The sequence below is a fragment of the Mesocricetus auratus genome, unplaced genomic scaffold (genome assembly GCF_017639785.1).
Source record: "Mesocricetus auratus isolate SY011 unplaced genomic scaffold, BCM_Maur_2.0 Super-Scaffold_6731, whole genome shotgun sequence".
Lineage (NCBI taxonomy): Eukaryota > Metazoa > Chordata > Mammalia > Rodentia > Cricetidae > Mesocricetus > Mesocricetus auratus.
Genome location: NW_024429185.1, coordinates 7,283,502 through 7,355,590, shown reverse-complemented (window position 1 = coordinate 7,355,590; position 72,089 = coordinate 7,283,502). Strand labels below are relative to the sequence as shown.

The window sequence follows — 72,089 nt, the reverse complement described above, 5'->3', positions numbered from 1 at the left end:
GCTACTGACCCTTAAGCAAGCCATGTATGCTGCAAATGGGCAAATTATTGCTTTCTCTAATGGGGAATGGGTGTCACTAGGTTTATCAAGTGATATCAACCAGGATCCATTTCCAGGAGTGGTTAGTTGATCAACCCAAAAGGAACTCCATGGGTTTTATTTTGTTTGTTTGCTTGTTTGCTTGTTCCTTTTACTTTGTGGGATTTTTGTTTCTTTTTACTTTGTCTTATTGGTTTTTTGTTTGTTTTGATTTTCTTCTTTTTGTTTTGTTTTTGTTTGAGAGAGAGGGAGAGGGAGAGAGAGAGAGAGAGAGAGAGAGAGAGAGAGAGAGAGAGAGAGAGAGAGAGAGAGAGAGAACCCAAACTTTGGTAGACAGGCAGATGGGTAGAATTTAGAAGAAGTTGGAGAGGAGGGGAAATGATCAAAATGTATTCCATTAAAATTTTAAGTAAGAAATTAAGAAAGAAATAAAAAAAACTCTACTTTGGGACATTTTAGCATGTTTGGTGTGATGATTCTGAGAGTGCAAACAGCTTTCACTCAGGATGATAACGAGGGGCCACCCTACTCTGAGAGGGATATTTTCTCACAGACATAGGCAGTAAAGAAGCATCCTTTGAAGACAGTTAGGGTGTGAACAAGTGTTCTCTTAGGGAGGGAAGAACTGATAGGTCAGGGAAGCAATCAGCATCTATGCTTGGTCTGTGACCAACAATGTCAAGAATGCAAACATGGAGGAAATAACTACTGAAATCCTCAACTCAATTCAGCTGTTAGTTTAAGGCTAAGGCTTCATAGACTTGGACGCAAGCTAAAGAATGACAAGACTTTTGGGCTATAGGGAAGCATACCAAGGCAGTAGGAATAACAGGAAACCCCAAAAAGAAGGTAAGTATCAAGGAGACAGAGCCCTCCCTTGGGTTCAGCTCTCCACCCGTCTGCTTCTGCAACAGGGCCGATTGCTTAGGAGTCCTGGGATTCATTTAATTTAAAAGAGCTATTTTGCTTTTTAAATCAATGAATTACTCATTTTTCTTGAGCCTTTGTCATTTCCAGGGTCTTTCAAAATCTCATTCTCTGTGTCCATCTCTCATTAAAACTTTCATTTTAAAGCGTGGCATTGGTTCGAACTCTTTAATCCCAGCACTTGGAAGGCAGAGGCAGGCAGATCTCTGTGAGTTCGAGACCAGCCTGGTCTACAAGAGCTAGTTCCAGGACAGCCTCCAAAGCCACAAAAAAAACCCTGTCTCAAAACAACAACAATAACAACAAACCTTTCATTTTAGCAGAAATGTGGAAACAAAACTTCCCCTAGCAGGATTACAAAGACATCCATGGGACTTCTTCCACTTGGGTGTTTTTCAAAGTAACAGCATGACCTCTGAACTGCACGGGCTATGATGCTCTCTTTCATGTGTGGTATGCATTTTGGTCTCCCCATAGACTTTTAAGTCATTAGTACATTATGGTAGTTCTATTTCTCATGACTCACATTCACAAAAAATAAAAAAAGATAAATTACTGTGAATACCTTAATCCCAGCTCCTAGATAGTCACTGAGTTTTCCAGAGCAACCCCTTTCTGCTCATGTGATATAGCCCAGACACACCTCTGCCCAGATGTTGTTTTGTTTGAATCCATTTCTGACATTCCTTAACCATAATCTTAAAGTAATGGGTAGCGTAAAGCTTAGCTGTGTAATGCTTCAGGCCTATGACCGCTTCCTGTGTGCTAACCATTTTATAACTGTGTTCTCTCTTTGGTCTTCAGAGCGCTGTAACTAACTCCGGATTAGCACATTTGCTTAGAAAGAACATATTAGAATCGGTGATATTTACTGGTGGTGAATAGAAAGTATGTTTTTACTATTTGAAAGTTCATACATCTAGACAGTGTATATTGCACACATTCCTCCAACCCCCCCCCAGTGCCTTCCGCTTCATATACCTCCCAGCTTCATCTCCTCCTTTACATTTTATTAATAACCTCCCATGTCCAATTAGTGTTTCCCATAAGCACATGGTTTGTGACTCTCCACTGTGGCATGATCAATATACCAGTGACCACATCTCTACAGGAGAGTGACCCTCCCTCAGGTGCAATCAAATGCCAATATCGACTCCAACAGGGGTAGGGTCTTACGAGCCTGTATTCCATCCAAGCTGGGATTCATCTTGTTCAGATAACTACACCTGCTGTGAATTGATGCATGCAACAACCATGCCATGTCCTCAGTGTATGGATTTTTCTACTTCGTAACACAATGACCACTAAAATGTAAAGATACTATAAGAACATAATTTAAGGTATAGATGGTTGTATGGAAACTATTGAAGTTTCATGCCCCCTCCCCCCGGTGGTTTTCAATTCATACATAATCAGAAAATATTCCTTGTCGCCAGATTTCGGCATAACGGAGAAGAGAATTAAATTTCTCCCCGTGGCAGCAGGACAGAAAGAATGGTAAGCACTGGGGTTCTTGCCAAAGAACAATAATCAGTCAGAACACTGGAAACCAACTTGGCAGTAGGAGCTTCGCAGAGCTCAGTGAAGAGAAGGTAAGCCTTGAAGTGAAGGAGGTGATGGACCTTCTCGATGAACCCAGGGCAGCTGCGGATCTAGAAACCAGACGTTTTCTCCAGAGAGCTAAATCACCTCCCTGCTCTCAGTAAATGATGCCAGAGTGTGGGAGGGCGATGGAGAACAGGCAAAAGGCTCAGCAGCACTCGTCATCAGGGAATGAGAATGGGTATCAGGCAGGGACCAGGGGATTTCTCCAATTCCTTGAGGTAAAGCTGGTAATTACAGGTATCTAACACACACAGCAATCTACATCTGCACTAATTACTTCTTTGCAGTTGAAGAGAGAATTCATCAGAGACAGCTCTGAATGTAAAGGAAAAAACTCCTTTAGTTAGGATTACACCCAAAAGTTTTGACATGCTTGCCTATAGGTAATGCCAGTATCAAGCTATGGTGGGCAAATGGCGTCCTCTGTTGCATTTCAGCTGTTCTTACAGTATGGGGAGACCTGCCAGCCTATCTTCCTCCAGCTTTCTGTGGGGTGTGGACTGTGTCTTCACCCTTAGGAGGATCAGTTGTTCTATCAGGGTCCCACTGCTTCTCTAATATTTCTCCCAGTATCTGTCTACACTTTCTGGCCCAATGATGTTGTCTTCAAAGAACTTCCAACTACCTCCTTGTTTTTCATTTATTTGTACATATGGTACTTACTCGGCTCCATGGAAGTGCAGACCTTCTTTGTGTGTAAGCCATAGCACAGAAGAGTACCAGGAAGGAGTGCCACAAAATATCTGCTGACTAAAAATGAATAAGCATAATAAATGACACAGGGGTAATTAAATGAAACAGTAAAAATAATCTATCTGGCTCGAAATAGAATATACTAGGAAATATGATAAAAGTTTTTGCTATGTTCTGATATTCTGAGAAGTCTTTATTAGCCCACTAGATTTCTTAATTGCCTTTAGCTTCATTGTATTTGCCTGCAAAATATTAACCGTGACTAAATCCATATCTTCACACTATCCTGTGACACCTACACATCAGAAAAATCAATCATCTTTTGTCTTGTTCTTTCCTTACATTTGGGGTTTACACAAGTGGAGCCCTTAAGCTGCCCAGAACTTCAAATATGCTTCTTTCCTCTTCTACTCTTTATAAAAGATTTAATGTCATCTGTTTGGACCCAGAGTCTACCACCAGCCCTTCTTCCCACTGTTGATTACCTCTTTCTGTTAAGAAAATAAAAGCAACCAAAAAATTTCACGCAGTTCTCTAAGAATCTACTCCTGGACAAGGCTGCATTCAACTGAGATGTTGGCCAAAGGGGTCCCCTGGAAATATGCAAACAACCCTAGACATTACCTGTATAATATTTTGCTCTCCACAAACTAACAGCAAGGCCCAATTGCTGAAGACATCACCCATACAACTCATTGAACATGGAGAGAAGAGCTAGTGCCTACATGGCACCTTTTCCCCTAAATACTAGTGTTTTTGGTATGGGAAGGTACTCTGTGGTCCACCAAAGATAAATATAAACACTAACCCAGCCAGAAAACCTTTTTTCTACAATCTGTCCTGCCTGAAAAAATATGTTAGGGCAATGGTGGCTCAAAGCTTGCAGTAGTAATCGACCAATATCTGGTTTGACTTAAGGCCCATTCCACAAAATGGAACCCATAACCACCACTGCTTAGGTGATCAAGAACAGTAGACAAGGACAGGTGGTGGTGGTGTACGCCTTTAGTCCCAGCACTTGAGAGGCAGAGGCAGCCAGATCTCTGGGAGTTCGAGGCCAACCTGGTCTACAAAGTGGGTTCCAAGACAGGTTCCAGTGCTACACAGAGAAACCCTTTTTCACGCCCCCCCTAAAAAAGAGAATCAGAGACTAGATGGTCTAGAGTGTAAAGAGAAGTTTTTTCTTTGAGAGAAGCCTTCCCGCCAGCCTGGTTCTAGAGCCACATCAGTCCCAAATAAACACACAGGAGGCTATATTAATTATGAAGCTGTTGGCCTTTGCTTGTTTCTTACTGGCTAGCTCTGACTTAAGCAATTACCCCATAATTGTTAATCTAAGTATTTCTCTTACCAGAGAATAGTTCCGGGCTTCCTACCCCATGGCGTTACATGTCGAACTCTCTGTGTTTCTCCTTCCCAGAATCCTCCTGGACTCCTAGTCCTATCTAGATTCCTATTGGCTCAACAGTGCTTTATTAACAAATGTACAGGACTTCCCCCATCACCAGAGACCTAGGGTAAAACCAAATTCTACTGGGCATTAAAAAATAAAAGGAAAGTAATGATAAACTGACTCCTAATGACATTCGGCTATACTCACAAATCAGTGCCTTATTCAGCCATCATCAGAGAACTACCTCCCATAGCATATGGGAACAAATAGAAACACATAGCCAGAGAATGAGAGACTTTGGAACACTTCTAAATGTGATGTCTCCATCAAATACTCCTCCTTAGAGCTCAGGAAAACCTGTGGAAGAGGAGGAAGAAAAGTTGTAAGAGCCAGAGAGGATGGAGGGCATCAGGAGAACGAGGCACTCTAGATCAGCCTGATCAAAGCTTGTCTGAGCTCACAGAAGCTGAGGCGGCATGCACAGGTCTGCACCAGGTCCTCTAGGTCTATATTATGACACCCAGTGTTTTAATGGAATTCCTGAGTGTGCAAACAAGTAGGTCTCTGATTCTTGTGCCTTCCCTTGGGGCTCTTTTCCTTCTATTGGGCTGCCTTGTCTGACTTCGATGTGGTGCTTTTTGTTTTCATGTGATTACATTTTATTTTGTCATGTTTTCTTATTACCTCTTAGGAGCATGTTCTTTTCTAATGAGGGACAAGAAGGGAGTGGATCAGGATGGGAGGAGAGGTATGGAGGAACTGTGAGACATTGAGGGAGGAGAAACTGTTTTCAGGATTTATTATGTATGAGAAAATAATCTACTTTCATTAAAAGGGGAAAATAATCTGTTCCTGGTCTCTGCCTGGGATATATTGTCATTCATGGGTATGGGGCCAAAGCAGTTTCACAGGAACCCACATTTAGAAAAGCCCCACTCTTCAGAGTTAGTGCTTTGTGGACCCTGCCTTAAAATTAAATAAAAAACAAAACAAAACAAAATCTGGCTTGTGTTTTGTAAGTAAAGTTTGATAGGACAATGTCACACATATTAGGTCTGGTTCACAAATCTTCCTTTCCCATGTCACAGCCTCACTCGGATGGGGCTCACAAAACACAGACTCCAACCTAGGTTTCTCTCCACCCCCTACACACCTCAGTATTCTTCCCTGCTGTTCCTGTCATCCTCCAGCCTAGGCTATAGGCTCTTTAAGGTTAGTGGTTTTCATCCTATATTGCAGGTGGACCTGGGCACAGTATAGAATCATTCTAGGTTATACATCAGTCCCATAGCATCTTGAGTGGAAGCAAAGCAGATTTCCTGCTCATTCATTCTACAGAAAATTAGTTAGGCAAGGGCATCTACCCCATAGTAATCCCAAAACAGAGAACATTGGAAAGAGAAGATGTGTAGAACTTAGAAGAATTCTGGGGTTGGGGGATCACCCATAGTGACATGTATCAATTTGGCTGATCAAAATGTCCATATGTGTGCACATATTCTAGATATTTCAATGAGGTTTCTTAATGTAACATTTAATTGTTGTGCAGTCAGTTGAAGGGACAGATAGAGCAAAGTACAGAGCAGTCTGTTACAAAGAAACTTCTGCCAGGGCACTGTTTTTGGAATAGAACTGCAGCCCCTGCTCCTTCTGGGTGGCCGACCAGCCTGCCACTGCAGATTCTGAACTTGCCAGCATCTGTAGTCACATGAGCCAACTCCCTAGAGTAAGTCTAGAAACGCTTAGTAGAATCGCAACCAATCTACTTATGTACCACTGTTGGGGCAGGCTCTTCCAGAGAGGCGGAGATTAGATTAGAGGGTGCACCATTACTCTGCATATTCTACACTATCCACCATACAGCACATTAGCAGACAGAAGTCAAGCATAATCCACAAGCAAGCATGTGTCATCTCGTACAACTATCACACCCTGTTTTAAAAGAGGAGTTGGCAACTTTTCTCAAGTGACTTTCATTCTCTTTGCTTTCTCTGAGTAAGAAGAAATAGATCAAACATTCCTGTGTATGGAATGAATAACATCCTACCATGGTTTTAGTACTTTCTGGTCAGAATGACCCATTAAATGACCCGGTCTTTTCATTTGAAACATAACAACAAACAAATATCTTCCTGCCAGAAAAGTGTTTATGTTTTTGCGTTTGTTGTATTTTTATGTTTCTATGTGCTTAGGAACCTAAAGCTATAATTTCTCTAAAGACTTTTTGGGAGGGTTTTATAATAAGGTATTTATTCTATGAAGCCACCTGCCCACGTTTTCAGGTCTCACTGGAGAACAGAGGTAATGAAAGTGCATAGAAACCAGCTAGGTGCAGCGTAAAGCAGGGTGGATACAGGGGGAAACCACAGGAGAACAGAAAAGAGAACGTGTCAGTGAGTAGCCCTGCAGCATCAAATTCACCGAGGGCAACTGTGCGTGCAGCCTCCTCAAACAAATAAATATTTGATAGCTACCCACTGCAAAAGCATCTTCTTCACATGGAAAATTCACTCAGTCCCATCTCCATATCTGAAATGTTTCCTTCTTTCTGCTCAGTTTCCTTTAGGCTCAAAACTTTAAAATCATGTCCTCAACATCACATAACATTTTTTAGATATAATTTTCTTTTAAATTGCCTTTATTTTTTGCCTTTATTTTTTTAAGAGTTTTGTGGGTAGGAACCCACAAAATTTTCCAAAATTTGCTGTTTCTCACACATCTACCATGATCCCTTCCTCATCTCACACCACACTGGTACCTCTGATGCAGTCATGAGACAATACTGACCCATCATCCAAAGTCCACTTTGTGTAATGTTCCACTAGAGTGTGTCACATACTATGTCTGTTGGCAGATGTATGATACCTATTCTCATCATTTCCGTGCCATATTGATTAGTTTCACAAACACACTCAAGTTGCCCTGCTCTCCACCTGTTCCAGCCAGCCTGCAACTCCAGAAAGTCACTAGTCACTTTTTTTCACTTTCTCTATAGTTCTCATGAATCATAAAGTTAGAAGATATTAAACACATTATTTCAGTTAAGTGTCTTACTTAGTAACATGCATTAATATGTACAAGTTCATGGCTTGACGGTTCATGTCTTTTTACAGGTCAACAATATTTTATAGGCTAAATAAACCAAAATGTTTATTCACGTACTTAGAATTATTGCTAATTTTGTACATTTTCTACTAGAATATTTATTTTTAAAAATATTTTTGCTTTATCTCACGTGTGTGTGTGTGTCTGTGTGTGTGTGTGTGTGTGTGTGCACGTGCATGCACATACCCACATTGTGGAAGGAGACAATGGATTCATTCAAGTTGTATCCCAATGTCAGGTTTCAGGAACTGAAATAATAGTATCAGGTTTGGAGGCATATGCCTTCACATGCCGAGTCATTTGCCAGTCTGAAAACACCTTAGAATAAAATTTATGGAAAAATAAAATAGACATATTTAAGGCTTTTGAAGAAGATTGCTGAATCTTTGAAACAGTCCTTTGAAATGTGAGAGTCAAATGGCAATGTCTAACACATCACAACACTAGAGTCTGTGCTGTGAGTGGGGGCTAGAGGACTGTGTCGTGAGTGGTGGGGAGGACTGTGCTGTGAGCTGTGGGGAGGACTGTTGTGAGTGGTGGGGAGGACTGCGTCGTGAGTACTGGGGAGGACTGTGTCGTGAGTGGAGGGGAGGACTGTACTGTGAGTGGTGGGGAGGATTAGGTTGTGGGTGTTGGATACAGAATTGAGTTTTATGTGATGTGTAGAGGCAAAAATAGAGTGCTATGCCTTTCACTAATTGACATATAATTGGCCCTTTGATTGTACAGAACACAGATTCTACATGCTGTATACAAATTTTTCATGTTGCTGAATTTTTATGAATATCTTTTTTCCTTACAGTCCCATCTTGTAACATAATAATCAGAATGCAATTTTATGGAAGCAAGGACATAATCCCTCATTCTTGAACTTTGCTATTAAAAATAAATTCTGCATCTCCCATCATGCCCTTTTTAAGGTATTCTATCAGTAATGGAGCCATTTCAGTAAGACAGTGGTTAAGAGTCCATTTAACTTTTGGCCAAACCTGATTTACTGTTGGAATTCTGTAGGGATTGTGCTATAACATAATCTTCCCCTTAGTGTGGGGGAAAATTGGTCAATTATCACTCAGAGATGATTTACAGAGAGAGTGCCAGAGAGATGCTGCCTGATAGCTTTGCACCAGGATGGCTGTCACAACTCCCAAATGCCCTTTCATCCTCCTGAAATTTTCTTTGCTTATTTGTCTCCTTCCTCTCTGTTGGTTCAGGCTGAAATCCTGCAAGAAATAAAAGAAGAAATAATAACAGAAAGAATAAATGATGTCTCTGTCTTTAATTGTGAGCTCTAATTAGCCCTTCTAATTTTGGTACACCTTCTGAGAAACATGTAAACGTTTTTTATAATGTGGTTATTTCTCTTCATTTACGTGTATGTGAAGGTATCTATGAAAGCTAGAGGTGGTCATTGGATCTTCTGCTGCTAGAGGTACAAGGAGTTCTGAGCTGTGGGATTTGGGTGCCAGAAACCAAACCCTGGTCCTCTGGGAGAACAGTGAGTGAGTGCTCTTAGCCACTAAGCTATGTCTCTAGCCTCTGCATAAACAGTTCTTTATTCAATATTTCACAGGAAATTCATAAAGATAAAGGGAAGATATTTTTCATAATTTGAAGGCTTCACTGGTGAGAAGATGCATACATGCAAATGAGACACAAAAGTAATACAGAAATGACATCTTTGAAGTTTTTGAATATATGTAGCCATCTCATGTGAGGTTTTGTCTTCTCACATGAACAAAAGAGGATAATGTTTCTGTACTGACATTACAACAAAATTACTCAATTTCTAACTTCTTTTGGGGTTCTCTGCATAGATTTTTCAGATTCTCAAATAATAATTATATGCATTCTGAATATTTTAACAGTTACTTAATTTTTGATGAATGGCACTTATGCAGAAAAGATAGTAGTTTATACTGACTTATTTGTAACTCTCTAACGCACCCTTCTGAGGAAAATTAGCTGATTTTGCAAGTGCACACAATATTCTGAGGAAATACTTGTAGCACCACTAAGATTTGGCATTCCTTTTCACCAGGACAACATGATCACTTAGCTGTGCAAGTCTGCTAGATGATTGCCAGCCTTCATTATGCTTTAGGATGCTTCACTTCCGTCAAGCCAGGTTGCTAGGGTGATGGATGACCTCTTATTTTAAATTTTCCTGAAGCTATGGTGCTGAGGAAGTGAGAGGAAGCCAAAAGGACTGATTTCTTTGCTTTTTTTCTTCTTGAAAGGGTGAAAGCACAAGAAGTGAGCATCGAGGAACAAGAAAAGGCAAGAAAATTCTAATGAAATAATCAGTGATAATTTTTTTTCCAAACAGACAAAGGCACCATGAAGAACATGAAGTCCTATGTGAAAACAACTGATTTATGTATGTTTGATCGAACTTTTGGGTTTAAAGTTAATTTTTCACTATTGATTTTTTTTCTAATTTAAATGGTAGCTGTGTTACTTTTATTCTGGTATACATTTCCAGAGTCTGTTGGTAACTCGTTTTATTGAGAAGAAAAGTAAAATAAAATAATACAGGAAAATGTGAGTTAATATTTACTAGTGAAATCTTAGAGTTCTTTGTAGGAACAAAATCACTTGAAGGACAACAGTGAATGAACAAATAAATGCGACTTTAATTTTAAAAAGCGTATGACTTTCCAAGTCAAGTGAAGAGCAACAGAATACATGACTTCAGTATTGTGTGTGGGAGGGTGATACTGTGTGATATCTATACACAGGTTCATATATATATATATATATATATGAAAAACAATTCCTACTAAAATGACTATATTTGATTAAGTCACAAGGGAAAGAAAAATCCATACTCAAAGGCAGATTTTCAGTTCACATTTTCCACACACCCATTAGAACTTGGAAATTAATTGGAGAGCAAAACGTAACTTCAGGGAAAGACAATCTTAGAAGCACTCTGAAGTAAGACGGGTAAATAATCAATTTCTGTTTCCAATAAAAGCTCTTTGAACAGCCCACACTGCCCCTTCTGTCCTCATGACTGCTGTGCTCTGAAATACAGTGGCAGCCTTGCCCTACTTGATGCTCAGCATCAGTGGCTGTCATACCCAAGTCTCTGGCTTCTTTAAAACAGCAGGGCCTTGTCAAACTTGAGTTGGTCACTGCAGCATCAATCTACGAACAAGAATTGGAGCTACTGAAGGACAACTGATGACTATTGTCTACTCTGAGACATGAGAAGTGGGCTTGAGGTATAGCAGAATAGCATCCTGTGTTGGGGAAATGGGATGTTGAAACCCAAGATCCAAAACCTAAAACATCAGATGGCAAAGAAAGGGACTGTCCTGATGAGATCATTGTGGAGTGTTATCAAGACAAAAGATTAAATAAAAGGACACAAAAGAAGCCAGAAGAGAGGTATTTCTTAGTTGCACACTATCGACATGAGTGCTGCTTTTCTTGGCCTTAACTTGTCTTTTCCAGTGCTAGGGACTGAGCCCAGGGCCTCAAGCATGCTTGAGGAGGATTCTTCCGCTGAGCTTCACCACCAACCCTATTGTTTCTCTATAAATTAAGGGTTATGGATAAACTACTATTTTTTTCTAAATGAATTTTAAGTTAAGTATGGGTTGGGAGTCCATATGACTAAGATTTTATAGAGAGTAGTATTCACAGAGGCATAGAAATGACAGTCAGTGATAACTGGAAAAAATTTACATTTGTATGATGCATTTAAGTAACATTATTATTTTGACAATTTGACTAATAGTGGCTGAGGATTTAACTTGGTGGTTGAACTCAAACTTGAACAAAACCCTGAATTCCTAATATCCTACTCCCTGAAAGAGAAAGCAATTCATAACAAAAAATACTTTTCAAAACTCATTTGTTTTTGGTTTTTCGAGACAGGGTTTCTCTGTATTATTTTGGAAACTGTCCTGGAACTCGATTGGCAGACCAGTCTTGGTCTAGAACTCACAGAGATCCGCTTGCCTCTACCTCCCAAGTTCTGGGATTAAACACCTGGCCAAACCTCATTTTTAAACTTTATTCTGAGAAGATATAAATATTACACACACACACAAGCACACACGCAATCACATACACACACACCTGTAGTTATATGATTGTTTCAGAAGATCCATAAAATCTATGCATACTAAAGTACCCATATGAAATGTCATAGTTTTGCATACAAAAGGCATAAAAGTGCTCTTCTGTTGAGCCATATCCATAGCCCATAATTACAATTTTAATCACCTGATTAGGTTCCATGGACTTCTCACATATTACTATGTCATTATTCTTCTATAAGCTATAGAAAATGGCATTTCCATGTAAAGAATCCAACACTACAGAAATGCAAAATAAGGTTTCAAGATCCTCACAAATCCTATTCCCTGAAGAACATTAAACACCTAAAGACTGCTTCATAGAAATCACAGTATTTGAATGCTATTCTCCCTATGTAGCATAAAGAATTATATTTCACCAGTAATGAAAAAATATTTAAAGGCCATCTTCACATGTAAGAAATGGAGTATGAGTGTGGGCCCCTCTGGTCTGGGGTGTTCCAAGCTGTTCTTCTCAAGTAAGTGTGACCTTGACATTAGGGTTGCAGTTGAGTTAAGTAAGGAGGTTTTATAGTATTTGCTACCAGCCTGCTGTCCTTAGAGAATTTAATTAAATCTGAGTTAGAGGCAGGGACATATTAAAGTCATTTATTCTATTTAGAATAAGGAGATAACTAGGCTTTTTAAAAAGGGCAAAGCAAAGGAAAAAATACATACTGTAGAATTAAGAAAGCTGAGACTTTGAACTCCCACACTGACTCCTGAATGCTAACTCTGCCACTCTCCAGATGCTGACCTCTGTAAATAATTTAGTCTTACTAGCCTAAGCTTCCCCACCCTTGAACTTAAAATAAGACTCTGTTATGTTGTTGCAACAATTAGCTATTGTGGCCAACTACAATACCTAGTTTATCTTCATCTTTATCCCGTTCTTCATATTTCTGATTGCCTTGGACCACTAGTAATAAAATGGCATGATGTGTCACCATGGAGTGGGTTTAAATCAGGTTATTTGGGTAGTTAGATAATTTCAGAAAAACAAGCTACATCTTCCACTTCCCAGTTTTTATCTGTGTGTTCTTTAGGATGTATTATTTCTCCGAAGGGCCAGCTCACTTTTAGTCATGGCTAAGAGTAAGTCCTTTCATAACTTCCTGGTAATGAGGGCTACATTTAGCTTCACAGCATGACAGAAGAAAAAGTCTTTTGTGCTTCCCTCAGATACTGAAGCTAGCTATTTCTAAGGAAGATAATTAAAGGATTCTAGTGGGTAAAAGTCACTGATGTGACTTCTGCTCAGGACACCAGGGAAAGGAGAAGCAGAGAGATTGACTAGACTCAGGAAGATATGATCACCAGCAGGTTGAAGATGCTGAAGAGAGGAAGTGTAGGCGCTTCAGCATTACACAATACCAATAATCCATCTTGCCGGGTTTAAGGATATCTTCTAGCCTAATACTAGTAGGACTTTTGTGTGTGTGTGTGTGTGTGTGTGTGTGTGTGTGTGTGTGTGTATGTGTGGTTGTTCTTTATTTGTTTTAAGAAAATTCAAAATACTGTCATTTTTAAATAGCAAACACAAGCTCCATATATCTGAACTTTAAAGCAGAAAAAATTTTGAGACAATACCAGTGGAGAATGAATCTGATGAGGGTAAACACTGAAAAATTTCCAGGAAACCTTTTGTCTCAAACATATCCACTCTCTCTGTTACCATCTGTTCAATTTTGATTCTGGGAGGTTTGGAGCCACGAAATTAACTTCTCGGAGGGATAATAGCGATGACTAGCGTGTGATGATGGTAGTAACTGTATATTACTTCCTAGGTGGGAGCCCTACAAAGGCTTTATACTTGTGCTCTTGGTTAATTTTTCACAGTGCTCAACAGCAACGATAAATGAGTAGCTACCATCATTGACTGCAGATTCTCCTGCAAGAAACTGTTAAGGTCTCTGTATACAAAGTATCTCTTAGTTTGAATTTTAACTTTATAAAATTGGTATGGTTTCATTTTTCACTTTATAAAACTAAGTACTTCTTTTCTTGAATGTTGTGAGTTTTCTGGAGGTGATGAGTGCATCCTGTGTATGTACATACTTTACAACTAGTTCAGCTTAGTTTTAAGTACACACGTATGTAACTATTCAATAGTTTCAATTACTATTTAATATTATATTCTAATTTTCTTTCTTTTGTTCTGATAAATATCATAACCAAAGTAATTTAGGAAGGAGATAGTTTATTTAATTTTATAGATTCTAGTCTATCATGGAGGCATTCCAGGCAGAAACTTAAGACAGGAACTTGAAGCAAAAACCAATAGAAGACGGCTGCTTATGACCTTTCTTGGGCTCATGTTCAACTATCTTACAAAGCTCTAGCCCTACTTAAGGACAGTACCAGATGTAAAGGTCTAAGTCCTCCTAATTAGTAATCAAGAAAAAGGCCTGTGGATGTTCTCACATGCCGTGATGGCATGGTATAGCATGTTATAAAATACAGTACAACTTTTTAAAATCCCACACTCTTCAAAAAAAATAAAATGTTATCACTTTAAAAGTCCAAGGTCTCTTTCAAAACCCAAAGTCTTTTAACTGTGGGTTTCTATAAAATCCAAAATAAGCATAAGCCTCTTTGTTACAAAAATAAAGTACTGACAACAATTACAGTCAGATCAAAGCAAAACTCAAACCAACAGTGTAGAAAGTATAATGTCTAACATCTAGGACTCACAGGTGATCTTTTGTGCTCTAAAGGGCTGACAGTCTCACTTCTCTGGTTTTGCCACCCGCAGAACTCACAACTTTTCTCATAGTCTCAGGCAGCTCCACTCCACACTGACAGTCATTCCCCGATCCTGATATCTCCACTGCAAGTGAGGCTATATTTACCTTCATCAGTGGCCTCTTCTGGTCTATCTTTAGGGACTCCAACCCAGACAAATGGTGCCAGATCTCAACCATTCTTCAAGGCCCCATTAATGTTGCATCTCATTTCTGCAAAACAAGCACCATTGTCCCAGAAAAGCAAATGTTTTACTTGTCCTCATTTAGTTCAGTAGACCACACAAACAGCCCAATGGGGTAGTTGCTTCTCTCTGAAACTTCACAAAGCAGACCTTCCATTGTCTGCATTTCTCTCAATAATCTCATCTTCCAACCTCCCAGAGAAGAGCCTATTTTTAATATTATTTATTCATGTATTCATTAATGTATGAGTGAGTACTCTGTCTACATGTATGCCTGCACTCCAGAAGAGGGCACCAGATTCCATTCTAAATGGTTGTAAGCCACCATGTGGTTGCTGGGACTTGAACTCAGGACCTCTGGAAAAACAGCCAGTGCTGTTAGCCACTGAACCATCTCTCTCCAGGTCTGGAAAAAGAGCCTATTAAGTGAAAAGAATCCAATGGCTTTTCCAACTAAAAGTTTCAAAATCTTGCATGCTCCTCCCTCCAAAGCAACATGGTCATATCTAGCACAGCAACATCCCTGTTCTGTTACCACCTTCTATTCTACATATCAGATCACTGAGGTAAAAATCTTCTGGGAAGTATTTCCTTAGGACCAGCACACAAAAGCTATGATCTGTATTATGGGGTGAGGGAAGCAAGCAATGCTGTGTCTCAAGCAGTCTTCCCCAGTCCATAGTAATCACCATTGTGAAATTTTTCCATGTATCCCTTGCTACAAACACTTTTCCACTCACCAGTTCTTCTTCCTTACTGGACTTAGCACTGTGGTTCTCCCATCTCTAAATCAGTGATGTAAATTTTCTCAGAATCATCTGGGTTTATGTGTGTGGATTTTCCCCATGTCTAAAATTATCATGTATTTATGCCATTTATGCAGAAATTGCTCATGGTCCCAGTTATGAAGAATAATTAGTAGAAGGGTACAGCCAAGAGATGATAGACAGCATATCTGGTATCCAAATCGTTCAAATGGTCCAGTGAGCAGTCCCTTAGAGATAGTTCTTATTCCACTAATGATGAAATCAAAAGGCTTTTCCCTGAGGTAGGACTCCTGGCTGCACAGACATTTTTGGAGTGAATGCCTCCAAAGTGTGAAGTCATAACAAGGGGTACTCTAAATAACAATTTGAAGTTTTGGCATCCGACAATCTGAAAACACTGGGATTTATAGTCTCAGAAGAGGTATTATCTCTGTTTCTATAGCTCAGTATTTAAGGGAAATGATTCTAGACACCAACTATCTCCTTTACAAATGGGCACAAGTTTTTTGTGCATCTATCAATGAGCCTGTGTTTCAAAGGTGGCTATCAGCTGGCTGCTTTGCTCATTTGCCATTGAGAAAGATGAAATGGAGTAGTAGGGTCAAAGCCTACCCATGGTTATCATAGTTACATCACCGATTTTCTTAGCTTCATGAGACTTATAATAAAACAACACAGTTAATAACTGACAGACAATCTAAGTACTGCTGAAGAGGATACATAGGCATTCAATGACCGTATGCAAAGCAGTCAACACCACTGGTTAGCAAGTCAAAACTGCAAGTGAAGGCACATCATGCTAGCAAACTAACTAACCATCAACAGGTGATGACAATAAAATTGGCAATGGGAAAAGTGGTGAATGCTGCCACACTGATGAGCTTTGATCATGCTACAACATCCAATGATGCCAGTTACAAAAGACTCCATTTACACAGAAGACAGAAGTAAGAAATGACCAGATGAGTTCCAGGGCTTTGGAGTTGACTAAATGTTCTAACATTGGAGAGATGTTAGTGGCACAATTTTGTGACTACACTAAAGCACACCAAAGTATACACTTAAAAAGATGATTTGTGTGCTACATTACTTATGTCTCAAAAGAGCTACTATTAAAATGACTCTGAAGCTAACTTCTAGAGTAAGAGTAAGATGAGCTTGCTGACGGCCCAGAATTCTTCATTTCCGTAAGGTGAGAGCAGAGGATGTGTTGGGGGGGGTCTCATTTTGTCATTCCATTCCATTGTCTGATTGCTCAGGTTAGTAAACATACCCATGCAATTAAGAACCTGTGTGAGCCAGGCAGTGGTGGCACAAGCCTTTCATCCCAGCAGAGGTAGGTGGATCTCTATGAGTTCAAGGACAGCCTGGTCTACAAAGCAAGTTCCAGGTTAGCCAAGGCTACATCAAGAATGTCTGTCTCAAGAAAAACCAAACGAAACCAAAACAAAACAAAACAACAATGGTGTCTGTTGAAACTATACACAGTGAAACTTATCATGCTAATCTATTAACTTGAGGATGGATATTGTATTTGAAGTCAGTTTGAACTATATTCTCTGGAGGAATATTGCCATAGTTTGAATGAGAATTGCCCCCAGATGCTCATGCATTTGAACACTTGATGCCCAGATGATAGCACTGTTGGGGATAGAATAAGGATATGCAGCGTTGCTGGAGCAAAGACATCACTGGGTGTCATAAGTGCAGTTGTAAATATGCCCTCTCGGCTTCCTGCTTGGGCTGCCTGCTGTCATGCCTCCCCATCACTATGGACTCTCCTTTTGGAGCCATAAACCCAAATAAACTCTTCCTTCGGCAAGTCATTTTGGTCATGGGGTTTTGTCACAGCAACAGAAATGTAATGCAAGTGCTTCAGTAAAGTGATTTGTATCAACATGCACTACGTCTCTGAATGGACTTTGATTTTCTTTACGTTTATACATGATAGCAAATTTTCTTCATGTAAGTTGAAGTAGTGTCACCAGTTTACAAATAAAAATACTGCTTGAAGATAGGTATGCTTTAACCTAGAGATGTAGAGGCTAGGAAGTATTTATGAACTAAATAATACGCTAAAATATCTCTACAAACCTGCCTCCATAAGCAGGTTTTCGAAACTTTTTAATCCTGTACTTTATAAATTCAAGTCTTAAAAATATTTTTGTATTTTAGTTGTAAATAGCTAAAGGCACTGAGAGTTAATGCTTTCATTTACAGGACATCTCTCTGAAATTTTTATTTTGGATTTAAATGATCAATTATCAAACAGCATAATGGTTCAGTTACTAAATTTAACAGGTAAAGGTGCTTGCCACCTCACGGTGGAAGGAAAGACTGGCTTCCATAAGTTGTCCTCTGACCTCCACATATGTGTTTGAGCACATTAGTGCCTACAGATATAGAAATAAATATAAAAATAAACTTAAACGGTTTTGTTATATAGAGAGATATCTTAGGATGATATACAAAGATGTTTTACATGCCAGCAACGGTTCTCCCTCTCCTGATCTTCCCTCTTCCCACCTTCTTCCTAAACCTCCTCCACCATTCACTCCTTAGAAAGGGGCAGGCCTCCCATGGGAGTCAACAAAGCATAGTACATCAAGTTGAGGCAGAACCAAGCTCTTTCCCCCTGCATCAAGGCTGAGCCAGGCATCCTGCCATAGGGAATAGGTTCCAAAAAGCCAGCTCATGGACCAGGGACAGATTCTGGTCACACTGCTAGGGACCCCTCAAACATACCAAGCTATACAACTGTTACATGAAGAGGGCCTAGGTCTGCCCCATTCAGGGTCCCTAGCTGTGGATCTAGAATCCATGAGCTTCCATGAGCTGGAGTCAGCTGTCTCTGTGGGTTTCCCAGTCATGATCTTGACACCACCCCCCTCCACTTGCTCCTCCCTTTCTTCAACTGGACTCCCAGAGCTTGGCTGTGGGTTTCAGAATTTGCTTCTGTCAGTTACTGGATGTAGGTTCTATGATGACAGATAGGGTGGTTACCAATCTGATTATAGGAAAAGGCCAGTTCAGACACCCTCCCCACTATTGCTAGGAGTCTTAATTTGGGTCAGTCCTTGTGGATTCATGGGAGTTTCTCTGGTACCAGGATTCTCCCTAATCCCCATAATGACCCTCTCTATCAAGATATCATCCTGATACCTCATGTTCCCATACCCCATCTCCTCCTCTCTACCCCCAAATACAAATATTTAATTTAATAATTCATTTCATTAAAGTTGTTAAATAAGCAGCTTTATATTTATCATCTATCATACTTCCCTCATTAATTTGTGACTTAGTCAATGTCTTTTTTTAAGATATATTTTTATTTCGTTGAGTGTGTGTGTGTGTGTGTGTGTGTGTGTGTGTGTGTGTGTGTGTGTGTTTGGGTGCCTTCACAGTCCAAAGGAGAGTGATGTATTGCCTGGAGCTAGAATTACGTATAATTATAAGCTGCCTATCCTGGGTTCTAGGAATCAAAAGATGTGTTCTCTGGGAGAGCAGTATGTTGTTAACTAATGAGCCATCTCTGAAGCCTTGGAAATGTACAGTGACCCACATTCTGCACATGCATGGTGGTCAGAAGTATCACTGTGGGTTATAGTCTTCTATTAAAGGCTTTATTAACAGCATTGCTAACTTCCTAACACATTTTTTGAATTGTATTAACTACATGATCTTTGGCAAAATGTGCCGGTGTGAACTCAGAAAACTGCTCTGTTGAAAGAAGAGATTAAAAACTAAAACATATCATTTTAATAAACACTTAAACAGAACCAATTTGTGTTTCTTAAAAATTATTTTAATGATGCTAAAATACTTCTATAACTACCTAAGAAAATATTGATCCAAGATAGTGGATAATTTCATAATAGTCAGCACTGTTCTTGAATATATGTATGCAGATGAGGTAATTTTTGGTCACATTCCTTCAGTGAGTAAGCTAAGCAATGGACTGAGCAGATTGTATTTATATATTTAGAAAGATGTGTTTGTGGATGTGTGTGTGAACTTGTGTGTAAAATAATTTAAAAGTCATGAATTTGAGAAAGAAGAAGGGAAAATACATGGAGGGCTGAAGAGAGGAAAGGAAAGGGAAAATAATGTAATTATATTACAAATTCAAGAAGATATTAAAAAGAGAACCCATGGTAATTAGTGACAACCATAATGGGGATAAAAAAACCCTTTGTATTTTGTCATGAGTCACTAGCACAATGCTTTTTGTGTTTAATCTTAGTTCTAGTATTTTTTGATAGTGGAACCTAGAGATTGTGCATGGATCAATAAAAAGAATGGACTGAAGTCTGCTCACAAATGCTGCTTTTTGCACTTCTGTCACTGTGTGGATGACAGTAATGACCCTTCCCAGAGGCAGTGTCCCCTTTAGAGATCATAAAGGCCATTACAACCCTTGTCACATGATGCTCAGGTACTTAAGACCCATCAAAGAGTGATGTCTAAAATGAAAACCTACTGATAACCTCTCTAATGGTCTTTTCTCAAGGATTGGGGAATTTCAATGTAAGAAGTGTGCCTAAATTAGCATCTACAAAAACACCTGAGAGAACTAGGAAATTTAAAATCGTGTGATATGACTTCTTTGGAAGACAAACTGGCATGCAAACAGACATAAGAGTTAATGAGAATATGTGTGGGTCAGGTGCTCCACATGGCACAGAAAATATGTGGAGTCAGAGGACATTGCCAGAGTCGGTCCTCACCTTCTTGCTTGTGGGTTCCAGGAATTCAGATTGCCCAGCAGCACCTGGTGGGCCACCTCACCAACCTCAAATAAAATATTTTCAGTACACAGAGAAATTACGTACTAAAGTATGAGGGATGGAGATAAGAACATAGTGTGTACACAGATAGCATGTTTGTACGCTTTTACCATAAACCTTGGTGCTATGTGCATTAAGGAAAAATATAGCAATTTTTCCATTAAAAATTATATAGGTATATTTTATTATACTAGTGCTGTTTAGAATAGTGTTCTATAATAAAATAATATTTCTGCAGCAAAATGCATAAAATACCTGTTAGGTTGGGTAAGAATTTAAGTCAGATCAGGTCAGTAATGACAGGTAAGACTGAGAGGTCTGGATTTAAGGCAGATTTCTAGAAACAAAAAGAATTTTCATGTGTAAAGCATGAGGACACTTGTAATATCTGGAAAATTTTTATTACTGTTCTCAGAAACACTTTTGTGGCTCTGAGAATGAATGGCACAGAATCTATGTGCTCTGGCTTCTGAAACACATGTCTTCTAGCATACTCCCTTGATTAGGTAAAGAATGCTGGCCTTTCAACTCTCTTGAGGATGTATCTAGATTTCACTGGACTCTTTCATAGCATTAGCCAGACTTCCGCACGAATCACCTGGAGAACAAGATCATTGGTCAGAGTGCCCAGCTGATTTGGGCCCCACACAAAATTACCTCACTCTTGACATCCAACTACCTAACATGTCTCCCAAGACAAAGGAAGATGTAAAACCCCAAGAGGAAGGGGCTCTTGTTTATTCAAATTCCTCATGTTAGGATTTCACTACATGGAATGGAACTCTGTATTCTACTGTTGTTGTGAAAATAGTGTCCACTGGACATACTCTCTCATGGGTACAGTTTACAAATACAAGAGGTAAAAACCAAACAAACAAAATCAAAGGAACTGGGACCACTGGAAGAAGTTCTTGCTGATCAATGGCAGAGATGTTTGAGCTCCTTCAATAATGACAACGAAGGCAGCATCCAGACTTCGCCATGACATTAAACCTACAGTTGATGACTTCCTGACAAGCTGCAAAGTGATGCCCTCAAGCTTTTGTCTGTCTTTCCTTAAAGAGTTGTGACACTGCCTAAACGAATAGTAGACCAAAGAAAGAGTAACTTTTGTCCATGTATCTGACCTAATAAATGTAAGAGATATAGTAGAATTTATATATATTAGCCATTTAGAACCCCAGTCTGTCTTCATATCTAGAATGACCCTTTTAGTGAAGGTCAGAAGTTCTGTGTCTGGTCAAAAAAGATGATGGCAAGGCGGGCATTGTCAGTAATTTCATTTCCCTCTGCAATGATACCTTTTTCTTTTGCAGAACTTCCAGTTCTATTTTCTGTGCTAGAGCCACCCTCACTTTTTTCAAGTTTTTTTTTCCATTTTCCTGTTGTTGTTTTTTCTCAGTGAACACTCGGGCACAATCCCACATGAATTTTCATCTTAGTTTCCTCATCCTCTCACTACAGGTTTTTCTTTTCTGATCCTAGTATGTATGGTTGTAAGGCTCACATCATTACTAATAATTACTGAAAATGCTGCTGAGCGTTCCACTATGCCTTAGAATATAACCTTATTTGGAAATGTAGACATTTTAGATAGGATTAGCTAATAGAGATAGATAATTAAGATTCTGCTACAGTAGAGAGTGGCAACCCAATAGAGATACTGCCCTTAGAAGAGTGACATTTTGTATATGTGTGACAAAAAGAGCAGAGACTGGAGCTATGTAGATGTAAACAGCACCAGAGACTTCCAGATACCCATAGCAGCTAGAAGGACTCCCCTAAAATGTAGAAGTATTAACCCTGTGGGCACACTGAATGAAGACTTGTGGTTTGTTGGCCTGTGAGTTAATAAATTTCTGGTTTTTATGTCACCCAGCTTGTGGTACTTTGTTATGGCATTCTTACAAAATGATGCACATATCTATGGACTGTATTATTCTAATTTTTTGTACATTAGTACTTATTGGTTTTTATAGGTCTTGTCACTGGATTTCTCCTTCCCAGAAGGAAATACCAAAGGAGCAGAAGTTCTCTGGGTCTCTTTCTGTTTTTCTTGAAAAGAAGATGCTAAGATTTTGATTAATGATTTTAGAAAAGTATTATGAGTGATAAGCACTTTGTGGAGCCCTACTTTATGAGTTAAACAGTCTTTTCTCAGTCATAACTCCGTTGTTCAAGAGCTGATTACATAACTACTTGATTCCACAGCTGCACATCGCAAGAGCTCAGGAGAGGCCTGTGAGCACTCTATGTTTTCGTCTGGCTTCTGTCACTATCAAAGATAATTCCAAACATGGATAATTACAAAGAAATGCACTGTTCACAGCTGTGCAGGTTAGAAGTACAATAATGTCAAAGTGCTGTTGCCCTGCAAAAGTGCTCTTGCTGCTGCTCCACATGATAGAAGGTGCCATGGGGCAAGGGATCACATGAAAGTAAGATCTGAACCAAGGAAGCCAAACTCCCTTGTGTTATAACTCACTCAGAGTAACTAACCCAATGTCAGCAATAAGGGAGAGTCTCCATCACCTATTATCTCTTAATGTGTTACAGCTTAATACAGTGGCCATGAAGCTTCCCAGTGAGTTAAAGAGGACACGTCGAAGCTACATCTGCAGGTATTCAGTTGTCTTATAAATACTAGAATAATCTTAACGTGGAGGTCTTCATGCTTGGTCATTTCAGTTGCTCTTTGTACTCTCTTCAACTTTTACCCTGTAGCATTTTGTCACCCACTGTAAAGGGTAACAGACAGCAAGGGTAATCTAAATAACCACAAAAACTCAATTGAACCTGCTTCCTGGTTAAATATTTTTAAATAATTGTTAAAAAGTAATGAGGTTGACTGTTTATAATTTCATCTCCATCTGCTTCCCCCAGTCATGGTTTTAGGAGGATGCTATTGAACCAGTAATGATGTCCGATCCCAGGAGAGACTTGAAACTTAGTAATGTAATCAGCCCTTGAGCAATGAAGAAATCACTGAATAAAGATTGTTGAACTCACTAAGCAGGGCTTCACAGAAGAAATCATCACTCATGATGACTTTCTAAGACCATGAGTCCCAGCTTCAGTGGCTTCTGGCCAACAACCCATTGGAACTTCTTAATTTCCAATTAGTAAGAACATATAGTCCTAGCTAGGGACAATAAATTGTTTCCTTTGAGTTCAATAGTTTACCAGCCTCAAATTAGTTTATTTAGTCTAACTAAATTCATCAATCATCCACTATAAATTTTGAGAAGCTTAGCTTTTGCTGTACATTTTCTGCTGATAGGCTCTCTAAGGGAATGGAATATATCATGTCCCATGAATTTCTCTATGTCCTTTATTGATATTATTTTTCACTAAGTGAGAGTGCTTTAAATAAGAGTTCATTCTCTTGCTAAGACTCTTCTTTGTCCACCGTGAGACTTTAGTTTGATCCAAATACTACAGGATGGTTTTCCCAGCAAAAACTCTGACTTCCAAAGACATGCCTGGTGACTCTAAACATAGCTTTAGTGTAATCCACACACAACACAGAGAAGTAGGGAGGTATAGTGAGAGACACTTTACCAGGAAAAAAAATAAGCAGAAGCACTCAGTATTAAAAATGAGGAAGGGGAGGAAAGTCAAACTTACTTAGGTTTCTCCCCCTTTTCAGTAGCGAGGCAAACACATGGGGAAAGAGTTTTATGTAACTCCAGATGGGTTACAGGAAACTAAAAGGGAATGGGGCATGCAACTGTGGTCTTCTTTGAAAGTGTACAAAGGGAGAAGAAGGCAGAATGCTCATTTGCAGACATGAGTTAGATACTGAAGGGTGCTTTTACGGCAGACATAAGGCCTGAGGAAGTCATGGCAGCAGAGGTGAATTCTGGGGCTGACTAGAGGGCTCTGACTTCACCAAGGGACCACACATTACATGGTAAGAAAAAAAAAAGGTTGGTGTGACACAGAAAACTCAGCTACAGCTCAACAGGAGCCATCAGAGACCACCTTGGTGCCCAGCACCCGTTTCCACACCACAGCATAGCATAGACGTTCTTCTATGCATGGACCTCTTTGAGGAATGAAGAACAGTACAGGCAGAGACCCCTTCTAAATATGTGGGGCTTTTAAGTTAGTAAACGCAGGAATTATCTGTGACTTGCAAACCTAAAGAGTCTTTTTAGAGGTGGGTTGTTTGTTTTATTGTCTCCCCTTGTGGTCAATGCAGGGGGTCGCTTAAATCAATTACAAGTACTGAAGATATCAATACTGTTCACGCATCTGGCTTATATGTGCAAATAACCCATTATTTTTGGGGGGCTTAGCCCTGGCTAGGGTCTAGAGACAGAAACAGAGTATTCGCTAGCATGCAGTTCCATCTCCAGTTCTGCAAAACAGACAACAGTAACAGCAAATGGACTCAAATGAAGAAAAGTCTCAAATAGATGAGAAGTTTGCCTTCGCTTTAGCAAGACAACATGAGGCCTAACACGCACAGGACATAGAAAATAACTGAAATCTGTTATTTACCTTCACTTTATATTAACAAGCAACTAACTAGTCACACCATCTGTGGACTCCTAAAATAGTCTTATAAGTTATTTAATAATTGTAAATACAGACAACATTTAGAATTCACATTTTAGAACATAAAAGCTGTATACAGAAACCACCTTTACTTGACAGTGTTTAATGTGATATATAACTAAGATTTAAAACCTATTGTATTTGATAAGTTAATTATTAATAGTAGGACAGCCAGGGTAAAATGACAATTTTACCAATCTTCAATAATAGGAGACAGTCATTCTTCTGTAAACTTATAATCATGATTTAAGCATACATCTGTATGCACAAATTCTAATAGATCTTAATAATAAAAACCCAGACTCAGATATCGGGGTATACACTGAAAGATCAGAGGAGTAAAAGAGCCAGCCACAAGAGAAATCTCTTACCTCTACTGAATCTTCAGACCAAAGGGTAATCCTGTCTCTAGGAATCCTCAGACTGAATGGAGTGAGCTCCTGTCTCCTCCCCTTTTATATTCCTCTCTCTGCCCAGCCATATCACTCCTGTCTCCTCCTCCCTAGTGCTGGGATCAAAGGTGTGTGACTCCCAGGTACTGGGATTAAAGGTGTGAGCCACCACTGCCTGGTTCTGTTTCTCTGTTTCTGTATTAGACTGGATCAATCTAATGTAGCCCAGGGTAGCCTTGAACTCACAGAGATCTGCCTGCCTCTTCCTCCCAAGTGCTGGGATTAAAGGTGCGTGTCACCAATGCCTGGCATCTATGGCTATCTAGTGTGGTTAGCTCTGCACTCTGATCTTCAGGCAAGCTTTATTTATTAGATCACAAACAAAATATCACCACATACATCTATAATAGAGTTCAGACTTTGGAAGCATATTAAATATTTTTGTACTTTTACAAAAAATTATTAAGAAGCCTGTGAAATAGAAATGAAGATATCTAGATAATAGAAATTTCTTAAATTTATAGTTAAATATTCTTTCTTGTAAGAACCTTTTTGCTTCTTCCATTTTTGTACAAAATATCCATTTAGTTAATTTTAAGTGTGACATCAAATGAAAAGTACTACCCACTTATCACTGATGACATGAAATGGAAGGTAATATAGCTACTCTAAAACATGACATTACAAATTAGATTGACATTGACCCTGAACTGAATTAACCATATTATAACATTAAAAGTATCATACGTACATTATGAACTGGCATTAAGACCCAGAACACTCTCATATAAACTAAATGTACACACATATCATCAGCACAGATGCACTCTAGAGAGTCTCAGCTTTTCTCCTTCCCTTGGTAAACAATGAGAATCATGACATGTGTAGGCAGTGTATAAGGGCTCTCAAGTCTGCTTTGATTCCATTATTAAGAAATCCATATAGGATTGGATTAAGACAACAGGACATCATGCCTAACAGGTGACAAATGCAGTACACCAGCTTGAAATGTCTATTGGAGATAAGGTTATCGTTGAAATCAGTCACCACGTGGAAAAGGTGGAGTGGCATCCAGCTAACAGCAAACACTAGTATGAGTATAGTCAGTCTGTAGAAGACACTTCGAGATCGCTTTTTGATTCTAGTGATGGAGCGCTTGACTCTCAGCTCATGGGCATCTGAGTTTTCTTCAGGTTTCACCTCGAAGCAGGTTGGGACCCCTGGGATGACCTTACTGGATGAAGAGAGCTGACCTCTGACTGAGCCCAGGTTTTCTGGAACTGTTGGATGGTTCTCCTTGGAAGGTCCTGCTGGAGCAGGTAAAACACATGCCGTCTTCTTGCTGTATCTTCTTCTGTGTTTTCTGATGAATGAGTAAGTCCACTTTTGCCTGCTGGGGGGTTTTGCCTGGTTCCCGCTCTTTTTGGATGGATGAAGAGTTAAGTTGATCATCTCATTTTCTTCCAGTCTGTTTTCTTTGTGGGACAACCCGCAGCTTATACTCCTGCAGACACTCGTGTGGCTTACCGTTAAACAAACTAAAGGCAGAATATACTGAACTAACAATAAAGAGATTGTGAAAGCAATTCTGTATGAATCGGAAGGCCATGACTCAACACACAAATACTTGCTGCTCAACAGCGCTGAGCCAAAGGTTTCCTTAAGTTCCACAAGACTGTGGAACACTGGGAGGGGAGAACAGATAGCAAAGCCCAGGGTCCAGACCGTAGCTATCAGGAAGTAGCCATGGTTTGCTGTTAAATTGTTAGATATAGGGTGCTTTATCATATGGTACCTGACAATGGCAATTGATATTAAAATCAAAGTGGAAACCAGAACTGACACACACTGGAGGAAAGGCATAATGTGGCACATGGCTTTGCCGAACATCCACTGATCCAACAAGACCGAGGTCAGTGTGAAAGGTGAGCAAAACAGCACTACTAAGATATCGGAGAAGGCCAGGTTACCTATAAGAAAGTTCACTGTAGTCTTCTGATTGCGCTTTTTCATAACAGCCATTAAAATGAGTAGATTTCCCATAAAGCCAAGAAGACTGACAAATGTATAGAGCCCAATCAGAAAGTATTGTAAATCATCCACACTACCCCTGTAGTCATCCCAGACAGGAAAGGCAGCATTCCGAGCAGCAGTAGTGTTGTTCTCTGTACTTCTGTAGTCAAGCCAGACAGGGAAGGCAGCATTCCCAGTGGCAGTAGTATTGTTCTCTGTGACAATCGTCTTGTTAAAATGCTCTTCAAGTTCAAAATCCATACTGAAGTCCTGCTTGGAATAAGACCACATCCATTAATGGCTTGAAGTAAAATTACATACTGCTAAAACTTCAACGTACTCAGAACGAAACTAAATTGGTAGCTTGTCCCCATCCCCTCACAAGCCTCTAAGGTCATAAAATACCCTTTATTTGGTTCTAAATTTGCTACAAATTCAGCAATAATAATGACAGAAAACTTAAGTCTATCACTGGTTTCACACACTGTTAACTTCTGCTCAAGTCAGATTTTGTTTTTCAAATTTATTTCAGAAATAACATAAGAAAAATGGAAAAGGAAAAGGCAGAGAAAAACCCCAAGATATGTAATTTTGGTAGCCTAATGCTATTATTCTCTAGTGAAGATGCCAGAAGTGTATTAGCCTATGATATTGCCTTTGAAAATTCTTTTCTTTCTTGTCAAGATCAAACCTAAAAGTCACTATCCTGCATCTGTGTTACTCTCTGTTAAGCCTCAGGAAATATGGTAGAAGAAGGGACAGAAAGAACCTAGCAGCCTGTGTGACTGGGGGAGTTGTGTGGAGTGCTGTCAGAGCATGGCATGGCTGTGACTCTCTTGAACTTTTGGCAGCTATGATTACCTGTACAATTCTGTACAAGAATGGGCCTCTCCACACCCTGCTGAAGAAGGAAGAGGGTCTTGTGTGATCCCAACCTTTCCTCAGGATTTATAGGCAGTTAATGATTGATGGGAGACGTTTAGCCATTGGCAAGGTGCCCCTTCCCCTGTAAATGAATCTTTCATGTCTTTGAGAAAGAATTCACTGGGACACACACACACACACACACACACACACACACACACACACACATCACAGGAAACTGCAATGGAGATAAGTTGAGAAAATGGAAGAGGAGAGAGAAGGTATTGGGGTAACATGATCAAAATGCATTATGTACATGTGTGAAAATGTTATAATTAAATTTGTTGTTATCACTAATCATTATACTGATAAAAATGTTCCCTTACTGCTACATTGGATGTGATCTCTTTAGAACTCCCATGACAGTGAGATTACAGCTATCTGACACTGGTGTTGCAGTCGGCTTCACATAGCCATCATAATGCCTCCAGTTTACTGCATTTACTTCTAAGCAATGCAAAGTACAAGCAGCCCCTTACTCTTTGTGGTTCCCACTGCAACACATGGCACAGTAGGTTTATCACTGGGTGTCAAATATTTATAAGTGGATCAAAAACTTCAGACAAAAAAATCTAGTGATCAAATGTGACCTACTTCATGCAGTGTTTAAATTTAAGCTCCCCACATATACAGCATCATCTCAGAACCTGGGTCTATACAGTATCATTCATTAAAGGCTTGAGAAGCTGACAGAATAACTCGGGGTTAGTTCTCAGTCTTATGAATTTGAACTGTGGGCTGACTAGCAGTGCTAATGGGAAACAGATTGCCTGTTGTTGTTTTTTTTTAATCTAAAAACTACTTGTAAATGCCAGTTCAAGAAAGATCCCGTAGCTCATATCGTCTCCAGAAAGAACTGCATTTTAATTTTAAATGTAGAAGTGAAATTAAAGAGACCTCATAAGATCTTTGTGTCAAATGCAAGAGTGGCAATCATACTGTATTACGTACCACCCCTTCCTCTCCATAGATTAGAGATTTCGTTAGTGGTTCGTGTAGTGATAAGTAGCCTCTAATGTATCAGCAAAGGGAAAAAAGGTGTCTTTTTAAAAATGATGAGAACTCTTTTGATACAGGCTTTCACTATGTTACCCAGGCTGGCCTTCATCATCCATTATCCTGCTTCAGCTTCTGACGTACTGGGAGTATAGACATGATAACATGCCCAGTTGTCATGAAAACCTTGTTTTCAAACAACCACCACCTAGTGAAAACTCAAGGCAGCAATTGTTAATTTAACTCTGGCAAATATATATTGCTATAGAATTAGATAGACAGATAGATAAATAGATAGATAGATAGACAAAGAGATGATACGTTGATAGATGATAGATAAAACAGATAGATGATAGACAGGTGATAGACAGATGATACTTTCATAGATGATTGATAGATAACAGGTGATCTGTAGATATAGATAGACAGATAGACAGATGGATAGATAGCTGGTATACACTTATACATACAGCTAAGAAAGATTTTATTATATACCAACATATATTTACCTGTTTATTTCATCAGCCATGACTGAAAATTACTAAAATAGAAGTAAGCATCATTCTCTTCAATTTATGATGAACCTACAGGTCCTGATTCAATACATTTCTGTACGATGGATGCTTTGATTCACAGATAATCATCTTAAAGCAAGACTGAACTTCTTTTCATTGTCAGAAATATTCACATAGCTATTATTGCATAAGAAAAGTTGAATGTTCCTATGAATGTCTACCACTGACTCCATGATGCTGGAATAACTTTCTGAAACTAACCACACCCATCCAAAGATAAATTACACCGAAAGCTCCAGCCCATGTTCATTTGTTCTTAGACCCTAACCACTAATTTCCATTGGTTCTGACTCAAGGGAAAGAGGAGAGATGGAACAACAGTGACTCACATGGTCTCCTGAATCATCCCACTCACCATATGACTAGATAATGGCCTTCCAGCAACTGCTGTGGGGAAGTCAGTGTGCTTCTAATAAAAGTGGCCTTGACTGGTGCTTCAGTCCCATTTCCTGAGTTCTGGTGACCTCTCGCTCCTTTGTGGCCTGTTCATGATCCTATTTATACTTGGGATATGCACGGGCTGTTTGTAACAATACTTCTCTGCCTGCTTGTACTTTTGACTCACTTTTTTGAATCAACCCTTTTTCCTTAAACTTGTGGTAGGTCAGTAGTCACTAATTGGATTTTTCTTCTATGACTAAAGCAAGGATAAGGGACAAATGGGACAGAGCCATCCACAATGGCTTTGTGCTTTCTTGCTATATGACATTCAGAATAAAATTGCTGTCAATTTTTTTAGAGAAGAAAGAAATGCAGCAGGTTTTTCTCTGCAATAAAAAATATGGTTTTGAAGGGTTGAGGCTATAGTCAATCTGCAGAGTGCTTGCTTGTCTAGCATGTGTGAGGCACAAGGTTCAGGCTCCAGCACAAACACATAAATGTGCCTGTACACATATGTAATTTGAAGTCTAAATTCATATTATATCCAACGGATGAGGTCCCATTTTTTGATGTTCGATTAGATTAAAGATAGGGAAGGTATTCATTATTTTACCAATATCGAGAAGCATAATAAAGCATATCAGGTACTCTGGATGCTAAGTAAATATTTGCTATTAATCATTTTATAAAGATAGCTTACTGTTCCAGATTTAAAATAAGAGAAATGAATGGCGCTGAGGATTTTCGGGATACAGTATGACTATGTGTTTGTATATCTATGTGTGTATGGATATATACATTCACTGAAATCAGGGGTTTTAAATAGCCTGAAATGAGATATATACGTAGACAACAATGATTGTTTAGCACTTCAACTACCTAAATGCAGTATCATCATTGATAAAAACGCATGACCAACAGGAAAATAAAACTGCCAAAATGTTACAGTTCTCTTTAATTAGGTGAAAATGTGTACCAGACTGCACAGTTTTTACTAAAAGCATGTCTGTTTTAAACTATGTGAAAATTACTATGAATTTATTAGACAGCAAAAAGCTTGGCAGATCAAAGAAATACCATCTGAAGGCTTCACTGGACACTGGAGAAAAATGGACGATAGCATTTCTTTCCTAAATTATTTCTCTATTTTAAGTAGCTACCAAAGTTACTTTTAGACAAATATCTGAGTAAGATGTTGCTCCTTAAGTTAAGCTAGTCTTTACTGAAACCTAATATGCCCCGTACGCTGTTCTGAGTCTGAAGATGGCCACAGCATCTATACATCACACAAGCACATCCACACACATGGCAGGTAAGGTACTCCGAACAGAAGGTACCTCCTGCAAATCTTAGCTCCCTTGAATGACTTCTCACAACTAAATTATAGATACTGCAATGTGTGTGGGAGGACACATTAATTGGTTTCTTTAAAACTGCTTCCTTATAGTTAGAGGACAGTTTAACCATTAGGCATTGGGTATAAGTCATCCATTTTCCAGCTGAAACTGTGAAGTAGAGGAACTACTTTGAAATCAAAATAAGTAGGTAAATAACAAATCAAAAGATCTCCTTGCTTGCACTTACCCATACACTTTCTCCCGTTTTCGTGAAAAACAACAAACGAGTCTCAGAAATCTCAGTCTATGAAACATTCCTCTTTGCAATAACCAGCTCTCTATATACAGTTGCATGCAAATACAAGTACTTCATAGATGATAAAAGCAACGTCATAAAAGATTCTTGATTCATCTTAGATAATGCCGGAAGGGCACTTCAACAATTACATAAAGGCATAATATTGTAGGAAGAAGAGTGTTTCACACCACATGGGTTCTTCCTTTCTACCCATTTCACCACCTGAAATACTCAAGTTCAGTTCCCTGAGTAACACAATGAGTAGGTGGGCGGGTGGGGGGTGTTCATTAAGCTGTGGCAACTTTACAAGAGTATTATCTGTGAGCGCTTATTGCAGTTTTCTTATAAAGTGCTCTGTGTGTGACACGAGTGAAGTCAGAATCAACCTCAAGGGTTTTGAGAAAGTTCTTAAAGCAGCAAAGAGGAGGAACTACAGTGACAAGAAGGCTATAGAGAGACTGCTCTACACAGGTAAGTAAGGTTTCTCTGTTAGGATAACTCCCTGCTTAATAAAAATGTGTATCATTCTTTCTGCAGAAGAAATCAACCATGTAGGAATAATAAATACATGTAATTCTTGTCTAGTAATAAACTATCAACTGCCTGCTTGCTGTGGTCTTGCAGAGATGGCACGATTCCATGTCCCCACGTATTCTCGTGGTGTGTTATTCTGCAAGACAAAATCCTGCAAAAATTGGCCCTGGACAAAAAAACGCAGTCCTGTTCAGCTAATAAACATGCAGGTACCCACGACCCTTCTGCCCATGCTTAGACTCTTAACAACACAGTCTCTCTTTCCTTGAGCCATCTAGAAATTTGAAATGCATTCAATCTTGAGCTGTTATCACAGATTATTTAGTTGTTTTTTTTTTTTTTACTTCCATCTAACAAGATGTTCTTCGAATTGCTAAACTGCAGGAATATAAACATACGAGTAAGAATTCCCTTCTCTGGAACTCAGGTGTGTGGATAGCTCTTTCCTGCTAGCAGCTGACTTACAGACCACCTTGCAAACCTAAGTGCATAGCTGTCCCCCGGTGTGTGGCCAGCTGTGGGACCAGGAGACAGCTGGGTAGCCCAAGGAAATGGTAGACTGTGTCCTGGGCACCGACAGAGCTCGTCTAGGACTGACAACCTGCCTGGGCACCCTGTGGGCTGTGGTTCCTCCACCTCAGAAGCCCACCAGGCTGCACCCCGTGCTCCCCCCAAGCCGACTGCACTTCGTCCAACCCATCCTCCCATCCTCGGGACCCCTCAGGAGGATCGTATAGGGTCAGACAGGAGCCTGCTCCACCGCGAGTTTGGCACAGGAGGGACCTGCCAAGCAAGGAAAGATTCGCTCTCCCTTCCCGCCTGACAACTGCGGTTTCTCCACCTCCATCCCCTTTCCCAACCACGCTGCCTCCCGGTCCGCACCCCACCCTCTTGGAAACCGCAAGATGCTCCGGGACCCAGGATAGGGGCTCGGGCTTCGGGTAGGGTCAGGAGAGGCCTGGAGTGGGTACCTCGGGATGCCCCGGCCGCCGCGGGTGCCTGGACTCCTGGGTACGCGAATAAGCGCTGTGCTTCTGCTCGCAGCGGTGGCTGCGGCGGCAGGAGCGGGACCTGGAGGCGGCGGCGGGGAGGAGGGGCCCCGGAGCCGACAGGGTTTTAGAAGCGCCTCGGGAACACGTGACAGTCCCCGAGACCCCAGAGACCTGGTTCAAGATGGCCTGCTCCGAGCCCCATAGCCCGGTTTGGAGACCTCCCAGTCCGTGTCTTTTGTTTGGAGGCCCCAGACAACAGTTCTTGGGCTTCAGGCTGTGTCCCGCCATCCTGTGTTCTGGTTCCAGGAGTTAACTTAGGGGTCCCACAGATGTTTGCCAGTCCTGTCCTCAGCTCCATAATGAGCTGTGTGGGAGTGGGCTTTTTTTTTCTGAGAGCTTTTGTAAGAAAAACCTTCAAGGCCAGTTTTCCTTTGGAGGGGGGAGTGGGGGACGCAAATTTCTTTCTTGCCTCTTTGACATGAAAAAGTCTAGGAAGCATTCTGCGATGCACCATGCAAAGCAGACAATGGGACCAACTTCCCCTCTAAGGGGTAAGGAGTGTGGGTGTGAGCAAGGAACACATAGCTGGAGGAGCTGGGGAGTGAGGGTAACCTGGACTCAACCCTCCTCCAGAGTTTTCCATAACAAAAAGTGTGTGTGTGTGTGTGTGTGTGTGTGTGTGTGTGTGTGTGTGTGTGAGACGGTTGTTGCTGTCCTTAAAAAAATAAAGACAACATAAAAATAGATAGAACAGACAAATAAAACCTTGTCTGTCCTGTCAAACCAGCTTGATTTTCATTTTTAATCTTGTCAGATCTCTGTCCTTTTAGCAAGATTGTGTTAGTATTTGGCTAATTATTAGTTGGCAAATACTTGGAGCTTCTTCCTCTGTGGTGGCAGTGGTGGCCTGGTGGTGGCGGTGGCAGTGGTAAGGAGCTGCATGCCTCAGGATATAGCCTGCCATAAACAACTATCACGATGACAATATATGACATTGCCTGCTGCAGGCTGACTGCAAGACTGAAGACGTTGTGTCAACTGAAGATGACTTTCATCCCTTGGGAATAATGCAACATGTTAATCTAACCCCTGGGGCAGCAATTGCTAGCTGCTCCTCAGGGACAATGGCATGTATGCCTGTTCCTGCCCATCTAACGTTCAGTCCTCAAGGGAACTGAGGAGCATGCCATTTCATAAGCCCAAGTGAGCCAAGAACTTCAAAACGCTTCAGAACAATATGATCTCACTCTTCTGAGCTGCATTTGGGAAACACCATATTTGTTCCAGTAGCTGCCCACAACTGGTACCTGAGCGGGATCCTGAGATCCTGCTGTGAGGGAAGGGAGGAGGGAGAATGCCTTTTGGGAAGCAAGGGCTTAGCAAACAAGGACTTGGCCCTAGGTTTTCTCAATGCCAGCTGATGGCAGTTACATACTATATGTTGCCAGATGAGGCTCTGTTCTCCATTCCTTGCGCGGTCTGACACATGCCCTCCAAATGCACAGTGGTTTTCAAACAGCTCCTTAGTGAGGCCCTTGCTTCAAAATAAAATAAGTAGGCTGTGCTACATGCTCCTGCTTATCCCATGCTAAAAGGAATTTTTCCTTTCCCATGCATTTGTACTTCTTTTCTGATATTAGCGTATTGAAAATAAAGGCCCGTGCGACATTGAAAGGACTCTGAACTGGCCTATCTTGCTTGGTCCCCAGGATGTCCATAAAAACGCACAAGCCTGAGAAGAGAGGGTGGGTAGCAAGGTGCTTGCTGCGCAAGCCTGACAACCCAGGTCTGGATCCTCAGAAGCCACGTGAAAGCTGAGCATGTCGTATGTGCATCTCAGAAGACAAGGGTCCTGGGGACTGAATGGCCAGTCGGCACAGCTGACACAGTGGGCGCCAGGCTGCACGACAGACCCTGACTCAAGGTGGAGAGCAGCAGCAGACACCTATAGCCAACTTCTGGCCTCTACACCTACATGTACAAGCGTGTATGCTCATGCATACGCCTTACACAGCATGCAGCACAGAGTCAAGAACCTTTTTCTATAAAATGCCCTTTGGTATAAAATATCAAGGATGTGTGGAAGGACCAAATTATTACGAATTCTCTTTTGGAAGAATGTATAGAACTGAAAATTTTAGACATGTGCTGTATAAAAAGGCAAGCATAAATGTAAGTGAGCTCTTACCTCCAGTCCCCAAAAGGACTAGAGACAATCATCATTACATTTGTAATTCATAATAGAGTAAATTTGTTTCTATTTTATGGGGTACCTTTCAAGAGGAGGAAGTGCCACTTCTGAGGGCAGAAACAGTAACGTCCACCTCTGCTGTCGGCGTATTTATGAAGTGCTCACCTGGGAAATTAAGTTGGATTGTATGCATGATACAAAATGAAGCTGGCTAATCCCCAGTTACTGTGATTCACTACCAGCTAAAAAGGAAAGCTTATCTGAAAAGCTGAGAGTCACGGGTCACTGGGGAGTCCTAAGACAAATTAGGGAACAACCATGCCTAGGGTGACATTTTGCTGAGGAACATGTCTGTGGCTTCTGTGAGGTTATCACTCCAGTTTAATAATAGCTTCCATTTGTGGAGGACGGTTACTAAAATGCTTTGACATCCTCTCAGCTGATGTGCAGCTCTGACACATTAGTTTCAGGAGTTCTAGAGTACGGAGGCTAGGAAAATATCATTTTACTGTGTGAGTTGTGCTTCCCCTAAAGTTTTATTATACCAATAAAGCACTTCTATGGTAAATTGTGGTACATTTAAGTCTTAAATATTTCAAAGACTCGGGAGATGCAATTTCTGTGTGCTGTGAAACTTTTTATAATGCTTTCTGCTGCGTTGACAACTGTGGAACAGTAGTATTTGGTATATAACTTTATATTTAGGGTTTAAGATGAGGTAATAGCACATTATTGTAAAACAAAGCAATTATTTTTATGAAAGACGTTTTAAACACATTAACCTACAGTAGTATATGCATAGTTGTTTTGTCAAACAACTTGGTGACAATCTTGAGTTCCTAAAGAGGCTCACCACAATATTTAACTGACTCCTAGTAAGTACTGTTCTCCTTAGCAACACAATAAAGCTATTAGATGCACATCTTGGACTGACTTCCAGAGAGATTTTACAACTCATCAGTACAAGCTAATTTTCCACATTTAAAAATGCATATACATATATGTGATACACGTCTATGGCGATATAATCATATACCATGTGTATTTATATATAGACACTTACAATACCTGAATTGTAGCCATGTTGCATTGCAAGCTAATTGTGTGACTTTAGACAAACAACTTGATCTTTTAGTGTTTATTTTCTTGGTCTGTAAATGAAAGTTTCAACTTGCAGATCTGGAGTTCCTCTTTAAGCACTGAATAGCTAATGACTTCATCCCATTAACAAGTGTAGAAGGAGGTTCTGTCAGCATTCTCCTAGTCTGGTAGCCTGATATACTTCCTGCCTGGCTACTTGCATTTTTTTAAACCAATAAGAAAAACACATATTCACAGCATACAGAAGGACCTCCCCCATCGAACAAGCACACATTATATACATGTTTAGAAATGCAGCCTTTTTTGTATCTCTGAAAATTGGCAGGCATAAAGGTACAAGATATTATACTGATAAAATTTTCTATCCTTTCCGCAGCTGAGCATTTACAGCTGTATTTTATTCTTTTCCCTAAGAAATCATGGGAGTCTTACATGTCAGTAAAACATCCCTTGGATTATTATATTATTTTTAAATTTTGTGGCAATCTATATCTATATTTGGTGCATACAGATTTCTTAGGAGGCATTGTATCATGTGTCTCCATGTACCCTAACGGGAGACTTTTCTCCATCGAATCTCAGTCCCACTGGACTGGTTTCTCTCTACCCAACTGGGTCCCAGCAACCACTTAAGAAATAACCACTCACACACTTAATATATATTTATAATTGTTTGGCCATTGACGTAGTCTTCTTACTGGCTAGCTCTCTCTTAACTATTAACCCACTACTATTAATCTATGTATCACCACATGGCCTTGGCTTTCCAGTGGTGCCCACACCTCTTGACTCCCCAGTGGCTACATTACCTCATCTCTTTCCCTTCCCTTTCCATGCCTCTTAGTTCAGAATTCCCACCTAACTAAATTCTGCCTGACCATTGGCTTTACTCATCAACCAATAAGAGAAACACATAGTCACAGCATATAGAAGTACATCCGCCATCAATGTACACCTGATTGTTCTTCCGTTTGCAAAACTCATAATCTTAATTAGTATCCTCTAAAACTGACTCTTCCTAAATAAGTTTTTTCATTGGCTATCTAAATTTTCAGAAGTTAGTATTTTAGATCTATTTTGAAGTTTAAATATAGCTTTAATATATTTAAGTGGAATGAAAGGGAGACTTTTTATTTATATGGGGATTTTGTTTTGTTTTTGTGTTGGTCTGTTTTGAATTCTCTTTAAAAAGTGTTAGCCCAGAAGTAAAAGTTAGCATGATTGCATAATGTACCCTTCCAAAAACTATGCTACCACACTGCATTCTTACTCACCATTCTTTCTGGTATTTCAGCTTTTTAAAGTAGGTCATACAGTGGGCAGAAAAAAGCTGTGAGACATTTCACCCAGGAGACATTGTAAGCATTTTCAAAGGCAGTGGCACCCATCATTCAAGCTTATACATATTGGGAGAAACAGAATCAACATGCTTTCTGAATTCGAGGAGGCTGTCAGGTATTATTTTATGCTCTAAGCTTGAAGAGAAGGGGGCAAAAATCACTCTGTCAGAGACATCACAGTATACTTGTAGATCTGTGCAAACACTTACTGGCAAACAATGTAAGTTCTGCATTAGAAGTAATCCTAGTGTGCTCAGAATGTAACCAAGAAAGCAAAGCCAGCTTTGGGAAGAGGTGAAGATGCGGAGATGAGATGGGACTTGAACTGAACTTCCAGGGATAATTAAGTTAGACAGACAGAGAGGGTAGACAAGTAAGATGTGGGCCAATACCGTGAAGGGCAGAGGGTGTCGCATCTAGAAAAGTGTGAATGGCTCAGGATGACTCCAATGTGTGTTTTGGGGGGGCTATAACACAGAAATCAGTATGGTTGGAAAGCTTACTTGCACTTTTCTTGAAATATCTAGATTGAGAGCACTGATAATTTAAGTTAGAGAGATGTCACTGAACACCTGTGGGGGGAACGGAATGGCAGCAGAATTGTCTAGCCGAGTAATACATGGCAATGGAGGCCAAAAACCACAAAACAAAACAAACAAACAAAAAGGCGAAGTGGGAAACTTGAAGGAGAAAAAATAATCAGAATCTGTGATCAATTGGATTTGAGAATGCAAGAGGAAAGTGCTTGGGTTCTGATAATGTTCTAGGAACCTGGTGGAGATTTGGAGACTTGGGCACACAAGGACATAGCTGATGGCAAAGAGTATGACTGTGTACTAAAGTGAAATGGAAGCTTGGGGCATTTAGTGTGATTTCAGAGTCAATCAAGGAGGAAATGGGATTAAGGAAAGTACAAACTTTATCTAGGTAGCTCTCGGGAGAGATGGAGGACAGAGGGTTGTGTTTTTCATCAAGAGAAGTTCCAGAGACATCAGGGTGCAGCTGCCACTCATAAGGAAAGGAGGACAAAGGGACTCTTGAGGGAGAAGGAGAAACATAGAATGTTCAATAACTAGGTGACCTTGTCTGAAGGGAGGGTAGCCTGGTTCTCAGAGAAGTTAGAAGGTGGTATACTTTATTAATCAGGATATTTAATATAAAGTATGTAAAAATGGTTAAATGAAGACTATGTTTAAAGCAATTAGAAACACAGATATTTGAGTTGATGTTATGTCAGGACCACTAATAGCTTCTGACAAGATTGAAAACGATTCTCTGGCAATCCACCTGTGTAAGCTGTTAAGAACTTTCCTAAAGAGTATCCTACTTCAGACCAAGAGATAATCACCAAATTAATTTTAACATTGTGATCGTTAATTCCCTTCATCAACTTAATAGGATCAAGAAACACCATTAATGAGTGACACCCTTGAGTGTGCCTGTGTGGCTGTTTCCAGAGAGAATTCACTCAGAAAGGAAAGCCCATCCTGTGTGTGTGTGGTGCCATTCAACTGCCTGGGATTCCATACCAAGAAAGGAATGGGGATACAGCTCTCTGAGCACTGCACTCCCTTTTCTCTGCCTTCTGATAAGCACAATGGACCAAGCACTCCCACTGCCATATTTTCTCTGCTCTGAAGGACTGTACTTCTCTAAATTATGAGCCACAACAAACCTCCCTTCAGTAAGTTACTTTTGTGAGCTAGGAGAAACATAATACAGACACTGTTCTAGTTAGCTTTAATTTTCAACTTGGCACAGCCTGTAATCACCTGAGAAGGGAGTTTCAGCAGAGGGAAAAATCAGGTCAGGTTGGCCTGTGGTCAAGCCTGTAGGCATTGTCTTATCAGCTAATGCAGGAGGGTCACATGAGGTGGGTAACATCATTCCCTGGCCACATGGTCCTGGACTATATATAAAAGCCAACATAACGCCTTCGAGTAAGCTAGAAAGCAGCATCCCTCTACTGGTTCTGCTTCAAGTTGTAGTTTGAATGCCTTCCCTTCTTTTCCCCAATGATATGCTGAGTTTAACTTCCTTCCAGGAAGTTACCTTTGGACATGGTGTTTTTCATAACAACAGAGATGGATCTAGAACAGATATCATTTTCACAGAGGAGAGTTTAAGTTGCTTGCCTTGGTATATGCATGCTCATGTTGTATTTAAAGTAATTTATTGCTTCTACTAGTCAATTATCTCACAAAGAGAAATAAATAAAATGATGGTATGGGCTATTTGACTATACTAATGATTTTAGTCAAACTGCCTATGTATTCTATTTAATTACATCAAATATGTGAACTAAAAAGTCCTAATAATATTTTAGAATTTTTAGACTCCTAAAAATCCTAGTCTTCCTCCACCCCTTCAAGACAGGGCTTCTCTGCATAGCCTTGGCTCTCCTGGAACTCACTTATAGACCAGGATGATCTCGAACTCACAGAGGCCTGCCTGCCTGTGTCTCCTGAGTGCTGAGATTGAAGGCATGTGGCACCATGCCTGACTCAATCCTAATACTCTTGAGTTTCTCTTGAAACTCTGCTGAAGACACATTTCCCTTTATTTTCCTAGCAACAATACTGTTTAATGAAGTAACCTTGCACTTTACACTCTTTGGCCTCTTGTTGAGACCTGTGCACTCAGTGGATACCAGAAGGGAAAACTTGACGAACAATCGATTCATACAATATGAACCGATTCACCAGCACATTTCACTGGAGGTTCTGTCCCAGTGGACAGAATTTCCCATCAGTATCATCCATCTATGCTTGATTCTCACATAGAGTATTAATTCTTCTCAAGATTCATCTGAATGATCAGTGTGGAAAAGTAACCTTCACCGGGGCCTCGAGGCACTTCAGGAAATCTCTTAAGCATTTGAATAACAGTAATATTCCACTGCATCTCTTGATGTGATGACTTACTGCTTATGCATCTGCAGTACTTGGGATCACACACACTAGGTAAGCTTACCCACTGAGCTATATCCCAGCCCTGTGTCATGGAATTTTAAAGCTTGGCTAGGCTGTTAAAATGTTGTAATTTTTTAAGAGATAAAACTAATATTTACTTAGATCTGATGAGTAAAATTCATCCTTCAGTTAATATGGCAGAGAGAAATGGTTGGCCAAGAGAATATTAGAAGAGGTCATTATCTTAACCAAGAGTAATAAGTCAATCTTTTCCAAAATTTCATAAGGAAATAAACAGAATTATCTCTTTCTGGCAAAGGTGGTATTTTTGTCTATCAATTCCAAATAAGAAAGTAGACAACTGATTGCTGATTTGAGACTAGGAAGAGAGGGCTGGACATGCAGCTCAGTTGGTAGTGCTTGCCTGGCATGGGTGAAGCATTGGCGTCAGTTCCCAGTGCCACACAAGCCAGGCATGATAGCATAGGGGGAGGGGGACCAGAAATTTAAGAGCATCCTTAGCTACACACTGAGTGTGAAGTAAGCCTGGTCTACACAGACCCTGTCTCAAAATGGAAAAGGAGACGAAATCATCTTAAAATTTAGCATGTGCCATCAGAGGAATTCAATTTTTTTTGCCTATTGTAACTGCCCCATAAAAGGGGGCTTGAAATCTTTCTAACTTGGAGATGTTCTTCATAAATGGTGTTTCTAAAGTTATATAAGTATGCTGTTGATGCATGTTCAAACTTTATACCTCAAAAGTTGTCAAGAAAATGTTTTGAGACCAATATCTGTCAAAGGTTGACTTATGAGGTCAATATCTCAGGAACTCAGTTGTATATGTGTGCTTTAAGGGGACACTTCATAGAAACTAAATAAAACAGTAAACTGCAACGGCCACATATCAATACAGACCTTTAGAGAAATGTTATTAATGTTTTTGGAAAACACGTAAGTGCCCACGGCCAAATTATATTCTCAAATCCAAAACAGCTCCTGGCGAAAATGATATCCCATGAAAACCTCATTCTTGGGAAATAACTGAACCATTTTACTTGTTACTCTCCCGGCAGTCTAGAACTAGCTGATGTGATGATCCCAACCATATAGGAGGAAGTCAAAGGACTGTGTGATTTACCGGAATTGGGCAGGCAGAGGACAGGTAGAAACAGGAGTAGTGCTGTTCTTCAGAGAACCTGAAATCCTGAATCGTTCCTATTTCCATCCTTGGTGGGACCAGTTTACTGTTAAGTCACTGGAGTATTTTAATGTATATGCATGCCGGCCGTTCTACAAACATTGTACATTTTAAAGCTGATCATAACCCTCTTCCATCCTCATAAAAATATACTCAGTGAAAAATATTTCAGATAGCTTTCCCACAAAAAGCCCCAGAGATTGTGCACAAACAAGCTTGTATTAATAATTCAATAATCTTTATTCAACCTAGCCCTCAGAAAAGGAAATCATGCTTTTAACAGTGTAAGTTTCATGTGATTTTGTGTCATGGGATTTTACTGGTGGTTTTTTTTTCCCCTTTAATGTCAAATAATCATGGTTATTTTTAAATGAAATAGGTACATCCTAGGCAACACCCATATACTGGGAAGATTTTGTATTTTGAATTTTGAATTAAATAATTTTTAGTTCCTAGCTCAGTCAATTGTGTGTTCGCGCGCATGCGCATGCGCGTGTGTGTGTGTGTGTGTGTGTGTGTGTGTGCGCGCGCGCGCGCATTACTCAGCCTTGACTTTTCAAACTGAGATAAAACCACGTGAAGTATGAGATCAATGTGTCCAATAATTAGCCTGAACCACGAAACACCGTGAACGGTTGGCAAGGGCCATGTCCTCCCAGCACACCCACAACGTTCCACATCTTATCAGATAAATCACCAAGGAAATCGCTTTGACTCTTTTAGACCACCAGAGAAATGCTGGCTTCCACCTTCCCTAAAAAGGCATCTAGTCACCAGAACAAAACTGACTCAAACGCATTTTCTTAGTGAGGGAGAAAAAGGCTCAAAGGCTCTCAACGGAGATACGCTGCTTTTGCTTTTCAAAGGTCTTCTTTTTGTTCTCTTAGACTGGAGAAAATAACTTCTAGGCATTGGCGTGCGGAATATTTGAGCGTCACAAAACGCTGCAAACCCATTAGCTGAGGCTCTGCGGTGAAGTACATCCTTCCCCCTTCCCGTTAAGTGACCTCTCCCTCCATTCTAGACTCGGGTTTAAGCTTGGACTCTCCAAGAAGGACTTCGCCACAAGATGGCACTGACCTGCAGACAAAGGAAATCGCAGTGGCACTGACTTTTTGAACAGGCTTCTAAATGCGCCTTCCTCGAGTCAAAGACTGGAAGGGGTGAGGGCTCGGTGCGTACGGGTCTGACAGCGTGGCTCAGGTTTGACTGCTTCTCTTTCCAGAACTCCTAGGCAACGCACCCCGGAGGTGTGCATCCGAGGTACGGTGTTGGGAGGAGGCAGTGGGGGAAACCTTGGGTGATCCTCGTGGGGTGCCATCACATGATCCAGGATGAGGTGGAGTTAGGCTTTAAGGGGGCGTCTCTTCCTATCTTCCTCAATCTTTAGGGTTTGAGCAGGAGAAATACCAAGGGATCTTTCCTCCCTCCGGGTGACACTCTTCCCGCGTCGACACGGGCGAACAGACGGATTCTTCAAAAGGTAAGTTTCAAGTCGGTGTTATTAAGGGACTTTTTGGATATCTCTTATTGATGGGGTGAGGTTATGAGAGGAAGGATGCCGGTGTCTGGTCCCGTTGTGAGAACTGAGTGGGGCGTGGAGTCAGCCTTTCGCTTTGGTTCCAAGTAGGAGCAGGTGGCAGGATGCTCTAGATTGTGGGACAGGTCTGGGACATTGTGGATGTGAGACCTCAAAGGGAGAGGATATCACTCCTACAGTTCGCGCATCTGGGGGCTCCAGGTGGGAACCTAAGTTTCCCTCTCCTACTCTCTTAGAGGGCGGGGGAAGTGCCGGGGTTGGTCTTCCCCGTACCCCGGTAGTCATCCTCATTTTTCTGTAGCAGCCCCGAGTTTTCCTAGGTAACCCAATGGTCTGCACTGGGCAGGGGTGGGGGCGCCTGCCTTCTGGATCCCGACGCATGTGTTCTTCTTCGCGCCACGTGGGAAAAAGTGAACTGCCCCAGGTACTGGACCGCAGAGTGGGGGTGCCCCTGCCCCCATCTCCTGTGCCTGGCCTCTTCAGGCTGCCGTTCCCCTTGCAAGACTTTAATCTTGTCTTCCTATTTCGGAGTTTTAACCACCCAACTTCTCAGCTCTTTTTAGAAAGGTACTCTTGCTGGGTAGCAGGTTAGGGACGGACTAGGAGCAGAAGGGGGTTAGCCGGATATCCTGCTGTTCCCCAGGCAGGTTGAAAAGATGCTAATGTTTGAAGGGCCCACGCTGGGCAAATGAGAGAGACAGACTGACCTCCAACTCGAGGCAAGCTTGTGCATTTGGGCTCCTTCATTTCTGCTCTGTCGGTCGTTTATTTGGGTAGAGGTGCCCTGATATAGCGAGTCTCTCTCTCTCTCTCTCTCTCTCTCTCTCTCTCTCTCTCTCTCTCTCTCTCTCTCTCTCTCTCTCTCTCTCTCTCTCTCTCTCTCTCTCTCTCTCTGTCTCTGTATGTGTGCACGGGGGGATTTGGAATGGGGTAATCAAGAAGACTCATATAGTTATACAATACAGAAAAGGATGGTGAAACAGGAGTTTTGATGGAATCTACCCGATTTCCCTCTGGTAACTCCTAGAGCATGAAAACCTAGGGGAGGGTGGGGAGAGGGAGTGAAGATAAGGTGTGTCTCCAACTTTCACTGTCCTTCCTTCCTTCCTTCCTTCCTTCCTTCCTTCCTTCCTTCCTTCCTTCTTTCCTTCCTTCCTTCCTTCCTTCCTTTTTTAATTGGAGTGCTCTGTCATTTGCCAGGCACACCTGGGTCTTCCAAGAAGCATAACTTCTGGTGACACCAAAGGAAGAGGCTGCAAGGGCTTCTCTGTCTCTCTGTCAGTACTGGAACTGAGAGCATTAGCTGTAGCTGTTGGTGCTGTGTGGGTGCCCTAGTGAAGCAACACACACACACACACACACACACACACACACACACGCACGCGCGCACACACACACACACACGAGTGGGGTGGGGGAGAGGCTACTTCTGCAGAAAGCCGAATTCCTCACCCATCCAAAAGACCTGGTACTCTTGCTGGCTACAGTTTACTAGTGATTCCATGCAATTGTTTTAAGGCAGCTGTCTGTTGAACAAGCCCTTCCCCCATTCCCGGGAAGGAACTGGGAATTATGTAAGTCATTTAGATAAGCTGTGTATGGCAAGGCTGATCTTTTTTTTTCCCCCAAACAAGTGAGGGAATTTGAAGGAAAAAAAACACTGCAGTTTACACCCAGAGAGTTTGTATCTTGTGCTAGAAACAGCATGGTAAACAGCAAGGAGGCAAAGGCCAGCATTCCTACAACAAAGAAAGCAAAGGAAATGTCCTGGAAGGGTGGGACAGAAGATTAATTTGCCAACTGCTAACATCTGTAATTCTCTGGATGTACATGGCATTTGTTCTGAGATCCAGCCTTTAATTCTTGCAGTGCTTGGAGTTGTAAGACATGCCATGGACGAGGAAATGCCAGCTTGTGTTCTTTTGCAATGAGAAGCAAACTCTCTCAGCAATGGCAAGATCCTGACCATCATTCTTTCTCAGAGTTATACCAAGGAACACAAAAACATACCTGTGTCTAACCCAAAACTGCTTCCCACAACAGGAGTCCTGCTCCCAAACTTAACAAAAGAAGTGAAATTTGCATTGTCTGTATAGATAAGTGAGCATCTACTTAGTGGGAAGGTGTTCCTCGTTGGGCCAGTCTATCAAATGCAATCTCACAGGTATCAGAATAGAGTTGCAGTATGTTGACTTAAACTCATCTGTAAGAGATCCATCTTTACACCCATGAATTGAAATGACATATCACTTTTGTGAATTCCTAGAGCTGCCAAAATAGGCCTCATATGTAAATTTCTCTTTTCTTCCTCTCCACTATGAACAAGTTGCCCTCTCCCTGGATCACTGCAAAAACCTCCTAATGAGTCAGTCTCCTTACCTCTCTTTCCCTTCTTAGATGTGGTGCAAGCAGCAGAGAGACTAAGATGTCTTTCACTTTTGCATTTGTTTGTTTAGTGATGGGGTGTGTGTCTGCATGCTATGACAGGCATGTCACCAGATGACTACTTGCAGGAGGCAGTTCTCTCCTTCTGCCTTGAGTGTAATGGGGATCAAACTTAAGTCATTAGACCTGGTAGCAAATGCCTTTTCCATTGATCTATCTTACTGGACCCTAGAGAAATAATTTTAAAGCAAAAACACATGCCTTGATGTATTTTACCAAAGGTTCCTCATGTCTAAGGGTATAAGGCAAAGACTACCGCATAAAAGCCTGCACTGGCAGCCTCTTCTCATTCAGGCTTCCCAGTGAGCTAGCTCCTTTTGTCCACCTACATTCCTCCTTCCTCTTCTTGGTGCACCGAGGATGCCTGAGATGCCCACATGGCTTCCTAATTCAGCACGCCTGGATCTTTGCAGTCTTGTTGGGTACCCGGCTGCCTTAGCTCACCAGCCAGGATCAAGCTGCAATTCCCAACAATTCCAGGTCCCTTTCAAGGCTACCACACAGGACCTTTTTTTACTAATTTGGTTTTGTTTTTTCTTGTTTTTCTCTGCCCATAAGACTAGAAACTCAATGAAAGGGACACTGCCCCCTCCACTGAAATGATACCTGACAATAACCAAGTGTCAAGCAAATACTTGTTGGATGAATGAATGATGCTTCAGAAAACAGTTCTTTGTTTTTAATATACAAGATATACTGTTTTCCCCTAGGTGCCTGAACTAAAAGAATAGCCATTCCAATTCGTATTTATTTTGCATATAATCATAGATTGTGCCATTAAAGTTAGCAGAGACTTACATAAAACATTATTCCCACTGTGTACCTATTCTAGTGGTCAAGATACTTTTATTCTAAATCAAATATTTTCAAGGTATTATGAATTTTTCACAGTGGCAACATTATATTGAAATTAATGGAGGATGATAAGACTTAGCAATTAAAATGGATTTGGATGAGGAGAAGAATTTAAATTGCAGTTGAGATATAACACACAACCCATGGAATGACTGGGGTGAAGATTCAGAAGTACAGTTGTAGGCTGGGGTAGCTCAGTTTCCTTAGAACATAACATTCACACTGGGGCTATTTAAAAGTGGAAGGCATAGCCTAGAGCATCTTTAAGTTCTGGGGTGAGGCATGGCAATGGTCCACATTTCCTGTGCCTCACACAGGAATCCACGTCTACCCGGTGGAGCTCAGTGATAGGACCCCAAGAGACGCCACAGGTAATGAGAATCTACTTTGCTACTTTATTCAACTAGTAGCCCCAAGAGGACATATGGCACTGTTTGTCTGACTTACTTAAGAAAGGTAGAGCTTTCTGAAACTGTAAAGTCACTGCCCACACCTTCAATGCTGCTTTCCCTTCGTACATGACATTAATTGATAACACTCTCCTTGGCTTTGGAATTCTTGAAGGGAAAACAAAGTGTGATTATCCCAGAAGTCATTTTAGATGGGAGTGTAGAAGAGAGAGTTGGAGTCTAATAAGGCCCACACCTGAAGTCTGCCCTAGTTAGGATTTCTACTTCTGTTGTAAAATATCATGACCAAAGCAGGTTGTAGAGAAAAGAGTTTATTTGGCTTATGCTTCCAAATCACTGTTCGTTACTGAAAGACATCAGGATAGGAACTCAAGAAGGGCAGGAAGCTGGAGACAGGAGAGGATGCAGAGGCCATGGAAGGGTACTGCTTACTGGCTTGCTCTCTGTGACTAGCTCAACCTGCTTTCTTATAGAACCCAGGATCACTAGCCAAAATGGGTTGGGTCCTCTTACATCAATCTCTAATTAAGTAAGTGCTCTATGGACTGACTATGGTTCAATCTTATGGAGGTGTTTTCTCAATTGAAATTCCCTCTATTCACATAACTCTAGCTTGTTGTCAAGTTGACATAAAACCAGCCAACACAAAGTCATTCCATCACCATCCTTTAAAGCTATAGTCCGATTTTATGATGGCAACCCTTAGTTTTATCCTCCAGTCTTATCCAGCTAAATTGTGATTTCACAATAGAAAAGGCCTCATGTTCTAGAAAGCAAAATTGCAAAAAAAAAAAAAGGTTTATTAGAGGTGTCGCTTAAAAAGCAAGTGCATTTCTGCACATTAAATTTCTCATTTTCTTTCCAATAGAAGTAAATCCACACAATTTCCTTCATTGTTCTCAGACAAACAGAGAATGCAGCCTCTTAACAGGGGCACAATAGCTAGTTGATTAGCATGAGAGGTCCTTTCCCATGGATTTCCTTAGCAATGGGGGATAGGTGATCAGAGGTCTCTCTTTTCTTTCTATGTAGGAGCCTCTGATCTCTGAGATCACTGTAATTTACCTTGTCAGTAAGAGAAGTGTGTTTATACTACACCATGGGGTGAAAATTTAAGATTACAACTGAAATCACACTCCTGATCAGGACTCTGACATAGCTGGGCGAAGAGAGAGGATGGGTAGTCCCTTAGATAAAATGTTAGAAATTCTTTGAAATTTTCTGATGCGATAATCAAATTCATGGTGTCTTAGAGTTAGAATCTCCACACATTGAAAGACCTTCAAGTGGCCCCCCATGAGGTAGGTGGTCAGCACTTACATGTATGAAGCACTTGCGTCTTTGACAAGTGGTTTCTTCCGTTTAATGTAGATTTTGTTCCTCATGGTGAAATCTTTGTTTTTCCTTACATAATGCACATCCTTTTGTCTTATTTCTAATTTCATTAGACATACCACTAAACTCATTTCCATATGCCCTATATTCATTAAAACACGAGAAGTCTGCTCTATAGTACAAATAATTTCCTGCCGTAAACATCATATGGTTTTTCAAAAGCTGTCCCTCGCATGACACCGTACCTTGAAGCTCCATTGTGTAGGTCATGCCCTTGTGAACACTTTTGTTAAACGACATCCGGCTTTCAAAGTGCACTGTATGGTTAGCTGTTCCCATGGTGTCATGTCTGCATCACACATCCTTCCGCATTGTTTTTGCTTTGTTACTTGTTTCTGTCTGTACATTATGCTGTTTCTTGTAATGCACATTTTTGCTGTGTCTGAGAATCTGCCGTAGGCATCATTTGTCTAACTAACACTTAGGAGGCATGAGGTTTACAAACACTGTACTGAAGGGTACTCTACTGAATGTCAACATGTAAGCGAGTCCAGTTACAGACATTTCTGGGGGTCTGAGGATGTGGTGAAGTTGTTAGAATGCTTGCCTAGCATGTTTGAATCCCCTGGTTCAATCTTCAGCTCTGCCGTAAACTCAAACTTGCCTGGAATCCCATCACTAGGAGATAGACACAGAAATATCAGAAACTTAAGATCATCCTTAGCTAAAAAGTGAGTTCAAGGCCAACCTGGGTTACATGAGAGAGACCCTGTCTCAAAAACATTATAGCTGACCTTAAACTTTTTAAACATTTTTGCACTGCAGCTGGGCAGTGGTGGTGTATGCCTTTAATCCCAGCACTATAGAGTCAGAGGCAGGTGGATCTCTGTGAGTTTGAAGCCAACCTGGTCTACAAAGTGAGTTTCAGGACAGCCAGGGTTGTTACACAAAGAAACCTTGCCTTGAAAAAAACTTTGCACTGCTTGTGAGATTTTTTTAAAGATTAATAATTTTATTAAAAATTATGATTTGTTTTGTTTTTTACTTCTGTGCCTTCATTTTAGAATTCTGTGAGACAAAATTCATTTTCACTGCCCTAATAAACTTAGTAACAGAACTGACCTCTTTTGTTGACAGAGTGTTCAGTTCAAGGGAATGAAGAATTGAGAATCATTTTGGTGAATGGATTCCAATATATGGAATAAGAATAAGCTGAAGATTTGACCTGTTTTGAAGAAACATACAGTCCATTTGTCTAATAGATAACGACAAAACCTAAACAATGAATTCAACATTGTTCTCCCACGTTGAAAACCACTCATTTCACTATAACAGCTCAGAGAATTCTCCACTGCTGGCTTTTGAAAATGATGATTGCCACCTGCCCTTGGCCGTGATATTTACTTTGGCGCTTGCTTATGGAGCTGTGATTATTCTTGGGGTTTCTGGAAACCTGGCATTGATCATAATCATCCTGAAACAGAAAGAGATGAGAAACGTCACCAACATCCTGATCGTGAACCTTTCCTTCTCAGACTTGCTGGTCGCCATCATGTGTCTTCCCTTCACGTTTGTGTATACACTGATGGACCACTGGGTCTTCGGTGAGGCCATGTGCAAACTGAATCCCTTCGTACAATGCGTCTCCATCACGGTATCCATTTTCTCTTTGGTTCTCATTGCTGTAGAGCGGCATCAGCTAATCATCAACCCACGAGGGTGGAGGCCAAGTAACAGACATGCTTACATAGGCATTGGTGTCATTTGGGTCCTTGCTGTGGCTTCTTCTCTGCCCTTTCTGATCTATCAGGTTCTGACTGATGAGCCCTTCCAAAATGTAACGCTTGCTGCCTTCAAGGACAAGTATGTGTGCTTTGACAAATTCCCATCAGACTCTCACAGGCTGTCTTACACAACCCTCCTTCTGGTGCTGCAGTATTTTGGCCCACTCTGCTTCATATTCATATGTTACTTCAAGGTAAGAAAACCACTCATCCCTCCCCCCGCAGTTTCCTTCCTTACCTTCTCTGTGTAGATTTCCCCCATGAGATGGATGTTCTGCTTGACTCACCCTTTCTTCCTCTGTAGATATATATTCGCTTGAAAAGGAGGAACAGCATGATGGACAAGATGAGAGACAGCAAGTACAGGTCCAGCGAGACCAAGCGAATCAACGTCATGCTGCTCTCCATCGTGGTGGCCTTTGCGGTCTGCTGGCTGCCCCTTACCATCTTCAACACTGTGTTCGACTGGAATCACCAGATCATTGCCACCTGCAACCACAATCTGCTGTTCCTGCTCTGCCACCTCACAGCGATGATCTCCACCTGTGTCAACCCTATCTTTTACGGATTCCTGAACAAAAATTTCCAGAGAGACCTGCAGTTCTTCTTCAACTTCTGTGATTTCCGGTCTCGAGATGATGACTATGAGACCATAGCCATGTCTACCATGCATACAGATGTGTCTAAGACCTCTCTGAAGCAGGCAAGCCCAGTTGCGTTTAAGAAAATCAACATGGATGACAATGAAAAAATCTGATGCTGCTCAGAACGTATGGTCCCAGACTACATGTGTAGAGAAGCAAGCATGACCTGCCACACACTTTCATTACCTGTGCCCCCAGGGAATGGAGCGAAATGGCTTCGGAAAGTCCAGGCGTTCTCTGCTGAACTTGACTGTGGTGGATACCATGATTACTTGGGATCAGCAGAAGTGGACTTTGTCATCTTCTGGCAACAGTTTTCATTAGACTTCGTGTGTGTGTGTGTGTGTGTGTGTGTGTGTGTGTGTGTGTGTGTGTGTGTTTGTGTCTGTGTGTCTGTGTGCATGTGTGTGAAATTATATATATGACACAAAGATTCTTATATTGTATTTATTGGAGAGAATGTCTCTGAAATATTAACATGAGTTCAATTCAAAAGTTGTAGCCACCTGATATGCTCAAGATTTGGGGCCTTCAAGATAAGATGAGAATCCCAAGACCTCGGACTACCTTCATTCCATGCTAGGCACCATTTTCGTCTGTTACAAAAGTACAGTATACAAAAGTCACCTTTCAGAATGTGCCAGAGCCAAAAGAGAGTCTGAAGTCACTCAGCAGCCTTTCTCTCTCTCACTCCTTCTCTCTTTGAGAGGACTGGATTTTTCACTCCTAATTGAGCATCACTTAAGATGAAGATATGTAAAGAGCATGTTTTCAGCTGTGACTATCACTGGGAATTAGGCAACCCACAAGAATGAAGTGGCAAAGCAGTTCCCTGATTTCAAAACTTTTCTGACAACCAAAGCATTTCAGGGTAATTGGTTTAATAAGTAAATTAGTCTTGCTGCAGATAGCTAAATTGTATCCATGGGACTTGATAGCTGAGAGGTTTTTACATCGTTCACAAGAGGGTTCAGCACTAGCAAGATTTTGGGCACAGACATGTGACTCTGAAAGCATTTCCAGCTCACACGGCATAGAAATATAAGACGCTTTTTCCATACAGCAGTGCCTACACAGTAACTAGTATTAACTCTCACCGTTTATCTTTCATGGCAGAAGACACACGGACAATGTTAAAGGACGCTCACCTCAGCTAGCAGATATCTATCTGTACCTAAAACTTTCACACAGCCCGCCCATCCTAGCTTGTATAAACTGTGTGACATGCAGAATTTTATAGTCATATACTATTATATTATAGAGTACTGAGTAACCACGTCCTATTAACATATTTACTTTCATATATCTTGTAATCATGATTTAGCCTCAGAAAAGATATTTTGAAGAACAAGACAGTTTCAATGTATTATACAAATGTTGAGTGTGTTTGATTTTAGAAGGGCAAACACTTTGTGTATTAAAATTGTTTGGGCTTTTTCAGAGGAGTCTGTATTGTGTTTCTTTTGAGATACCATATCTTCCTGTCCCACGACTTCCCTTCCAGGATATGGTATCTCCACTGTACGCAGTATAAATTTACTGGTGAGATTGTCTATTCTGTAACCACTGATGGCTGATTCACTTTACCTTTCTAGATCTGAAAGATACCTAAAGGCAGGTACTATATAATAATGATGACCCACAGTACATTTAGTACAGTGACAAGTAATTAGGATGCTATCAAATGTGTTTCAGGGACTGACGAGATAACTCAGTAGGTAAAGAAGTCACTGCACAAGTATGTTGCCTGGAGAAGGACCCCTTGTCCCATGTATGTAAATGTTGGTTGGGTATAATCCCAATGCTCTAGGAAGGAGGAAACCAAGAATCTTTGAAGCCAGCTGCACAGACCTAGCCAGCTCTGGGTTCAGTAAAGTGAAAAACAACACTCAACATCAGCCTCTGTCCTACACATACATAAACATGCATGCATACATCTATATCCAGCCTAAAATAGAATCCACATGCTCATGAGCACACATATGCACACACATACACACACACACACACACACACAAATCCAAGTATCTACATACATGTACATATTGTTATATAATTTCTAAAACAAGTTAATGAATACAGGCAAAATTTCTCCCTTCCCATTGTGTCATGTGGGATTCATATCTTGGTGTTTTCTTGAGTTCTCGTCCTCACATCCCTCTTAATCAGGCAACACTTTCTCTTCTGTTGTATTAATTTTCACCCCTAAATGAAACAATAATGACCTTTTAGATGTTAGGATCTGTAACTAGCTTCTTATGGTAGTTATTAGTATGAAGCCACATGACCACCTAAGGTTGTCCTTTAACTGTCCAGATAAGAGAGATAATCTAAAACTGCCTCTTCTTGTTCTTGTTCCCCCCCTCCTTCTCCTCTCCTTCTTCCTCCTCCTCCTCCTTTTTCTTCCTTTGGCCTTTTGAGACAGGGTCTCTTGTATAGCTTTGGCTGTCCTGAAAGTAGCTATGTAGACCAGGCTAGCCTCAAATTCAGACATCTGCCTGCCTCTGCCTCCCAAGTGCTAGCATTAAGGGCATGTACAAACACCCCCCAATGTAGAAATAATTTTAAAGATGCATTGAAAAATGCCACCTCTTAAAGATCTCAGACCAGGGGTTCTTACTATTTGACATTTTCTTGCACCCAGAATCTAAGGGGAACTTTCTCTATGTAGATGCTTTAGAGACCAAGTGTTACTGGGCAGCATTCTTAGGTGACCATTTCTAGGATACTTAAAAGATGACAAATCACTTAACTGCATGTATGTAAGCAACTGAATATCGAATTCTTCTATTTCACCCACATAGGTGGGTGAGCTAACAGTTGAGTCTAGAGCCAGCACCAATGTGCTAGAGTTGAGGTCGGAATAAATGGCCACATTAAAGGCAAACTATGGAAAGAGATTTTAGACCTCGAATACAGCAAGAACTATGTCAAACGTGGAAGTTCTGACTAACATTGTTGCCATTCCACACAAGAGGAAACTAAAGCTCAACAAGAAGTACACATGAGCCGGGCGGTGGTGGCGCACGCCTTTAATCCCAGCACTCGGGAGGCAGAGGCAGGCGGATCTCTGTGAGTTCGAGGCCAGGCTGGACTGACAGCCTCCAAAACAATACAGAGAAACCCTGTCTCATAAAAAATCAAAAAAAAAAAAAAAAGAAGAAGTACATATGACTCAGGAATTCAATCCAAATAGGACTCACACTACTAAGCTAATTACAGACCTGTAATTGTAATTCCATAGGAAAATTTTGAAGGATTGTAGCATAGCTCTGTTGGTGAAGTGCTTGCCTGGCATGCAGGATACCCTGGGCTCAATCTCTAGCACCACATAAGCTGAGTATGGTGGTACAGGCCTATAATCACAACACTCAGGAGGACACAAGGGGGATCAGAAGTTCAAGGTCATCCCCAGCTTCTTAGTGAGTTTGAGGGCAGGCTTGCCTTTGTTAGACCCTTCTTAAAATAAAATATTTTTTTTATCTTCCTGAAGTTTATATTACCTACAAATAGCAATACTGATGATCCCAAAAATTTCAGAAAAGAATGGAATGAAGTAGACGAGTGGAGAGGTGGCCATGAGGGCTCTATGTTATCCCCTTCAGAGTTTGAGAAATCTACTTTAGAATGTTCTTAAATTACATATATTTGGTTTTTCAAGACAGGGTTTCTCTGTATTGTTTGGAAGCTGTCCTGGAACTCTGTAGACCAGGCTGGCCTCAAACTCACAGATACCCTCCTGTCTCTACCTCCCGAGTGCTGGGATTAAAGGCGTGTGCCACCAATGCCCGGCTTAAATTATATATTTTTACTTCATTTCCTTACTGTTGATTGGATATTCTCACCTACTATTTGATCTTACATACCCTTAGTGAAATATGACAACATATTGTACTCTAATTCCAACTAGATACATTGATGATAAAAATACATGTTCTCTGTGACATAGGGGAAATACTCATCTATTGCTGGTGGAGTACAAACTTATATAGACACTATGGAAATCAGTGTGGCAGTTTCTTATGAATATGGGAATCAATCTACTTCAAGATCAGCTATGCCATTCTTGGGCATATACCCAAAGGATGCTTCATCCTACAACAGAGGCACTTGCTCAACCATGTTCACTGTTGCTCTATTCATAAAAACCAGAAATTGGAAACAACATAGTTATCTCTCAACAGAACCTTTATACATAAAACATACCTTTACACAATGAAATTATTACTAAGCCATTAAAAAGTGACATTGTGAAATTTGCAGACAAATGGATGGAACTAGAAAAATTATCCTGAGTGAAGTGACCTAGAACCAGGAAAACAAGTATGGTATGTTTTGCTTATATGGGGATATTAGCTGTGAAACTAAACTACAATCCATAGAACCATGGAGGATGGGTATAGAGCAAGTGACTAGAGGAAGCAGATAGACCTATTAAGGAAGGAAAATAGAATAGATATGGATAGAATGAGAGCATCACGTGAGTTGAAGGGAGAGTTGGGTGAGGGAAGGAATGCAAGGAGAGACAACTAAAATTAATGGACATTTGAGAGGTGATACAGAAACCTAGTATAGTAGAAACTTCCTAAAATATATACACATATAAAAGGAATCTAAATGAAATTGCCAAATAATAGGTGAGGCAGAGTTCAAACTGATGATCTCTTGTCAGCAAAGGAAGCTTCTAGTACTGGGATAGGGTTGTATCTAATTGAGTTGTTGGATAAAGGAGTCCCATGGAACATCTAACAACCCAGTCTATTGCCAAGATAAATAGGCTGCTCTCTAAAAACTGACATCAAAGACAAAACCTATACAACTCACTGAACATAGACAAGTTGAACTGGTGTCTACAAAGAGCCTTCACCCTTATGTTCTGTCAGGTACAGGAAGGTATTTTTCATGATACCAAAAGAGAAACACAAACGCCAACCCACCCACAAGCCTTTTGGTCTGTGATGGTGTTCTGCCTGCAAGATATGCTAGGGAAAAGGTAGCACAAATCTTATGGGAGTAAACAACAAATGTTGATTTGACGTAAGGCCCACTTCTTAAGATGGAACCTGTTAGGGTTTCTATTTCTGTGAAGAGACACTGTGACCATGGCAACTCTTGTGCAGGAAAAACATTTAATGGGGTCGCTTACAGTTTCAGAGGTTTAGTCCATTATCATCATGGTGGGGCATGGTAGTGTGTAGGCAGATATGGTGCTGGAGAAGGAGCTGAGAATTCTACATGCTAGATCCACAGACAAAAGGAAGTAGTCTGAGACACTGGGTGTGACTTGAGCATATATGATAACTCACAGTCTGCCTCCACAATGACCCACTTCCTTTAACAAGGCCATACCTCAGCCAATAAAATTACACTTCTCAATAGTGCAATTCTGTTTGAGCATATGGGGAACAATTATTTTCAAACACCACGGAACCCATATCTGGCACCTCTTGGGTGACCAAGAACCAGAAACTAGATAGTTCAGGGACCTAGGGCAAAAACCCAAACCAAATGCTACTCATATATAAACAAACATACAAACACACAACATAGTGGCAAAATGACTCCTAATGGCATTCTGCTATACCCATAGATCAGTGCCTTGCTTAGCCATCATCAGAAAAGCTTCCTCCCACAGCAGATGGGAACAAATACAGGGGTACACAGCCAGACATTATGCAGAAAGTCAAAGACCTTGGAAAATTCATCCCTAAAAGGGATGTTTTTAACAAATCCATCCCTTCTGGGATTAGGAAACTCTGTGGAAGAGGCAGAAAGAATATAAGAGCTGAAGGTGATAGAGGACACCAAGAAAACAAGGCCTTCTAAATCAACATGGTCAAAGGCTATATGAACTTGGAGAGACTGAGGCAATGAGCACAGGGCCTGCACAGGTCTGCATCAGGCCCTCTGTATATATATTATAGCTTACAGTTTAGTATTTTTATGGGATTCCTGCATGTGGGAATTAGTGGATCTCTGATTCTTTGGCCTTCTCTTGAGCCCTTTTCTTCTGTTTGTTTGTGTTGTCTAACTCTATTGCACTAGTTTTTATTTTATTTTATTTTGTTTTATTATGTTCGGTTGCTATCTCTTAGAGGCCTGTTCTTTTCTAATGAGATGCAGAAGGGAATTGGATCTGGATGGGATGGGAGGTAGGGAGGCACTGGGAGGAGTAGAGGGAGGGGAAATTATAATCAGGACATATTACATGAGAAAATAATCTATTTTCAGTTAAAGAAAAAAGGAGAAAAGAAAAAACAATCCTTCACATGGTAAATATGGTCAGCAGATGACTCAGCTGAGGTTCTGAGGACATGTTCTCTCCCAACATTGCTGCAACTCTGTGTGGTCATGGGCATCCTGCAGGCTTCTCTTTAGTGCTAGGGTAGTTTTTGTTCAGTAATCAAGGAGTCTCTATAATTAAGGTAGATTTTCAATGTGGCTTAAATTCTTCTGTAATTTCTATATTTATTTTAAAAAAACTAGGTTCCTGTAACCCACCAAACAATATGCTGCACTTAAGTAACTAGTAAAAATGAGAACTTAGCATATTAAGTGAACTAATAAGATTTCTCAGAATCTGTTCATATAATGAATTTTTGATTAGTACGTATATGTCAGTGATTGGTCACATGACACACATTGTTTGGAAATGTGCGTTTATACGTGCTGGAGCAGAAGAATGAGTAAATGACCTCACTAAAAACAAATTGAGGAAAAGATATTTTCCCATAAGTTAGTTCTATATTGAACTTCTCTTTTTAGCTCTGTATTTATGCATGTGCATAGATAGATAAAAGATAGATGAATAGACAGACAGAAAGACAGACAGGCAGATAGGCAGATATAGATACAGAGCTTATATAGGATTTCTTGAGGAGTTCAACACTTGGCAGGGCTGTTTGGAATTAATGGTATTTTGAGGCTTGATTCTGGGGCAAGCTCAGGGATTGGTGGGATTTCATGTTCAGGTACCTCAGGGATTGGTGGGATTCTTCAATCTGATTCTAGAGCAAGTTAGGGATTGGTGGGGATTTCAAGATCTGGTCCTGACTTGATCCCAGGACCAGAGCTTGAAATTCCCCCAACCCCAAGTCAGGGGCAGGGTGTTTTTCTTGACTCTGTTTCTAGGTCTAGTTAGGTACATGGTGTTTTTCCCTTGGCCCTCTTCACTCCACAAAAAGGTGACTGATCCCTTGAAACTAGTGTTACAGAGGGTTTTGAGTTATCATGTGGGTGCTGGAAATCATACTCAAGCATTCTGGGTGAGCAACCAGTAAGTAATGATTCCAGCTCTATTGTCCAAGTTGTCCAACATAAAAATAAGACTAGCAAGTTTGTGGTAAGAATATTATTGCCTCAACTCAAATTTGCTTTGTAATTAGCTATGAAAATTGTGCCGAGTTTAGACTTCTGGATGTTTTTATTATTTTATTATTGGAAATAATTAACATACCACAACATTTTCATTTTGAAACGGTGCAATTCTGAGACTTTTAGTTTGTTCAGATTGTCCTACAGTCATCTTTATCTAGTTCGAGCCCATTTTAGTCATTCTAAAAGGAAACCTGAACTTCCCAGCATGATCTGGAAGATGCCACTTTATCCAACAAGCAAAGAAACTAGACAAACTGAGAAATCAAGAACTTTTCTTAATTTCAGACAACTATTCACAGAGATATGCAACACAGACACTCAGCCGGGCAAGAGAAGCTAGGTGGAAAGTACCAGAGGGCCAGTGCCCTTTAGGAAAACCCCACTGAAATCAAACTTGCCAAGCTCAGTGTGGGACCCCATTGCTATGAGTTTTGCTTGCAGAAGCTGGACCACATTCTCGTAGTGACTGAAAGGAAAACACCCTTGTGGCAGGGGTCAGGACATATCAGGATACCAGAACACCCTTTTCTTAAATGAAATGGTTAATGCAGAAAGTCGTATCAGATGGAAGTCCAAGGACAGCAGACTGATGAGCATTCAATTTTAAATGGAGCATTATGTACACCACCATCTTAAGGCACAGAGACATCACAAAAGAAAGGACAAAAAAATTTCAGGGCTACGAGATGAAAGTGTCATGGAACACATGACATCGCCATTATAACCATGAACTTAGCAGTAGCAACAGCTCCTATTCCCTCTTCCAATCTTGTTCCTCTTCCTTGCATTCTCTTCCAGCTTCTTTGTTCTCATTTTCTGTTTTGTAGTCCTGGAGACTGGCCCTAGAGCCTCTTGTATGCTAAGCACAATACTTGCACAAGAATGAGCCTTCTGACCTTGGGGGGGCACAATAGAAGATGTGGATGAGACCTCCATCCTTCCTGGGGAGCTAATGATTGTAATTGGAGGAGGGTGTACTGTTTTCCCTAACAATGTAGCTGCTGGAAGACCAGGTAAGTTGAAGTAACTCAGAGGGAAGGAAAGAGGGAAAGCAGAGGGTAATTGGGTGAGTATAATTTGAATACATTTAATTGTCAAAAAGGAAACTGTTTCACCGGAGTGTAAATCATTACACAAGGCATGTGGCCCAGTATCAGCCACTCCTCATGACCCTGGCCTACCTGAGGAGTGAAGCCAAGAAATGTTTGTGAACTTTACTGTCCAATCAGGTAAGTAAAGAATGCTTACACACACCTCACACATCACTGCAGTATCACTCAGCATTCATTGATCAACTTCTCTTTTCAAAGTGTCTCATATGCAGCTATCCAGGACAAATGGCAAGTCACACCAAATGCAGCAGCACAGTTTGAAGGGTCGGCTACCATCAGAAGGAACCTCAGCTAAGGCAGGGAGGTTCGAATTATCATGCCAGAGTATGAAGCAGCCTAAGAGTTCTACCTAAGAGCTCTACTTGATGGAGTAAGCAGTCTGTTGTACCAGTCAGTTGAGGATGCAAAGAGAAGTACAACAAGAAAAGCTATAGAAGTAAAATCACAGTAAAAATTTATTTCAGCAACTTCACTGGGACCTGTATAGAGATGTGAATGAGTCAACAATCTCTAAGCTTAAAGATATGTCAATCAAAACATCTACAACAGAGAAGCAGAGAGAAAGAAAATAAGACCTTATTATCTAAGAATTGTAAGACAATTACAAAAGGCATCATGAAAGTAGAGTGAGAAAACCAGAAGAGAGAGAAGAACACTCTTAGCAGTCATGATAATAGCCTAAATTCCATGTACCTATTGAAAGGAATATTCCTGTGTATGGATTCATTATATGTCATTCTTCTATTTACATATTGCTGGACAAATGGGAGATGGGATTTGAACATCCTTGTATTTTTTTTATATGAGTATATGTTCTCCATCCTCTTGTATGTGCGTGTAAGAGTGGAATTGCCAGGTCATTAACTAACTCCATGTTTAACTTTGCAAGAACCTACCAGATGGTTTCCCAAAGCAGCTCCATATTTCACATGCCTACCAGCAGTGAATGGAGGGCCCAGCTTCTCATTTGTTTGGCTCTTCGATGATGCTCATTCTAGCAGATGTGAAGAGACACCTGTTTGTAACTTTGATGAACACTTGCCTGGGACTAAGTCATTGTAAAGTTATCCAGGCTTCATGGGAACTTTATATCTTTTTGGAGAAGAATCTATTCAAATCCTTTGCCCATTTTAAAGCCTGGTGATTTCTCTTTTTAATTTTAAATGAAGAAATTCCTTAGATAGTCTGGATGCTAGCTTCTTGTTAGACATATTCTTTGCAAATATCTCTCTCATTCTGTGGGTGGTCTTTTGTAATTTATTTTAGAAATATGCTTCTAGGAGGAAAGGGCATGAGAGGAAGTTGAGCTATGCAAATTTAGCTTCATTTTTATAATGCTTTCTAAAGAGGGAAAAAAGTTGAGAAGCAGCAGAAGGGGATATTTGAGCAGCTCCAATGTTCCTCAAGCTCCACATATACATTACTTTCTCTCATCCTCAAAAAAATCTGCAAAATCACTTTTAAAAAAATCTTTAAGACTTGTGAGTGGAGGCTTCGACAAAGTCACCAACACTGACAATTTACTGAGTTATAAGGTGCAAAACAAGGTCTGGTTCCTACGTCTGCTTATGAATCTTGCCAGTTCTAATGTATCTAGTCCCTCCCTCCTTTTCTAAACACTCCTAAACTTGCTCAGAATAAAATTATCCTAACGATTACTAGTTGTCTTGATGGACTGATTGTGTGCTCTGCTTCACCTTTCCCCGGAAGAGTCATTGTGTCACGACTCATATGTATTTTCTGGGTTCACATTCAGCATCCCCGAGAGATCATATAGCAGGCATACACTTGTCTTGCTAGCAGACATTTCATTGGCATCTCACATTCCTATGAGATGCAAAAGAGAGCATTTGTTGATGAAAATTGTCTCCTGGGAACATTGTGATAAATATGTATCTGGATCAAGGATTCTTGCAGATGCAGATGCTTGCACTGCTCTACTATCTCAAGATGTTCAAAGATGAGATAAAATGCAAATTTAGGTCCTTGCAACTATAAAGTCTGAGGATTTTTCTACTATGCCTGAATGCAAGCAAGAAATGGAAAACATCCTATAGTTTAATAATCTTGTCTATTTTTCCTGCAATCAAAACTACTAGTGGAAAATGAGTAAAGGCATCAAGCAAAATATTTTTTTCCTAAATGGCAAAAACAGAAGGGAGGGAGGAGGGATGGAGGAGGAGAGAGGGAAGGAGAGAAGAAAGGGAGAAAGCATGCTTTTAAAAGAACTGACTTCCTAAGGGAAAATGTACCTCTCCAAGGAACAGATTGGAGGTGCACAGAGGGTGGGTGGAGCAGGAGGAGAGGAGGTAGGGGGAAACTGGGATTGGAAGTTAAAAAGTAAATTAATTAAAAAACAAAACAAGGCCGGGCAGTGGTTGCGCACGCCTTTAATCCCAGCGCTCAGGAGGCAGAGGCAGGTGGATCTCTGGGAGTTCGAGACCAAGCCTGGTCTACCGAGTGAGTTCCAGGACAGGCTCCAAAACAATACAGAGAAACCCTGCCTCGAAAAACCAAAAAAACATCATCTTTGGCTTTCCTACCTTCACTCTTTTCCTGTTATTCTTTCACCTTTACTCTTAGCATTTTATGACTTAAAAAGTATTAACAAAACCTGGGCTGGGGAGATACAGTCAGGTAAGTGCTTTGCCAGGCAATCAATCCCAGAGCCTGTGCTAAAACACTGGGCTTAGCATTGTGTGCTTGTAATTCCAGCATTAGGGAGTCGGGGACAGGCGATCCCCGGGGCTCCCTGGACAGCCAATCTAACATAATCAGTAATCTCAATGACAGAGAAAGATCCTGTTTCAAAAACAAAGGTGGAGTGCTCCCAAAGTCTGACACCCAAGGTTGACCTCTGACCTTCACATGCTCGTACCCACACGTGATGAACACACACACACACACACACACACTCACACACAAACACATACACATACACTCACTCACCGTCCCCTATTGAGCCATCCCACCCAGCTCCTAGTGTTGTCTGTTATAAACATAACGCTTTGATATTCAACCTCTAAAATTATAGGACTATGTTTTACAGAATTAACTATCTTCTCAGCACCAGAACATATTTAGGCTGTATAGATACATGAGGCTGTGTAGAACAATGGAATCTTTGCTTTCAAGGAGGAGTTGTTGCAGGAAGGAAAGGGCAGGAGATGTTGACTTCATCAGGGTGTCTAGATCTCACCACCTTCCTTTACAAGATGAGGAAGTCATCCCAAATGATGTCTGAGATCAATATCAGCTTCACAATGCCAGGAATGAGGTACCAAAATGGGGAAACGTGTCCAAGATTTGCTTGCAGGTGAATGGTCTACTTATAAGTCCTGAGAACGAGAGGAGATCTACTAGAGAAAATGAAAACAAAAGCCTGTGCTGTCTGCAAGGGTCGGGGTGGGGAAGGAAGAGAAATGTACAGAGGGAAGCAGGTTTGCTGGAGGAGCTCAGGCTAGTGAGGCAGGGAAGAGTGGCTTTGTGCAAAATGGTCAATGAATTTAAAAGACGTAGGACAACTTGCAATTTGGGAACAGAATGAGACGCTCAGAAATGTATATAGACATTGTTGACGAGGGGAATGAAAACTGACCAATGTAGCAGATTCAGTATGCAAAGTAAAAACTCAGACTTAGCAAGGACTATAAAAATAGGCTCATAAGAAGCCAGGAAGCAATGAGGAAATTGAAGGAAGCAAAAAGATAAAAGTGGCTAGGAAGAAAGAAGTCATTAAATATTGAAATTAAAAGCATAGCTTGTCTTTCCTTTAAGAGATTTTAAAATTAAGAGATACTAAATTAGACACTATTAATCCCATATGAAAACAAGCAAAAGTAACTGCCATGTTTTTATCAGCAACCTCATTCAAATTGGCTGTGGAAAAAGAAATTCCCAGTTCATCCGGGAAATAGCAATGAAACTCCTCCCAGGGTTAGGAGTCACCAGGAGAGCAGTTAGCCCAACTCAGACGGGGAAGCACAGTGTTACTGTTGGGCTGATGAGAAGCTGCAGCTCAGAGAGTTACGTAAAATCCCCAGCATTAGCAGCCTGTGAGGTGAAAGTGGAACTTGGTCTCTCAGCTGGGTAACTCCCAAGCGCATCTCCTCAGACTCTGAAATAGTCACTGCAGGCAGCAGTTGGAAAAGTTCATGGCTGGCTCCCAGCTTGATCACATCTGAACACATCTTAAACTTGGTACAAACAAAATCAAGTATCACCTAACTTTTATACCTCTGAAGACATTCTAGGCCTTTCCCATGCTACAGATTAGACATACTATTCCCTTTGCAGATAGCTCTACAGGGATTTCCAGCAGTTTATCAGCACTCTTGGCTGGAGCTTAGGTGGGGACAAATTGAGAACTTGTGTCCAATCTTTATGAAGCAGAACCTGCTCACCCCACCAACAGTTTATCAGAACAGCTGAAGACTATGTTTTAGCAAAATACAGTATAAATTGAGTGTCATCAAACTGACATTTAATGAACATTGTAATTGCTGCTACAGGCTGTTGGTGATCCAGGCAGCTAGAGACTGCTGCTGCTGCTGTGGAGAATCGAACATGCAGAAATACACCACCTTGCAGGCAGGATGGATGTTGTGTGTCCCTCAGTATATGTTTCTAGTGCTCTGGGAATACTTAGGACCAACAGAGTATTCTTGAAGAGCATGTGGATCAAGACTTGAAAGTAAGCTAAAGTTTCCAGGAAGAATTTGAGAGAATTTTGACTTAGTCAGGTCTATGACATACTTCAAAACTAGTAGAGATTTTGATGTTGTTCAGTTTCTTTGTCCGTATTATACACAATGAATGCACTCAAAATAAAGACATTCATCCATCTATTCATTCATTCATTTATTCAGTGGATGATGAAGCCCAGGGCTTTGTGAATGTTAGACAAGTACTTTATCACTGGGCTCAACCCTCAATCTTAAAAGTTATTTTTAAACAGTTATTAAGAATGAGAAATATTTTCGCTGATAAAGGAGCTAACATTAATCAAATATAACTGTAAACAGAATGTTGGATAATGTTCATAGCTCCTGAAAAACCATTAGCACATCCAAAATCCTTCTTCTTAGTTCGGCGGTTGTAAGTATAATAGTGTGTGGAATGGTTCTTCTTGAATAAGGCTGTTGGATAAAGCTGGAGAGGCAAGCTTGACAGCTACACTTAAATTGACTTTGCCCAGGTTATCTATGTACATCAGAAACGTTTAAGTGACTTTGTATCTGATATCTCAACACTGCTGTTTGTCTGAAAAACAAATTCCTTTATACACAGAGAGGTGGCTTGGGAACAGAGCTACTTTGTTTCAAGGAAGGGGTTTCCTCAGGACTGTGTGGCTGCTGCTAGTAGCTTCGTAGTTGCTGTTAGTGGCACTGCAGCCTGTCTGCAGCTGTCTCTTCTCATTCTGGTTTCCTGGCCATGCTGCTGCTTGCCGAAGAACACCAGAGCAAACCAGAAAACCAGCAAGTGAGCAGAGACTGTCAGGGAATCCTACCGAAAGATCTATAATGCACTTGCTCTCAGCACTAAAGGAAGAGTCCTGCCCTCCCACGTGTCCTCTGTCATTTATGTCACTTGATCAATGGCCACAAAGAAAGCAAATTGCCTGGTAAGAGTAAGAAAGGTCTTTTCTAGTTTTCTTGCTTATGTGACTCAATCCATTCACAATTGCCCTTGTGCCTTACATTAATTAAATTTGTCAATCTTTATTCTCTCACCTCCTCTTAATGTAACGAACTTAAAATTCTGGAGATATGGGTTAGTGGTTAAGAGTCCGTACTGCTCTTCCAGAGGACCCACGCTTTGTTCCCAGCAACCATGTCAGTTACCTGTAACTCCATCTCCAGGCAGATCCAATGTCTCCTGCCTCCTGGGGCACCTGCACTCACATGCATATCACTTACAGAGACACACAGGCACAGACACACACACACACACAGACACACACACACACTCACACCAAAACAAATAATAAGAATATTGTGTTTAATTTTACATTAAAATGTCTTTTATTTAAATTTGTTTTCTATGTCATAAACACCTCTACATATCTTGCTTTATTTAGATATTTCCTATAAATCTTCCCACCAAAAATTTATTATCTTCTAATTTATAGTGAGTAAACCAAAATTACAGAAGGAAGAGAAATGAGATTATTTGATGAGTCTTTAAAACCCATTAAAGTAGGTGCTATCCATCCCAATTTGTAGTTGAGGACATTGAGAATTTAAGTAGTAAATGCATAAGCCAATTGATGCTAGATCTGCAAATTAAAATGAACTTCTTGGCTCTGAACCATACATGAATAATGACTAGAACCACATATAGAGAGAGCTGCATATAAATATCCATATCTGACCCACATTCTAAGCTGACTTGGGACTAAACAACTTTATGTGAGTTTTGAAAGATTCCGAAACCTATTATGATGTGCACCCACCTCTATTTTAGACCCAATGCTCCAATATTTCCCAATTAGATACTTTGGGGGGGGAGGGGCAAGCTCCCTAGGCAAGGTGAGGTGCTTTGAGTAAGAATTATCCCTCTAAGCTCATATTTGAATTGTTAGTCATCAGGGAGTAGTACTACTTGAGAAGGATTAGGAAGCGTGGCCTTCTTAGAGTAGGCATGACTTTGTTTGAGGAAATGTGCCACTTGGGGTGGGCTTTGAAGTTTCAAAAGCCAAGCCAGTGTCTCTCTCTGCTGCCTGTGGGTCAGGATGTAGAATTTTCAGCTGCTTTTCCAGCACCATGTCTGCCTGTGTGCTGCCATGCTCCCCTCCATGATGATAATGGATGAAACCTTTGAAACTGTAAGCCACCCCAATTAACTACTTTTTCTTATAAGGCTCACCTTGGTTATGGTATTTCTTCACAGCAATAGAAAATTGACTAATACAGCAGGCTAAGAATGAACTTAAGATTCTCTTGCCCTTTCCTCCCCAGTACTAAGATTATAGATATGCTCAACCACATTTGTGCAGTGCTGGGGACCAAATCCAGGCTTCATACATGCTAGGTATTGTAGTGTGAAATAATCGCACATATATTCATACACTTGAAACTATTGTCCCCAGCTGGTGGAGTTAGTGTAGAAGGCTCTGAAGCCTTGCTGGAGGAAGTGTATCACTGGGGTGGGCCATGGAGGTCTTAGAGTCCAATTCTTATTTCTGTCCACTCTCTGCTTCTCAGAAATAATGACATGCCTTTCCTGTTACAATGGTTCATATCCTTGATTAAACTCTAATCCAAAGTATGCCCTTCTTGTTGTCAGGTATTTGGTTGCAACAATGAGGAAGTAACTCAACTGAGCTGTACCCCACACCTCACCATTTGATTTTTTTATTATAAATTACCTTCTCAAACTAGAAGATTATCAAGACATGTTTATCAGGTTTTAATAGACCATCATGGCTTATCTACATTTTAAGTTGTGTGCAGAATGTGATCACCAACTAACCATGAATAATTATGAAACTCGATGAAAAAAGACCTCACTTTTACTGTCCTGTAATACTTTCAATATGCTTTGTGTTATATTCACTTAAAACAACTTAAGCAATATAGACCACCAAGATCTAAGATAATATTGGTTCAGAAACAGGAAAGACAAACACAAGAGAACAATACAGAGGCAGAGTCCAGAAGCAGATCTATGTTTCCAGTGAGTATATATGAATATATGAAATTAATATTTAAAATATATTTCTGCCATTATTACTATTGTTGTTGCCTCTATAACTAATGACATATTATGGAAAATGGGATAAGAGATTATATTTTAAATGTAAGTGCCTATGTAAGTGCCTATGTAAATCTATGGTGCCTAGATTTAAGAGAAAGAAAGATTAAGGAAACTGTATCTTTAGATGAAAAAGGCTGGAGCCTTTATATAGTCTGAAAGTGGGTTATAAATTTAAATATAAGAGGCAAAATATAACAATTTTTGTAGACACTGTTGGAAACTGTATTCAGGAACTTGGCGTTTGGAAGGGATTTCTTTATTAAATGTTAACTAATGTTTATCAGTTTAAAAAAGTGCTTTCATATCATGATTAGTCATTATGGAAACAAACTTGTGGGCACGTTTGTAAGAGGGTTTCTAGGTTAGATCAAACACACCCTACACTCATGGGCTGCTTCATGGGCTGGAGTTTGGGTATGAGTGGAAAGGAGCAAGAGAGCTGAGTGACATGTCTTGTTCTCTACCCCCTGACAGAAGATGCTGAGACCAAATGCCTCTAGGTTCTGTTGCCATGACTCCCCACCCTTGAACTGTGAACCAAAGGAAATCCTTCCTTTATTGTGCTGCTTTTGACAGGTATTTTGCCACAGAAACAAGAAGTGACAAATGCATACATTTAAGACACATAACGGACAAAATTGTACACACTGAAATGAGAACTCATTTATCCAAAGACATCAGTTTGCAGTAAACATGCAAGTCGCAGAACAGGGTGAGTGTGGAAACTAAATGACAACGCACTAGCAAATAGATATTCCAAACAATATAAGAAAGGAAGGGATTCCAGTGGCAAAGACAAAATATTTGAGTTGGAACTTCTTAAAAATCGCAAAAGGAACTCAAAAACACAAATTGTTTCTATACATGTCAGACAAACCACAACCATAGTAAAAACGACTGCAGATCTGTAAGGCCTGGGAAAGTTGAGATACTGTGAGTTGAACACACAGCTTGGAGGGTAAATTGCCTTAGCCATTTTAGAAAGCAGTTTGGAATTTAGCTGGTAAAGCTGTAGACTTACACATGTTGCTTTCCCACGATTTAAACCCAGGAATAGAGCTCAACGAGTGCCAGTGTGGACTAGAATGCATTATGTATAAAAGAATGTCTGTAGTCTTGTTACTCATAATTATCCCAAGCTAGAAACAATGCAAATGTCCAGAGATAGTAAAAAGCAAAGTTAACTAGGGATGTGGACATATTTAGGAAACTAGGTAGAAAATTATTATTATGAATTCAAGTCCTTGCCTGAAGACAGCAAAAAAGGCATTGAGATCTGGAGTGGAGGGCAGTGGAAAGAATCTGTGAGTGGTGTGGCAATGTCAATGGGTATTTTGTTACAACTATTAGTTACAATTTTCACTGGCTGTTGTACACTTTTCTGTGTGCATCTTATAGCTCATGATATTAAAAACCTTAGTCAAGCAAAAAAATCCCATGAAACTTGTAATACTATTAAATTAGAGCATAACAAAAATTTGAGGTTAGTAATTGAAAAGGATGACATATGTCTGATTATCTGATGAGTGTGTGCATATATATGTATATATATATATATGTCCATGCATATGTACACACACACACACACCATGTTTTTTAAGTTGTCATGTGGTAGGGAGTGATTGGCAAAATAAAACAATTCATACAATAACATCTAGAAATGGGAGGGTGGCAATACAGCTGTTGGAATAACAATGGAGACCATGCAGACAAAGCACAAAGCATGGAGATCAGGATTTTAATAAATCAGCATGTTTATTTTAGTATGAATTACCTCCTGCCACTTCCTGTGTTTGGGGCCTATTTTTATCTCTGTAGATGACATGCCTTCCTTTCCAGGACCCTGCTCCTTCCTTTGCTGCCGTTCGTATTCAGAGAAGAGCTGTAATTTAGCTCAGCTTGGATCTCCCAAGTCTTTTCCCAAGAAAAAATCTGATACAAGGATAAACCAATGGATGCATTATAATATAAAAAATAAATTATGGACAGCATGGCAACAGATTTGGTCATAAAATCTGGAACACATCATGTCACAACTAAAACATATTTACACAACAAATAAGTACATTATGAATGAGCACACAGAAAATAGAGTTGTCATAACAATGTAAATGGAAACCAGTCTCATTTCATCGGATAAAAAAACCCTTCACCTTTCACCATCCAGGAAAGAGAAAACAACTAAATAACAAACAGGCATTCTTCCCAACACCTTCTCTTGTCTCCTTCCTACCAGGAGGTACAAGTGTGATATTCTGACCTGTGAGTCATGGGTCACCAAACACAACAGAAGGCTACCTTTACAGGGAGGAGAGAGACCTGGGGTCCCTTCAGCTGTTCACAGCAATAGCTCATGTTCATTTATCCATTGACACATGGAAAATGACTTACATGCGCTACCCAATTTATTAATAGAATAAACAGTAGTTTTCTTCCCATCAAAGAGGAAATTGATATTTTGAAAAGCCCACCGTTTGGGCTGGGCACAGTGATGAATGCCTTAAATTCCACCAAACAGTTGGCAAGGAGAGGCAGGAAGATCTCTGTGAGTTCAAGATCAACCTGGGCTACATAGTGAGTTCCAGGACAACTGGAGCTGCATAGTGTGACCTTAACATGGAAAAAAAAAGTAGTAGAAGAAGAGGGTAGGAGGAGGAGGAGAAGAAAAAGAGGAAAGAAGAAGGGAAGGAAGGGTAGATATGATGAAGGAAGGAACACAAGGAGGGAGGGAGAAAGGAAGACCTAGTGTTTTGCACACAGAACTCTGATGCCTGTGGAAGAATCAGGCACCATTCAAACCCAAGAGCCCAAATCCACAGGGTACACCAATAACTGCTCCAATTTATGGAATTATATGACTGCCTAGCACCCCTTAAAATGTCCTGCCAGTTCTGAAAAGGAGTTAAGTCCCCTGATTTAATGATAAGAACCAGAATAATTCTTAGATAGCACCTTCAAAAACCTGAAGAAATCACAGATTTTAGAAGCACATAATCTATTCTTAGATATCTTACCATAGGGAGTCTGGTATAAGTTAAAAAAAGATAAGGAATTATTTCTGTAATACTGTTATCAGTGGAAGAAATTTCAGCTATACAGCCACTTAAAGCATCAGCACTGTCTGTCTGTGACATCTGTCGTGAGTGTCCAGGCTGTACACCTGTAACCTTTCACTGCTATGCTTCTACACCACAGATATTCTCCCTTACCCATGGGTTTGCATCCCAGACTTTCAGTTAACTGTAACTCCAAACTATGAAATAGTGGAATTGAAAATGCTATAATAGTTAATAAATTTTATGTTGCATGGCATTTTGAATAGTACGATGAAATCTCATGTTATCTCTGTTCTGTCCCACTGGAATGTGAAGCATCTATTTGTTCTTGTGTTCACATTGCGTATGCTACATGTCTGCTAACCACTTAATATCCAGCCACTTAGGTTACAAGGCCAACTACCACTGTCTCATAGTGCTTGCCTAGAGGTTTTATCAAATATTACTTGATAATGGCCCCAGAGTACAAGAGTAGTAATGAAGAGAATCATAGTGCACCAACTGACACCATTAGGTGCTTCTTATAAGTGGAAAGGTAACAGTTGTCCACTCACGGGAAACAAATGCAGGCTGAGGACACTAAGAACAATTTTGCTATCTAGGAAACTATGGAAGGAATATATATACATGTTATTTGGCTACCATATACCTCAAAGTACAAAAATATGTGCAATGTGTGTTGAATTTTTAGTTAAAATGGAAGAAGTATGAATTTTCTGTATGCATGTATAAAATACACATTATACCAGCCATGGTAGCACATACCTTTAATCCTAGCACTCTGGCGGCAAGGGCAACAGAATCTCTATGAGTTCAAGGCCAGCCTGGTCTACAAATTGAGTTCCAAGAAAGAGTAGAGACCAATTGCAGAAATCAGAACCCTGGAAAGCAAGCAAAGTTCCAGGGAAGAAAAAAAACAATGAGATGGTTGTTGTCTTAGGGTTTTATTGCTGTGAAGAGACACAACACCACTACCATAGCAACTCTTATAAAGAAAAACATTTAACTGAGATGGCTTACAGATGAGTTTGTTATCATCATGGTGGGAAATATGGCAAAATGCAGATAGACATGCTGTTGGGGAGGTAGCTGAGAGCTCTATATCTGGATCTGCAGGTAGCAGGCAGAGAGAGTGACTCTGGGCCTGACTTGAGCATTTGAAACCGCAAAGCCCACCCCAGATGATACATTAAATAAGGTTACTCCTATTCCAAAAAGGTCATACATAATACTGCCACTCTCCATGGGTCTATGAAACCATTTTCATTCAAATCACCACAATTATCTAGGGTCTTTAGTTATAGGATATATGGGGGAAACCAGGCAAGTACTGAGGTAATTTCTATGTGATTGGTTGATGCTCTGACATATCAGGGTTTCAGTCAAGTTGGAAGGCCTGCATAATGAATAACTAGGCAGATGAACACACAATATTCACATATTCCTTATACAGTTAGAGGTGGCTGACATCCCCCTTCACCCATGTCTAAATTATTCTTTGTTCGCTGTTGACCTTAACTGTTTGTTAGCCATTAGCCCACTTGCAGGCTTCTTGTTAACTATTAATTAAGCTATGTCCTCGTTGCACTCATGTTTACATGTCTAGCCTGTAGCTTTACCATGCCAGAGAGCCATGGTAATTAGGCTATCATAATTACTAAGATACATGCTCAGTCTTTCTTAGTTA

General features: G+C 40.5%; 2 protein-coding genes across 5 annotated transcripts; one reads left to right on the top strand and one right to left on the bottom strand.

Moving 5' to 3' along the window:
- Window positions 1-25,585: 25,585 nt before the first annotated feature.
- Window positions 25,586-33,434, bottom strand: Npy5r (neuropeptide Y receptor Y5). Of its 2 annotated transcripts, none has more exons than XM_005075191.3 (2): window positions 33,321-33,434; window positions 25,586-27,574 (listed from the first exon to the last, which is right to left on the bottom strand). In XM_005075191.3, exon 2 carries the CDS (start codon window positions 27,563-27,565, stop codon window positions 26,165-26,167), a length of 1,401 nt encoding a protein of 466 aa, XP_005075248.1. In that variant the 5' UTR covers window positions 27,566-27,574; window positions 33,321-33,434; the 3' UTR covers window positions 25,586-26,164. The 2 variants fall into 2 exon arrangements, with proteins under 2 accessions (XP_005075248.1, XP_040598153.1); XM_040742219.1 differs by having other exon boundaries at window positions 25,586-27,577; window positions 33,321-33,411.
- A 9,474-nt stretch (window positions 33,435-42,908) lies between these two features.
- Window positions 42,909-52,539, top strand: Npy1r (neuropeptide Y receptor Y1). Of its 3 annotated transcripts, XM_040742218.1 has the most exons (5): window positions 42,909-43,349; window positions 43,477-43,569; window positions 47,244-47,297; window positions 49,809-50,649; window positions 50,760-52,539. In XM_040742218.1, the coding sequence occupies exons 4-5, from the start codon at window positions 49,954-49,956 to the stop codon at window positions 51,210-51,212; spliced, it is 1,149 nt and encodes a 382-aa protein (XP_040598152.1). In that variant the 5' UTR covers window positions 42,909-43,349; window positions 43,477-43,569; window positions 47,244-47,297; window positions 49,809-49,953; the 3' UTR covers window positions 51,213-52,539. The 3 variants fall into 3 exon arrangements, with proteins under 3 accessions (XP_040598152.1, XP_040598150.1, XP_040598151.1); XM_040742216.1 differs by lacking the exon at window positions 47,244-47,297 and having other exon boundaries at window positions 42,910-43,349; XM_040742217.1 differs by lacking the exons at window positions 42,909-43,349; window positions 47,244-47,297 and having other exon boundaries at window positions 43,410-43,569.
- Window positions 52,540-72,089: the final 19,550 nt, after the last annotated feature.

Coding starts and splice junctions, on each gene's coding strand:
- Npy5r (XM_005075191.3), bottom strand. CDS start 27,565: ATGGATTTTGAACTTGAAGAGCATTTTAACAAGACGATTGTCACAGAG.
- Npy1r (XM_040742218.1), top strand. CDS start 49,954: ATGAATTCAACATTGTTCTCCCACGTTGAAAACCACTCATTTCACTAT. Junction 50,650..50,759: donor TATTCATATGTTACTTCAAG/GTAAGAAAACCA, acceptor CTTCCTCTGTAG/ATATATATTCGCTTGAAAAG.